The sequence below is a fragment of the Urocampus carinirostris genome, chromosome 5 (genome assembly GCF_059441175.1).
Source record: "Urocampus carinirostris isolate Australia breed hairy pipefish chromosome 5, RoL_Ucar_1.0, whole genome shotgun sequence".
Taxonomy (NCBI): domain Eukaryota; kingdom Metazoa; phylum Chordata; class Actinopteri; order Syngnathiformes; family Syngnathidae; genus Urocampus; species Urocampus carinirostris.
The window spans coordinates 35,716,815-35,776,900 of NC_142353.1; the positions used below are offsets into that span (position 1 = coordinate 35,716,815).

A 60,086-nucleotide genomic window follows, 5' to 3' on the forward strand; every position below is an offset into this window, starting at 1 on the left:
GTGTGTGGACTTTGAACGTCCACCACAACAACGCTGATGACGTTTTTTCTTTGATTACAAATACATTCAGGAAGTCTGACTTTTGTTTTTAGAGATAACGTTATCATATTGGTGGACGTTGTAAACATTCATGATGGGAATTCCGGATTTTTCTTTCGGGAACCGGCTTTTCCAGCTCAGCTCATTCAGATGAGCCGCCCTTTTCGGTTCCTAAACGGCTCTTCGGATTTTTGTCGCTGTTGCTTTAGGTTAATCGATATATTACTCATAGTAAAGGAAAACTATGCACAAAACTTATGAATAAATAATCAAAAAACTGTATTATGCTATCACATTTTAATAGCCTTTATTTTTTCAAAATTCAACATTTTTTAAACATGCAGCTTTTTTTATTCAAATAACTTTAAAGCAACAGAGATTCTCTAAAAACATGACACAAAATATGGAAATTAATAATAAAATAAATAAAATGAATAAAAAGTGCTTAGAATGGAGCTGTTACCTGATTGTCGTGGAGCCGGATTATGTCGTTATCTTCAAAGAGTCGGCTCTTACAGCCGATACGTTCGCTAACGACATATCACTAGTCAACATAGGGATTTTTATTTTCTCAAGATGAGAGAAAAAAAATCCCTATTTTTATTTTTAATGTGATCATCGCAATAGTTTTGCTCATGCTTATACTTAAAATCTCTTTTGTACAGAAAATCACCAATTGTTGCCATTTCCAGTGTATTTTTTTTTCATTTATTTTTCATTAGCATATTTAGATTAGCATAGCATAATTTAATTGCATGACGTGATTGTATCCAGCAATGGTGGTCTTCAACGAACAAAGATGATAAATTATTTGAAAGCTAAAACATGTATTTAAATACAACGATATTAACATGTGCTAAATATTAGAACACGACCTCATGATATTATGATAGAGCCCATCCCAACCATCTCCGGGCAGTGGGCAGGGGACACCCTGAACTGGTTGCCAGCCAATCGCAGGGCACACAGGGACAGACAACTCATTCACTCATTCACACCTAGGGACAATTTGGACCGGCCAATTCACCTGAAATGCATGTTTTTGGAACGTGGGAGGAAACCGGAGTGCAAGCACGGGGAGAACATACAAACTCTGAACAGGAAGTCTGAAGCTGGATTTGAACCCACAACAGGTTCCCATGACATGAACTGCGCCGCCGTGCTGCCCGATCATTGATGTATTTTTGATAATTATAGAAATCAATATTTTTTTAAATTAATGGCATTTCTACCACTACAAGGCACTGAATAACACACACTGTAGCTTTAAGTGAAGCCCACGTAAATAATGGATTAGCTGATGACTTATAATTTTCATGTTAATTCTTGATATTTTTTTATTTTTAGATATTGTATTGTGTTGGGAAAAACAATAGTTGAGAACTGCTGAAGGTTTTTATCTAAATGTTTGTGTGGAAACCTTGATATGGCACAACCCTCAGTAAAATGTGTTTGAGACCCCTGCTATAGGGCTAAACAGTCCTACATAAAATTCAACTGAAAAAGTAAATTAACCACAGGGAGTACTAGAACTAACACAAATACATGCCTTTTTATCAGATGGACTTCTTACAATACTTCTTTAAAAAGTGGAGAGGTGTTGTGAAAGGATAGTGCAATAGTGGGATGTTTGGACTCTATACCACATTGTTAAAATGTAAGCACCTTTTTTGTTGGACTCTAAGCAACAACAGTACTTGAGCTTTGTTTCCTCTATTTTTCAAGGTCACATTGATCATTTTAAGTCAAGTCAAGTCAAATTTATTTATATAGCCCTTAATCACAAAAATGTCTCAAAGGACTGCACAGGATTACAATGACGCAATTAGCTGATCTTGAACCAACATGCGGGCAAGGAACAACTCAAAACCTCAGCGTGAGGAAAAAGAGAAACCTTGAGATGGGACCTCACAAGTGGTATCCCCCTTCCAGGATGACCAGGGTGAATTATATTTAGCATTACAGTACACAAACATAGTAAACACTAGGTAACATGTTGAAAATTTGTCCGGAAAGTGCATGACAGGAGCAACGCCCCCAGCCTGTAAACCAGTCCAGAAAGTCTATGACGGCCACGACACAGTTTCCCATCTCTGCCAGCTGGTCCATGCGGGCGTTCACATGCTTCAGGTCAAACGCTTCAATCTTAAACTACATTTAGTGATTTTATTTATCCACCAGGGCAGCACGGCGGCGCAGTGGTTAGCGAGTGTGCGGCACAGTTCTGAGGTCATGGGTTCAAATCCAGCTACCGGACTTCCTGTGCGGACTGTGCGGAGTTTGTATGTTCTCCCTGGCTTGCGTGGGTTTCGTCCGGGCACTCCAGTTTCCTCCCAGGTTAATTGGCCGGTCCAAATTGTCCCTAGGTTTGAATGAGCGAGTGAATTATCTGTCTCTGTGTGTGATTGGCTGGCAACCAGTTCAGGGTGTCCCCTGCCCACTGCCCGAAGATAGCTGGGTGGGCTCCAGCAACCTAGCGACCCTACTGAGGATAAGCGGTGCAGATAATGAATCCATCCATTATCTGCACCGTTCCAGCTATCTCCCAGCAGTGGGCAGGGGACACCCTGAACTGGTTGCCAGACAGACAACTCACTCGCTCATTCTCACATAGGGACAATTAACCTGACAATTTTGGAATGTGGGAGGAAATCGGAGTGCCCGGAGGAAACCCACGCAAGCACGGGGAGAACATACAAACTCCATACGGAGAGGCTGCGGTAGCTGTACTTGAACCCTGAACCTCCGCACTGTGGGGTTTATTTTGGACCAATCCAAAAGTAATCCAAAGTTTTCAAGTTACTTTACTGCAATATTATGGTATCACGTTACTGATTATAGTTTTCAATAGGTAATAAGTAACTGTATTGGAGTACATTTACAAGCAAAACTCCCAAACCCTGATCGTATCGATCATACATATCGCGTTTTTTAAAATGAAGAATAATGTAGCAATGCTTGCGTCACTAGCTTCAGTTTGCAGAAGTCAGCGTCTCAAATCATTTGATGATAGCACGCCATCGTGATCGTGTGATGACTGACTCAGCAGGGTTTTTTAGACAGGCACAAGTCCAAACGGCACCATTGTGTGAAGAAACCCTCTAACAGGAAAGAAAGGTTTTTTTTCCCCCTTGAAATTATGCTGAGTGGTTATTTGTGGCTTTTGTTGTTTTAGTAGGCTGCATTCCTCACGTGCATCAGCTGATCAAGGTATCAGGTTAAAGGTTAGAAGAGCACGTCTACGCACATGTGGCACTCAGACAAACAACGACAATCAAAGGGATCAATAATGAGTCAAAACAGTCATCCTTTCTTAAGTCAGGGGTCTCAAACACTCGAACGAGGGCCAATTGAGGACAGCGGATATTGTTCAAGGCTCTCGCCTTAACAGGAAAGTATTTAAGGAGTGTGTATTATTATCAGTGTTGTCCACCTAACTTGAAAAAGTAATTAGTTAAAGTTATTCCCTACTTCTAGCTAAATGTAATTGAGTTAGTAACTGAATCGCTCTAGTCTAGGCCTTCCAGAATCTACATTTGAACCAGTTAGAAATGTGATTGGTGGACCCTACAGGGATATCACAGCGATGTTGTGCTGGGGGGACGCCTTCCCGAAAAAATATTGCAGGCCTTTGGGCAGATTCCTGAGCCTAGCAACAAGTAATCCGGAAATGTGATTGGTTAAATGCTTGGTTATGAAAGTCAGAAAGCAGCGCAAGCAGGGGAGAAGCAATAAACGGAGCTAACATACAATTTGGAATGACTGTTTTCTATGTTTATTGTCTTCGGTGGCTTTATTTAGGCAAAGCAAAAAAACAGCACCAGTCATTAATTAAAAACTATTGATGGAAAAATGTACACAGGATTCAGATATTTTTTAGGCCAGAAGAGAAGGCCTTGCAGGTCCTTACGGCCCACCACGGCTATTATTTGTTTCTGACTAAATTTCTAACTTTTCTTTTTAAATTAAGTATGGTACCCAGGTACCGTACCAAGGCATTTCTTTCATTATTATGTACTATATGTTTTTTTTTAATACCTCAGGGTGTTTATTTGCAACAAAGCTCAGGTAGGAGCAATAAAATGTAATGAATTACTGATGAAATATGGTGGCACACACGTACACAGCGGCTCTTAGCTCCCCCATTCAGGGCTTTTTTGTGGCCTTTTTTTTTGTTTTTGTTGTCAGGTCAGGTCAGGTGAGGTAAGGCACTTCACCACGCTCACCCTAGCCCTCCACTCCGCCTGCCTTCTCCGGGTCATTGCCCAGGCAGACGCCTGGGCCATGCCCCAGCCCTCCATGTATTCTCCCAGGTTCAGGAGCCATGATACACGCAGACGACCCACTCGGCAGGTCCAGCCTCTCGGATCCCTAACAGAAAGGATTCGATGAGCTGGGTCCTCCGGCGGGAACTGCGCCACATGTCCGAATCTGACATGTCACACGTCCCATCTGCATAGTCATTCCATCGGTACCCGTACATTTGCCGAAGGTACCTTGTCACAAAGGAGTCCAGTCTACGCCTCAGGCCCTCGGTGAGCGACCAGGCTTCTCAAGAGTAAAGCAAGGTCGATAACATCAAGGACCTGAACACGCGGACCTTCGTCCCAGTGCTCAGATGACGGGAGCGCCACACGGTCTTGTTCAGCGAGTTCATCGCTCCGTGTGCGATGTCAAGTCGATGGGCCACTTCTAAACTATGCTGCCTAGGTTAGTGAATTTTTCCACGAACTCCACGCTCTCACCCGCCACAGACAAAGAATCGACAGCAGCATCCAACAAGTCGAAGAAGACCTGGACTTTAGTCTTCATCCAGGAGACACGCAATCCCAGCGGTTCCGCCTCCTCACTCAGCATCAGGAATGTCCCGACCAAGGCCATCTGGGTTTCCACGAAGATCACTGCATCATCAGCCAAGTCCAGATCTCATAATTCGGTCCGTGCAAGCGCTGAAGAGGGACGGGGCTAGCACCCATCCCTGTCCCACCCTGTAGTCCACCGGGAAGTAACAGGAAAGCATACTCCCAACCCTCACAGCACTCTCTGTACCCGAATACAGGGCGGAGATGAGTCGGGGAGCTGCATTGGGATCCCGCGGTTGCTGTAAGACCCTCCATAGAGCGTCCCTACTAACCGAGTCGAACGCCTTCTTGAAGTCGATGTACGCTGCTAAAAGACCCAAATCGAATTCAGGGATACGCTCGGTGAGGACGCAAAGCGCCAGGATTCGGTCCACCGTTGACCGTTTCGGAGTCTTGTACTTGCACTAAAAGGAGAAGCCCTCCAATTGTGTTATACTATTGAGGCGGCAGTAGCTCAGAAGGTAGATCAAGAGATCGCAGTTCGAATCCTGGTTCCTCCGTGTTACATGTCGAAGTGTCCTGAACCCCTAAAGCCCCCAATATGCAGGTCTGCGCCCTGCATGGCCACTATTGGTGTGTGAGTGTGTGTGTGAATGGGTAAATGTGAAGCACATTGAAAAGTGCTATATAAATACAGATCATTTCATTTTAAGACAATAAAGGCCGTTCAATCATTCATTTACTCCAGTCTCCAGGTGGTTAAAAAAACATTGATTTAAAAAACACACATGAACTATTATGTCTTAAAATACTCCTTGGCAGAGAAATGTTTATTTATTTTACATAACATTAGCCTCCCCAAAAGGGAGCTGACATAACTGTTCACCGTGTGAATGCTACAGGTACCCAGTATAACCAAAAACCTTGCAAAAAAATGAAACAGAAAATAAGAAGAAAACGGTGTAGTTAGGTCACTTTGACTCTGTAGTTTGTATTCACGCTTGTTCTTTTGAGCACTCGTTTTTGGTGGTACCATGCACTACTGCGACATCTAATGGTCAAAAATTACACTCTGTCCCTCTAATGTAAGTAAAACCCAAGCAAATTATGGATTCATTTAATAATGATTGATTTACTTTACTATTAATTCTTGATGATTTTGGGTAGCATTTGTTCGATCATTAAAATAGGTCACCAAGTATGTTGTCACCGTAACATGAATTTTCCAGCTATATTATGATTTAATAATCACAGTATTACTTCAATTATAACATGACTCATTTAGTTGTTCTAAATGGACTTATGTTCATCCACATATTTGAATCAAGTATTTACTTGCTGTATCCTTTCTTATCAGTACTTTCCGATCAGTCGGCCCTTATCTTATCAAGCAACCTTCAAAATCCAGCTGTGTGGAGTTTTAACAAAAGTCTCTTATTCATTGAGATTCTTTCTTTTATCTTATACTCAGTGACCTTTTTAAATAATCCTAAAATTTTTTTTTTAAATATTTGAGAATAGTATTGTTTTTATCTGAGGTTTTTCTTGTGGAAAACCCGGTTCAACCCAACCTCATCCGGACCCTAGGTAAATATAGTTTGAGACCCATGGCTTCATTCCCTTTGTGGGATTGTTGTATTAATACAGTATAACTAGTATAAACATGTACAAAACAAATATATGGTTTTTTTTCCATAGTAATGTTTTAATCGTGTTTCTCTTTAAAATAATATTTACTTGGATTGTAAATAAAGCTTATTTCACATTAAATCATTTGAGTTTTTAAGATTTTACTTGAAAAATGGAACTTGCAATTGTTACTAAATTGGTTTAACGCGATACTAGTATAATAGCTTATTATTAAATTTAAGCATTTTTAAAAAAAAATGTAGTAATTATTAAGTAATACACGGATAATATACAGGACAAATCAATCACTCGTCCAATATATCATAAAAATATTTGTAAATGAGGCAAAATTGAAATAATTCTTATGCTCCAAAAAATTGTGACATTTTAATGTTTTATGGTTAGTTAATTCGAACCTAATAAATTGTTTTTCAGTAAAATAAATGTAATCAGTATTGCAAAAAATACACAAAAACATACAGAAAAAAAGACGATCACCCGTTCCTTCCCCCCAAATTCCGATTATTCGAGATGGTGCATCTCCTCCCTCGTCGTTCTGCAGAGTACCACTTGTTATTTTCTGACCTTTTTGTTAAAGAACAGCGCCACCTTGCAGGTGATCGGATGTCACTACCAAATGTAACAAAATATGAAAGTGAGGACCAAAAAATTAAATACAGATCTTTATTATTTTAGAAAAATTGTACACTATAAAGTAATGTGAACATGCCGAGAGAACAGAACATAAATAGAGCAGATGTAGAAAAAAAAATACAAATATTAAAAAATCAAAAGTTTAAAATCATTTTCTGTTTTGGTCAAAGAAAAGCTCCATACTTAGAAAAATAAAAGTTAAACCGTTCCCTTTCGACTCATGTTGTGTGATATTGAACAAGGCCATGGTACATTTAAAGCCACAGAAGATTAGCAACACATAAACTAAAAAGAAAAACCTCATTGTGTGCGCGTGTTCGTGTTACATTCAATAAATGACACAAAAGGAAGACGAATATAACAGAACAGGACAAAATATGGACAGACGGGAAGTCGATTTTTTAAAAACATGGTCAACGTAGAACAATTAGCAGCTTTTGACCCTTTCAAATGGCCCAATGAGGAGACAACATAGAGAACATGTTAATAGCAAAGTAGAGGGCACCAAGATAACTAATTGGCATCGGTTCTGAAACAGTTTTCCAGGGGGCAATCCAGCTAACCGGCAAACAGCTAAATATCAGCTTACAGATGCCGTTTCCCTGAGAGGAGAAGTGACGAATCTATAGTTTTTGTTTATTTCTTGCGTTGAGGAATTTATGCAAGAATAAAATCGGGATTAAGTATTCAAACCACAGATTGTGTTTTCCTTCGTAATGACGCACAGTTGTCATTTTTAGTGAAACTATTTAACATATTCAAGTACACAGCGGCGTGTTTTGTTCTTCGGAACATCATTAAACATATATTTTTTTCAATTAGAAGCGCTACACAATGAAACTGAGAAACTCAAAACGTTTTTTATGGTATTTTTGAAATAAAATCGATTATTAATGGGGTAGTCTGAAAGTTGAAAACGTTTTAAAATGATTTTGAAAAACCCAGCTCATCCACATAAAAATTCTCTCTGAGCAAACCCTGGCGACCCAACAATCAACTTTGTACTTTCGAGACTCTTTTTTGTTTTAGTAATTGTAGCATTTTGTGCGGACAAGGAACACTTCTTTGTGCTTGGGGGAGGTAGTCGGCCGCAAAGGCACTGGGGATGAAATGCTGTGACGGGACTGAAGAAAAGGTCGAGACGAACGTGCGGTGATCACCGGCTTCGCTTTGGCTGAGGGGGACAAAACGTGCGCTAAACTCAAAATAAACACTGAACACAAATAATTGTGTTGTTTGGTTCACTCGAAACTGTCTCTGCCTTTCACACAGAACCTAAGAAGGTGCCCAGCTTTACACGAAACTGGCCTCACAAAATCCAACGATTACGCGACAGAGACTAGATGTAACAACGGATCCAGCATTTTCCAGTCTATGCCTTACACAGGAAGCGGCGAAAGTATGATATTCGCGGCACCCGTGCACGCTTTCACGCAGTCAAATTTTGTGACCAGCAGTTTTAAAAGTAGCACAAAGATCGGAACTTAAACAGAGTGTCGAAGTTCCCATCACATTGTCCGAGTCTTTATTGGTTTTCTTCCTTAAACATACGGTCAAGGCGACTTGATGTCGTCGGAATGGGCAAGGTGTGTTTGTTTTGGTCTCAGTAGGATCTTGGTTCAATTCACGGCCAGCGTGGAAGTGGTCTGTGCTGACGCAGATTTTCCAAACTGTAGTCACCCTCACATGTTTTTGTCAGTAGGTGCAATGGAGTCATGACAGTAACAGTAATATTTTTTTTATGTGCCTTCCACAAAGTGCTAGCCCAGGTGGGACGGTGCTATTTCTGCCTGCCCGTCTGTTTCGGTTTCACACAACCAGAAAATTACCAGAACAGTGTTGCAACTCCAGCTTTTGGAAATATCACAATTGCTTTTAACGGAGAGGGGGCGGATGTAAAACCTCACATCAGAGTCCTTACATGTCAGGATTCCTTTCCACAAAGGAGTCGCCCCCGCACTCTTGGGAGTTTCGATTCACCTGGCCAACTTCCGCGGCAGTGTTGATTACTTTCCACTGCCATGCCTTTAATACCAAGGCGGGAATTAATTCACTGGATAGTATGTCGGTGCTTATACCTTACACGTAGATTAATTCCTAGGGCAGTGACAATTGCTCTGGAAAGAAATCAGCCATATTGTAAATGGCCCTGCTTTTCAATTTCATATTGGTACCTTGCAAGCAAACCCAGCAAAAAATATATGAAAGGGGTTTCATCCATGACAACAAATCGTGTATTTTTAACGAGAAATGACAGAGCTAATGGAGTTGTAGGACGTGCCCCCGTTGCAGGTGGCGGCATAACCGTCGGCGTAACCGTTAGCGCTGGCCCCGCCCAGATCTCTGGTGTTGACTCTGAAGACGGGTGAAGCCTTGAGTAAGAAGTCAGCGGCGTCCCTGCGGCCAAGTTCGCGTAGTTTGAGCATGAAGACGCCCACCGTGCTACCGGGACGCCCGCTCCACTCGTGCAGCAGGGCGGCCGTCGGGCTCGGCGGGACGTCGGCCGGCGCCCCCCCTGGCGGCGTCCCGTTGCCGCTGTGCTTTGCCACAAGCTCGCTAAGGCCGAGGTTCATTGCCAAAAGGCACCAGTCTTTCCCCAAGGCGTCGGGTGGATCCAGCATGCGACACAACTTGCGCCGGGCCAGCGGCGGTACGTCACCAATGTGCATGTCGGGGCCAAGGGTCCCGCGCTGGTACACCTAAGTTCATACATACAATGCGTTTAACATCATGCATGCTTTGACAATTGCAGCTCTGATTCAGGAACATTTAGCGAAAATGCTATCATTTAACTCCCAACTCCAAGAAGTGTACTGTATTTTCTGCACTATAAGGCTCATCCCCCCCAGAAAAGGCTTTTGTGAGATTTTCTCTTATGAACGGCGAACCAGACTATGCAGCGCGTATTTGTGCAATGATTGATAAGTCGGAATATATCACTGATCACAAATGCATACCCAGTTGCATAGCATTGGATAAAACAGGAATCAAACCGTTGGGATGCGCGTCGGATCATATCCACTAGACAACTAGGGATACAGACGGCACATGAAAAGACTTTAGGTCTGATTTTATCATTAGACTTTTTTAGCCACGGTAACAAATTGTGGACGTTATTATGTGGCCCGGTCGTGAGAATATCGTCAAACATTAATGTAAAGGTTGGGGGACCACTGAAATACAGAATCTTATTGCCGGCTCGCAAAGTCTTGATCAAGCGCACAAGAATCTTAGCTGAATGATGAGAAAGGCATTATGGGAAGTAATTTGGTCGTTCTGTACGGAATGAAGAGAAAGGCATTGAGGAAAGCAATTCGGTCATCCTGGTAAATATCGATGAATGCATGGTTAGACGTGTTCGAACCGTTTATTACTTACAACGCTTAGTTCAGCCAGAGAAAAAGTGAAACAACATTTTATCCTGATTTCTAATCACTTTATTTTCTCATTTCTTTAACCTATCTGGTACTGTGACTAAAAATAGTGTGAGAATGAGATAAGACCAAATGCCTTTCAAAGTGTATAGGGTACGGGATCCAGCGCTCTCCCCGCCGTGACCTGGCTTCGACTCCAGTTTCAAATGTTATGCAATTTTGAACAGCCATGTTCCTAGTGGCCTTAAATTAGGACCTGATGCTCTTACCATTGCTATCCAATTTCAATCCCCCCCAAAAATTTAATGACTGATCAATACTTTCACAAAACTGTTAGATTATTAAAATGTGTCATGGAATATGTAATCATAATTGTTTGAGTATTCCATTTATATTAGTTTTAACAGGGCACCAGTATGATGCGGCAGGGGTAAACCAATGAAAGCTGTTGGGCCCTGCTGTTGAACAAAAGAGTGTGTTGTGTCACCCTGACCAGAGTGACATGGCCGCTTTCTTGTGTCCCGTTTCATCTGGAGGGACGAAAGCATGACCAACTTGGGTGCCGAGGTGCTTAACTTGTTTGGGTGTTTGGGCATTTGGGTTGGCCATGGTCCAAAAATATTTGTGTGTGTTTTTTGCCATCTTTTCCCTTTTATTTTCTTTGTTATTGTATGTGTTTGTCTTGCTGTCGGTCACCCCTCTTGAGGGATATGAGCTAGGTAGGTAGATAGATAGATTTAATCATCACATCCAAGCAAAGCCACAAGAGAGCAGTGTTGGTGTCATTTTTAGGAGACGTTTTGAGAGACATGTAAATACATTTTACAAGCATTTACAAGTACTGCACCCAAAATTCAAGAACTTTACAATCCTTAAAAATACAACATTAAAATTCAAGCATTTTCAAGGTTTTCAAGCACCCGTACGAGCCCTGGGTAAAACCACGTGCGCCCAAACTTTGACATCTTTTTTGGTTAAAAATAAAAAAGCACGTTATACACGAATAACTACTGTAATACCAAACATATTCTGTACCTCAGCACAGCCAAAGGCAAGGATGGCACTGAAGCTCTCCCTGTATCCTCCCATAGTATTAGTAAGCGAGGTTTCCCTTTGCATCTGTGCCCTCAGGAAGTCCTTAGGCTGGTAGACCATGACGGGAGCATGGCGTTCGCGGAGCTGCTGGGGGCTCAGGTAGTATTTGGCGGTCAGTAGACCCGGGAGCGTGGACGCCAACAGGTTCTCGGCGATTCCGCACACTGCGTCCAGCAGATCGTAACATTTGGCCCTCTGAGACTCGTGTCCTCGCACTTGGATCTCCAGACCTTGGCCGTGGTTGACCAGCAGCACCATGGCCTCTGTGCCTGACCGGCTCACCTTGAGGTAAAGGATATTTCAAGCTGTCATATTGACGCACCATAAAATCTGCACTATAGAGCGCACCCGATTAAAAGCCGCATGCGCAGATTTAAGGAAGAAACCCAACTTTTTTGTACACAGGCATCGGTTGTTAAAAATGTGAGAAGGGTGTGGAAGAAATATATTCTGGTACACTGTACAACACAACCGAATATTGATAATATATTTCCTCGCTTGAATTAAAATAGGTTAAATTTTGCTCAACTCTGTCAGTTGTCAATAATGGCCACATGAAAGGGCTAAGTATGTCAAGTCAAGTGGATCAAGTCCTTAATTCATTAAGTTGTGCAATAAAACAGCAGAATTATTTTTAAAATCATAATTAGAAAGTACAGAAGTTATAACAAGTTATACAAATATTTATTAAGTACAGTACTTCTATGTGTTGAACAAATAATTTAGCCTGTAAATTGGGTTTGTTCTTGAGTAATAAATAATCCAAAAAAAACCCGAAGGGGATGGCACTGGTTAGCACATCAGCCCCACGGCGCAGAGGTCCAGGGGTCAATCCCAGCTACTGGCCTCCCCGTGCGGAGTTTGTATTTTCTCCCTGTGCCTACGTGGATCTCCTTTCCACTTTTCTCCCACATTCCAAAAACATGTATGGCCAGTTTATTGGTGCATCCAAATTTGTCCCTGTGTCTCAGTGATGCCTGCTGGCAACCAGTTCAGGGTGTCCTTTGCCCACTGCTCTAAGATGGCTGGGGGCTTCAGCACACCCGCAACCCTGGCGAGGATAAGCGGTGCAGTGGATAGACAGATAAATAAAGGTTTCTACTACCCCCATAACCAATAGATTACGGTTTAAACAATGCTTAGAATCTTTCTAAAAAGGGGTGCCGGCTGGTCCAAATATGACAACACAGTTTTTGGCCCGAGGGGGAAAAAACATACCTGATAAATAGTCAGTTCGTGCCACACTGAAATATTCAATCAGCCGACACTACTAGTTAGAAATATTCCAAGCATTTATGCATGATGATTTTTGTTTGCACTGAAGTATATGTTAACGCCAATTTAATAAACATTGGCAGCTGCATTAGTTGATTGAGTCTGACAATTGGCTAGAGTTCGCAAAGGAGTGCCTTAATCGCGGCACCGTGTGTTACTTTTCCTCAACATTTCCCTGCAGATTCTGCCAAGACCGCAAGCTTCATACTTCATAAGGACACTTTGAATCTCGTTGATCCATTCGTGCTAATTACGTGGCATTTGTCTACCGAAAGGAGTCATAGTTACACGCCTTTTTTACTTGCGCTTCATTGAATCTCTTCACTTTGACATTCAGAGCACTTGTCAGAAATAGGGTTGTTTTGTTTAGATTAAAAGTCTGATTCCCTGGTCTGCACCAGATCTAAGCCAGCTGCTTGATACCAGCCGAAGCAAACCGCCGGGAGATCCGCGGGAAGAGCCTGTCACGCACCAAAGACGCCACCGACACATTAGCGACCATCGACGTCATGAAATACACCCCCCCCCCCAAAAAAACAAAAAAAAAAACAAAAAAACAATCCGCACCGTATTTAAAGCCACTGTGTTTAAAATGTAGAATAAAAGTAGTGGCTTGTAGTTCAGGAATGATGGTATTTGAGGAGCAGGACTAGCACCGCTTCACTCACCTTCACTCCATCAGTCCACAGGTGAATGTCGGCATCCCTTTCTTCCTCGTCGTCCTCTTCCTCGTCTGGTTTTTGCTGCCGACTCCATCGGCACAGGTTGACCTGCAGCTTGGTGAACAAACCGCAGGGAAAGGCAGCCAAGTGTTCAGCGGGCACTAGCCGGACGCCCCCGTAGATAGCAGAGGCGTCCCCCTCGGCTTCATCTTCGGTCCACGAGCGCCGCAGCCCCCCAGCCTTGATGAGGGCAGGCACATCCACCATGGCCGGGTCAGCGGCGTCCCGGGCGCAAACGTCCATGGCATCTAAGATCTGCAGCAGCTCTTCTACGTCACTCTCTGGCGCCAGGGCCTGGATCTCCTCCAGCCTGTAGCGCCCCCTGTAGTGATGGATGGCCTTGGGTGTTTCCACTGACAGCAGACGGCCCAAGACACCGCTGCACAGCCAGCGCGGCTCCAGCAGGACTACGTCCTGCACGGTCTCGCTCTGCATGATGTTGATCTGTATAATTACGGGGATACAACACATCAGGGTTCATACACCTTTTATGTGCCCACATTCAAGCACTTTTTAAGGACTTTCAAATCCAATTTAAATTTTTTTCCAATACCATTGAAATAATAAATCTGGTGCGAATCATGCATTTTTCAGAGCCACAAATATATCTGTGATTTACATATGCATCTTGAATATTGCTTGTGCATTTATTAAAACATTTAATTTATAGAATGAGTAAATTCCAAATATATGTGGATCTGGAAAACACGTGTATAAATATTTTTGACACTAATCTCCAGCCAAATAGATGTCTCCCCATCACGGTAATATGTAGCGTACATTTTCAGTTGCAGTAACATGGTAATAATTAAATATTTTCAAGCACATCACTAAAAATTTAAGCACTTTACAAACCTTCAAAACACATAATTAAAATGTAAACATTTTCAAGGATTTCAAGCACCTGTACGAACCCTGAAGCATCTACTTAACCATAGACCACATGTGATGTGTTTTTGTCTTACCATTGAACTGCAAGATGCATGTTTGAGGGAGTTGAAGTAAATTGATGTGCATTTTTTTAATGGAGCTGCACAGAACTTGGAAATCTGTTAACCGTGCCTGCTACCTCTGCGTCGTGTCATCATTGCAGCTTCTGTCAACCTCTTTTTCATTGCACTATTATAACAGGGTTCCTACAACTTAAGGCAAGTTTAATTTAAGACTTTTAAAGGCTTTTTTCATAACTGTTGAATTTAAATTAAAGACCAAGTCAACAAAGAACCCCGCAATTTAAACAAAATAAAAAAACAAATATAACGTGCCTTGAACACATTACCTGGCACAGCTTTTAATCATGAGGAAAAATGTTCATTGGAGAGCCACTTCTCGTTAAATTGACACTTTACTATAAAGAAAAGTAAAATTCTCTATCCAAAGTTGCCATGTGTATTGTGGGTAAACCTAAGACATGTGTATGCTCTGAAAGACCCGACTGAAATCACATCACCATTTTGCCACAGAAGTAAAACGCTGAATTGTTAAAAAAAGACAATTGATAAATGTTACTTAATGTTTTTGGTTCCAAAAAAATGAAAATCCCATTTATGTGATTATATTTTTAAGACTCTGATAAATTGGTTTAACACATTCCAATACCAATTGTAGCCTCATTTTTAGAATAATGACTTCAATTACGTTTACGATTTTTAAAGGATCCACGGGAACCCTGTATAACTTAGGGCAGTCCCTAAGCACTACGTTGTAAACATTTTTTGCATATTTATCCTGACATGTTTTCTCTTTTTTTCTCTTTAAAGTCATGTGCTGGAGGTGCTATGTCTAATCATGTTTCTAACAATGTTTCACAACGTTAATATCAATGACAATAAAGACAATTTAATTCATATTAGGCCAATGACGCGGCACACTGACCTCCCCCATGCTGTGCAGCTGCATCGCCAGAGCTCGGAGGTGCTGTTGACTGACCAGCGGGTTGATGTTCTCCTGGACGTCGCTGACAAACTGCTGCCACGACATTAGTTGGTTGGGCCCGCTCAGCTTACGCCAGGCGGGCAGCACTGCCAGCAAACGCTCAGATAGAAGCGTCATAGGGCCGCATCTCTGCGCAAACCAGTGATAAATGTGATTTACTCCTACCTCTGTACAGACACCCATAAAAATGACATGTGCTTATGAAATAAGTCTTAAAGCCTCTCCACATACATGAGGGGAATAAGAAAAATAATATTGTAATTGGGAAATGTATTGATATTAAGGGGCTAATATTTGAGATTTCAATTCCATCAACAGACGCTCCCCTACTTAGGACCATTCGAGTTAAGTAAAACGGTAATACGAACATCTTTTTCGGGATGTCGAAAAATCTCCTGACATAACTGTAAGTTAGATCTTGTAGTGTGTGCAACTTTTTCCGAGTACAGGACATTACTGCAGTGCTTCTTTCCGCTGTGTGGTGCTTTGAGAGGTCACCCAGCATCCACTCCGAAGAAGAAATCCGGCTTCGAATTCCTAGTTCATGTGTAAATATACAGTACAGTGCTACGTGTACTGAATCTTTGACATTTCTATTGTTCAATATCTCGTGCATCCATTCAATATGGTTGGTGTAAAGTGTAAAGAAGAGGCGAGCCTAACTTTTGAAATGAAAGTGGAATAAGAAAGGTTGATGTGGTTGAGAAAACAGTCGGAACGCTTTTTTTCGGCCGCATTTTACCGCGGAGGACCTCTTGAAGCGCATCTTCCAAATGTAAGTTAAACTCAACTTTATTTATCTTTATAGAGCATATTATTTCATGAAACGTTTATTCTTTTAGTACAAAACAATACAGGTTACTTATACAAGCCTTAAATATAGTTATATAAACCTTAAACAAACAAAATATATCAATAAAGCAACGTAGGAAAAAAATTCTCGTTCGTAAGTGTGGCAGGAGTGTCTGTAAAATTGTTTTGAGAACATTGCTAATGATGTATTGCTTTTTCACAATGTCGTGTGGACTGTTTGCGTCTACAAGAGATATGTTTCAGAAAAGTACACTTGAGAAAAACTAGCCTTTTGAAATATGTATCAAATCATGCTCACACTAAATAGGTTCGATTAAATGGTTCCAACCAAATTATTAAGAGACTATTAATTATATTGATACTATTTTTATTATTACACTGGTATTTGGTATGAATGTGGTATAAAACAGTGGTCAGCAACCTTTTCTGTACTACAGATCAGTTTGATATCTGACCATACACTCGCGGCCCAGGCCTGCATTATCAATAATAATGATCATAAAAACAATAATAATAAAAGTCATTATTACACCTATTTCAATTTAACTGTGTAATGTCTATACCACTAGGATTGTGACCAAAAAAGGAAAATGCATTAGATTTTATCTCATCATCACACCATTTTTACTCATGGTACCACAATGTACAACGTTGTTTTGGCTGAACTCTTACCCATAATGCTCCATTACAACGTTGTACAATGTGGTACCGTGAGTAAAAACGGTGTGATGATGACATCAAATCGAACGCTTTTTCCTATAACGGCCACCATCTTAGTAATCAAGTAGTTAGGATTCACTGCTCCTACCACCGCATTCTGCATCTAAATCCCCTTACAGTCTTATGGTACACATTACACTGAATTTTACTGTACGGTATAACACGCACCCAAGATACAATGTGACTATATACAAATAATTACGGTAAAATTAAAAATAAGGCATTTTTTCTGTGCGGCCCAGTACTGGTCCAAGGCCCACCACTGACAGAAGACACTTATTGAAGTTACAGTTTCCGATCTTTACATCAGTGAAATGTATAATACCCCGCAGGAACAGAATGGAATAATATTTGCTGGTGCAATGCCCACCCACGAAGAATAAATACTACTTATTAAGAGACGCCGAATAACGACGTTTAGTGTTTGTGCGAGTGGACTTACAGAAATGATTTGCGAGCGTAGTTCCTGCAGGTGGTTCTTCAGCAGCTTCATGTCTTTGGAGTTGGAAGCACCAGCATCCAACACAAACAACTTGTCGCTAATCTCCAGGTCGTTTCCAAACCTTAAAAGCAACGCAGACATTGAAATTAATGAAAATAATCCCTCGCTGTACTACGATTTACTTCTCGCGGTTTCACTAATTTGCGGATATTCATTGTGCATTGGTTTCTGCATTCTGATTGGCCAAACAGTCGCCCCATCCCTTTTCTGCCAGTGTCTACCTGTGCGCTTGAACCTTCAGGTGAATTAGTACACATATGTCAAACAGCTTGACGAACTTACATTACGTACGCATAACTGTTTTTCAATTTTGAGTTTCTCTAAATGCCATGTCAGCATAACACTCCATACCAAAAAACGCACATGTGGCCAGGCCCAAAAGGCAGAGGGAGACGCTTTCTATTCCCAACAAAAACGGACTTCTCTACATGCTAAAAGGCATTTTTACAGCACATTTTTTATTAAAAATAATGTCCAGATGATGGCAATAAAATATAATCTGAAATTAAGTGTATAGTTTTGAAACGTTCAGAAATAATATTTTATTAACTGCCCCAAAAATAGGCAAAAATCTTATGATGATATATTGTCACCTGATAAAAATGAGAGCATAACTATTTTTTTGGGCCAAATCGAGATGTTTGCCTAAATTACTTCTCATAATAAGTGCCCAAGTCGGTCAACCAATCATATTTCAGATCACCAATCAACAACGCAATAGCGGTGAAATTATTTTTAGATTCATAACTTTAACAGTACAGAAGTTATTTGTATTAAAAAAAATCGTTTATAAAGTACAGTTCTTTTATTTGTTGTTTATCATGGCACCTTTTTGTTTTCCAATATCATCCACATGATGGCGACAAATTATCACATGAAGTGAGGGGGATCGTGCCGAGGATTAGTACTGAGAGCAATACAGCAGCAGGATTATTTTCTAAAATTATACTTTGATGGTGCAGTTCTTTGTAAAAACAAACAAAAAACGTTTACAAAGTATAATACGTTTATCTATTGAAGAATTGCTTGAGCTTGTAAATTGGGTTTGTTCTTAGATTTCAATGCATAATGGAATATTTTAAAAACAACAACAACACATCTTTCTACTTTGCAGGTTTTTAATTTCGCAGGACCTTTTTGGAACGCTAGCCCGCAAAAAAACGAGGGATCATTGTACCAGTAAAAGTAAAACTAATAACTTCCTGACCTGCTCCTGACTTCCTTGAGGAGCGACCTTTCTTTGTTGTAACTGAACTCTCCAGAGAAACACCTGGGAACATCTGCCAGGTCGGCATGTGTACCCACCAAGACCACTAAGAGGGGTTGCTGGACTTTGCCGCCAAACACTAGGAGCACAACAGTATCACTACAATGATCAATGCTCAACAGCAGCGCCGCTAAAGAAACTCACGGATATGCGGGTGCGGCGGTGTGAGGGACTTTAGCATGTTGAGCCAGTAGGTGATGTGGTTCAGCTGGCTCTCGTACGGCTCCTCAACGCTAAACGCCACCACGTGGATTGCCGTGATGTCATTGGCCGCAAAGTAATCGTAGGCACAGTAGTAGACGGGGTTACCAGAAAACTCCCACACGCTGAAATCTCCCACGCCTACAAAAATGTAAAGTAATTCAATTATCCATTCAAATAATTTTAAATATTTTTAGACTAGTGGTTCTCAAGTGGTCTAACTTCAGGAACCACCATCCCACCCTAATTACAAGCCCCAAATCAAGTAAATATTTCCCCTTTTAAATGTATCGAACAAAAGGATTGTGCAGTTTAACTGAGATAGAAGAATTGATCAATTTTATTTCAAAAACAAAATGCTTAGCAAACCAAAACACCTTCAAGTATATACTCGCATATAAGCCTACATCGCATATAAGTAACCCCAAAAACTGCTTTAAAGTAGCAAAATACTAAAAGAAATTCGTACCCAAATTATCAATAAAACGTTTACCTCAACATTGATAATTACTTACTATGTAGGAAATAAAGATGAATATACTAATAAAAAACTCAAATATAATGTTTTTAAACCATTTACTGTACCTTCAATCAGCATTTAAGTAGTACACACTTGTACACCATATTCATATTCGCAATCATTTCCTTCTTCGAATCAATCGTTGATGTCCCCGTTTTCCACTTTTCCTTCCCTTTTATCATGAACTTTTCTGTGACTAATTTTCATGGCCAGAAAAAGGAAATAAAACAATAAAATAAAACCAACACATTTCAATAAAAGGAGATGTGGTCCCTTTTCAAACACATTTAGCACAACGCCGAATAACGGAACAAAAAGAACAGATCAAGCAGGACATTGTCGCCATCTACTGTAAAGGAGTGTAATTGACTTTGTTTTTTTCTTCTCAGCATTATTTTGCTAAGGCAAAGGCCCGCGACCCACTGAAAACAAATTCGCGACAGTCTTTTAGATCCCGACGCACCAGTTGAGAAACACTGATTTAGACTCATCACAGTATGCTTTTCCCTAACCACACACAGGTACAGAAAATAATCCAAAAATAGAATGGAAAGAAATCGTTACAATAATGGGACAGAAATAGAAAATAAATCAAGGAGTTTATTTACTTTTTGAATCAGGCGATTCATTAAGAGCAACTATGAAAAATATGAGATCACTTTTGATTAAATCCTTTAATTCCTAGATATTAACATTTTTCTGTAAAAGGGATCAACTCGCTTAAAACATCTAAATCTAATCTAAATATACCCAAATCTAACCTCTAAGCCATCTAATCTAGTCCATCTAAATGTAAATTAATCTTATCTAAACTCTTAACGTATTATTATCAAATTCAAACTACTTTATAAATCTTGGTTTTTGCGTGTGTTTGAATGTGATTTCTATGCTCCAAAATGGCTGAACCGAATTTCGTGAAAATTTAGACAGTTGTACTTTAGGCCTCTGTGAGTGTCTTTAGCTAGGTTTCATGTCAATACCAATAAAATCGTTAAAACATCTGCTTTTGTGTCCAATCGACTCGAGCGCTGCATGCGGCTCTTTGGTGATTCCTAGTGGCTACCTGACGCTTTTTTAACAAACCAAGGCCCCAACAACCTTTCCTAAGAAGCATCCCCAGCAACACCGTGTCATGATGCCTGTATATAAAAATTATTACACAGAGTGCAGCCTACCATGAATGTTAGCGTGCTGGATGTCGACAGCCCTTGTGGCCTGCTCGTCGGCAGTTGCAGTGGACAAACTGCTGTGCGCGGGCGAGAAGACTTCCAGGACACCTTTAGTCAGGCTGGGCTCGAACATCATGCTGCGACTGCGCACACTTACGTTCTCGCAACCCGGGTATAAATTGGAGATGCTCACTGACACTGTAAAAACAAATTTGGTAGACACATCTATTTTGGTGGGTATGTGGCATAGTGTGAAGATAGCAAACTTTGCCTCGCCTTTATTAGCTAGTGCCGTTAAATTGGCCTCTGATTGGTCGGGGCCGTTAAAACCTAAACTGGGACCATTCTGGTTGGCCAAACTCTCCATCACTCAAATTACAATGGGAAAGAAAACACAAGCATGGAAGTATAAATCCCTAAAAAACGCAGTGTCTTGCGATTACACAACCACACTATGTCACATTGCAATATCAATTGGATTTTTGTCAGAACCAGAACAGGAGGAGGACCCAGATGCGTAACGTTTCTCGCACAGGGTATATTTTACGGGAATGGGGCAGTCATGCATGCTAACACAAATGCTAGTGATTCGGCGATCGCTGGGCGGAAAAAGTAAGGCAGAAGTCCGGCGTGGACCAACAGGAAGCCAGAGGCCGACGAGATCGATACTAGATACACGAGCAGATACAGGACAGACGGGGTCGATACCGGACAGGACAGAACGGGACAGACAAGATCGATACCAGATACACGAGCAGATACCGGACCGACGGGGTCGATACCGGACAGGACAGACAGGATTGATACCAGATACCGGACAGACGGTATCGATACCAGACAGGACGGGACAGACAGGATTGATATCAGATACAGAAGATTGGAGACAGATATCAGACAGGATGAGACAGGCGGGATCGATACCGGATACCAGAGATTGTTGCAAGGTATCAGACAGGACAAGACAGATGGTATAGATACAGACACTGGAGACTGGAGTCCGATATCAAACAGGACGCGACAGGCAGGATCGATAACGGACAGGATACAAAAGCAGGATACCGGTCAAAACACACATCTTGCGGGTGCAGAGGTTTGTTGACAGACTGACAAAGGGTGAGTGAGAGCACTGAGCTTAAATAGGAGGGAAGCATATCAGTGAATGAGCCACAGCTGGCGCCAAACAGGCGGGGCCAATTGGGGGCAATGAGCAACCGTGAAAGATTTTGGTTAATCATGCAGCCCTAGTTGGTACGGCTCTAGAATCACCAATGTGACTTTAACCTACCGGCAGGTTTGGAGTTTACAGGAGAATTAGGGTGTCGGGTGGCGTTGGTCATCCGGGTGGTTCGACGGCGCCGGAAGAAACTGCGTAGGATGCCACACTTGAGCGACTCCAGCAGTGTGCTCTTACCCGCCCCCTGGTGACCGAAGAGCTTGATTTTGATGCGCGGCTGCACTGTCTGTGTGGGCCGCAGCTGCTGAATGAAGGCCAGTTTGTGGTTGTCCTAAGGGAAAAAAACAAAACTAGAAGCAAAAGCCTTTCTCATGATTGGTCGGCAACTATGAAGGTTTAAGAAAATGTAGTTAGGCGACCTTTGCATAACACATATGAAGTCTGGGGTGTAAAATTTGATGAATTTGTCCTGTAAATAATCAATTCAAGCACTGACATGTTTTCCTTGTGAGTACAGTTGGTGAGTCATGTTACAAAAGGTGGTCTAAACACAAGCTCTGCTGTAGGCGGAGAGAGTATTGTCCTCCCACCCAAGGACTCCCACTACTGAAACGCCCTTCAACAAAACGATAAATATCAACCCAATCAAACCATTTTTTTCTTTACCTTTTTAAGCTTCCCTAACAAGGCCACTATAATGTCATGTTGTTGAGCCGAAGCCAAGTCCTCAGCACTTTTTCCATCCTGAAAATCCAAACAAACAGCAAGCGTAAACATAAAGGACAGGACAACTCAAGATTGCCGAAAGTCAATGTGCTACTGCATTTTAAATCAATAAAATGAATGAATAAACTTACATTGGTGACAGCATCCGTGTTGGCTCCAGACAGGCAGAGGTGGCGCACTACTTCGAGACCACCGTTACTGGCTGCCAAGTGGAGGGGAGTTCTGCCATACTACTCAATCAAAATGGAAAATTAATTAGTTCAAGAAAATCAATGTCTATGAGTCCTCTATCAAATAATTATCTTGCATGGGATAAATTCAAGAAAAATATGTCCTTTGTTACAACACATAATTTCGGTCGTTTCTCAATTACTTTAATGGTAAATTTGATCGTCAATGTAACTGTAACCATAGCAATGACAGTTTAAATTAGCATATAATGCATTTTAACACAGAAAAAGCATTACAATCAATAAAAAGAAAACTTGGGCCAGTTATTTCCATTTGCTGGACGTTAAGACGAGAAAATGAATAATGCAGCTAAGCAGGCTTCATTAAAAAGAAAAATGCATCAACATGAATAAATAAAAACACTGATGGTCTCTGTGAAGGATTACTGGAAAACTCTGATTAGACTCCTTTCAAGTGTTTGTTTATCTCAGTCAGTTAAGCGATTCAAATTGAAACATGAAATTCAAAATGTCATTTAAAAATGACCCAAAATAAATTCAAGATAATAGCTGTACAATTATAAATGGTTGGGATTGTGGGTAAACAAGGAAATATTCAGGTGTAAGTTCAGTCTCGCTTGGAAAGCTACTAGTGAAATGGTATTTGACAAGAGAAAAATGGACATCCACAACAACAAATGGAAGTATAACAAATCAATATTATGGGTATTAGTGTTGGAGAAAGCCAGTAGGGATTTAGACATAAATCCATTGAACAAAGTATTTATGCTGGATAATCTCGTATAAAATCCGAACAAGTGTTAGGTAGATTTTTGATATCCATACTATAATCTTCATGATTGACGTTTTACTGAAAATAGCATTATTGAATGCACATTTTTCCTTTCAAACGTTTATTTTATTTAAAACATGCATTGTTTAAAGTTTCTTTAAAAAGATAAAAGATACATATTTTCTTTATGCCCAATGCATTTTCCACTGCACATATCTGCTTTTATCTTACTTTGAGCAAAGCTGTTCGGGGCAGGACACGTTGGGTAGTAGGAATGGGTTGTGGATAAGTTCTGGACACCAACGTCATGCTCATCTCTGTTTTTTTTTTCAGTTTATTTTGTCAGTGTAGCATGAAAATGGCTTTAAGTAGCCAATCCAAACCCCCCAAAAAGGGGAAAAAAGAAGAGTTTATTTGAGCATGAATGAGCTGGCTGAAGCTACATTGATAATAAAAGCCAAGAGAAGGCGGCAGCGAGTAAAAAAAGTTCCAAATTCCGTACAGCTTCTTTAAGAAATTGCAAAATTCAAGATCCACAACTCCCCTATTCACCATTGGGGACAGATGATTACCTTGTTGGGGATGTCGAGGACAGCTCGGGCGCTGCAGAGTGCCAATACGACGGGCAGGTTTCCGTCCTTGCAGGCAATGTGCAGCGGTGTGTTGCCATGGCGATCCTGGCGGTCCAGCTGACAGCCATGTGCCAGGAGGCAGTGGACCACTTCCAGTTGGCAGCGGCGCACAGCCAGGTGGAGGGCAGTGTGGCCGTCCTGGATGTGGACGATGAAGGTTTTGCATCAGGCAATCAAAAAAAAGAGGGCTAAATAAAGTAAACATTATCAAAGAAGTTCATATATTTAAAGGAAAACATTAGGATGATCTATTAATTATTTTTTTGTTACCCCTTTCTGACAAAAATGTTGACATTTAGGAACACTTCACTGCTTTACGACAGTGGTCATTAACCTTTTCTGTACCCCGGACGGGTGTAATGTCTGACAATATCCTAGCAGCCACGCCCAATAACAACATTAGGAATGATAACAATAACAATTATAATAATAAGACAAATTCCACTGTGCACTAGGGATCTGGATGACATAGGAAAAATGCATTAGATTTGATCTTATCAACACACAATTTTTATACATGGTACCATGTTGTACAATGTTGTTTTGGCTAAACTCTTTCCCTTAATGCTCCATTACAACGTTGTACAATGTGGCACCGTGAGTAAAAATAGTGTAATAATGATATAAGCTCTAATTGTTGACATCATGCAAAAATGGCACACATAAATATTCAAGCATTTTCAAAACTTTCAAGTAACCTTTGAACCCTGCTTACAGTTCAGAGGTCCCAGGTTCAATTCCAGCTAAATGTGATAATTATTGTTATTTTTATTTAAGAAAAAATTTAAACATGTTTAATACGGCTCTTGTGCTGGGCCGTGAACATATTGTCAGACAACGAACCGGTCTGTGGTACAGAAAAGATTGTAGACTGCTTTACAATACCTTGTTCTTATGTGTTTGAATATATTTGCATAAAAATAACATTTAGAATAATAGACAATAAATGCAGAATTCCATTGCTCAACTGTTTTACACTAAAATTGAGATTTTCAGGATTTCTTCAGCAATACTTTAGCTCAGGGGTGGGCAACTTTTTGGAGTCAGGGGCCGGATTGGGTTCAAAAATTTGGCCAAGGGGCTGATCCTGGAAACCCACCCTTTTATTTTTTTATTTATCAATAAATATACATGCAGAAGTTATTTAATTTTTAAAAAGATGGGTTACATACGATATGTTCTACCAAACAATATATTAGGTCTCGTTTAGACCACTAAATTTGAGATTTTGTTTTGTCGTATTACTGTATTTGTATTATTTTTTTAGTATTTTTGTAGTATTTCTGCAGTCAGACTTTCGTAGTATTTCCTTTGTAGTATTTTTGGGTATCCTTGTGGTATTCCTATGGTAGTTTTGTAGTATTTTCATAAAATCATTTTTGAAGTATTTCTGTAGTATTTTTGCAGTAATATTTGTGTAGTATTCCATATTTTTCGTCGTAGTACTGTTGTACATTTGTAGTGTTTTTGTCATAATCTTTTAGTACTATTTGTGTATTACAGTACAACTGCAGTGGAATTTTTAAATTAGTAGTAGTGTTTCTTAAGTGTTTATGTAATATCACTGTAGTCGATTTTGCATGTATTACTTATATAAGTGTTGTAGTAGTATTTTAGTATTATTGTATTAGTTTACTAGTATTTTAGTATTTTTCTGTGGTACTTAATCTCTTTTCAGAATGAAAGTAAAAATCTAGATTAGGTCCGTGTTTTAAGCACAGTTGATATTTAGTTTTGTAGTAATCTTGTAGTATTTCTATAGTACTATTTTTATAGTAGACACACTAAAGGACAATAGGGACAAAAGTGGCACCCTAAAAAAACATTATTCGGCAGTACGGATTAAAATGCTGTAAGTGATCATTACTGTAAAATACAGTTCAATCTAGGTCAAAAATTAAGTGCTTTAAATAAAGAAGAAACAAATTAAACAAAATCTTCCACCTTATCGGCAGTCTCCAAGTCAGCTTTGTGTTCTGCTAGGCACTCAACAATGTCCACGAAACCCCGGGCGGCCGCAGTGAGCAGTGCACTTTCTCCCTCACGGTTCTTGGTGTCTACACGACAGCCAGCCCGACATAGCACCCGCGCCACGGCTGAGTAACCGTGCCAGGCGGCGCAGTGCAAGGCCGTCTCTTGCTCCTAATTGTGAGAGACAGAAACCCACAATGGCTTTTTTTTGTTTTTTAACATTGAATTTCAGCAGGGGTATGCTTACCCTGTCACTGAGGTCCGGGTTGGCCTGAATGCTGCACAGGTAGCTGATCACGTCTACGTTGCCATAGCGGGCTGCCACATGGAGAGCTGTTTCTCCAGACTACAACACAACAATGAACGGGCATTTCATGTCATAGACATACATGGAAGTTACAATAATAACATTTGCCTGAGTGAAATTGTTTTTAGGAGAACGATGTCAAATTGGGAAGAATTTAATTATTTTCAGTGACCTTATCTTGTACATCCAGAGGACATTTGTTAGCATGGAGGAATTTCAGCGTGTCAACGTGGCCGTGTCTCGCCGCGTAGTAGATGGCGTTGGCACCACTCTAGAGAAACATGCAGAAAAATGAATTCATTTAAAATCATAAATACAATATAATTGAAGAAAAAAAGTTGAGTGACATTTATATCAAGTACACATACACTATTTTGTATGTGTATGTGTGTTTATTAATTATATAAATGTATCTGTTAAATATAATACCATAGATTCCGGACTAAAAGCCACTACTCATTGCAACATTTTAAACACAGCAGCTTTAAATGTGGTGCTGCAGCTTCTTCTATTTTTATGGCGGCACTAAGGAAAACGGCGAGCTATACTTTTCCGCAAGACATGCGTTCTAAATACAAAACGCTGCTGTGACCTCTGGAAACATTTATTACGCTCTTAATATCGATGTCAATATTTTTTTCATAGTTATTCATATAATGCAGTTCAGGAGTAAAATGGGAGGTTTGACAGTGTTTTATTCAATATTTACAATGTACTCATAATATTTTTACTTCTTTCATCTACAAATCAAGTTCTCAATTCACATGTCCAAATTGACCAGCATTGAAAGTTGTTTTTAAAAACTTTACACTTGCTTTTGCGTATCATCAGCGTTGTAGGGAACTGGCCTGCTACCAAGGCATTTCCCCTAAGTTTTTCCAACCACCTACTACCATCACAACGAAAGACCCAAAATGTCTTTTTACAGGAAGTGACCATGCGCTCTAGCTGTATAATAAAAATTTGAAACCTCAAAGTGTTTATTTGGAATCAAAAGATTAATGATTTGCATTCGTGTCATGTTTCATGCCAGAGGATTTATTTCATTGGGTGTCTGAATAAAACTTTGCCTATTATCACTTAATCCACCAATTGGTGAACTTTTTTTAAAACCGGGTTTATTGATCAGTACAATTGACCTGCAACAGAATTTCTTTCCCCTCACCCTAGCTAACACTGCGAGTTATTGTGTCAACAATGTTCTTATTCTTTCTTTTGATTCAATTTCTTTGCCACGTAAAAAAATAGTAGTTTGTTAGAATCCTACCACGGCCATTATATATTTGTGTGTCTATAAATTTTTCTTTTGGACTGATCAATCTTTATCAACATCAATGAACGAAAGGATCGATCATTTAAAGCTAAAAATACAAAATGTTTAGAGTATTGCTTTCTTCATGATAACAATAATCTATTTTTGGAAACCATGAGGAGCACCTGGTGGCCGAATCAGTACCCATAGAATTAAATTCTGAACTAAATGAATATAATTTAAAGCAATTTTCTCTATAGCGTCAACATCAGGCTGCTGAAGTTTCCTTTAATACTCAAAGACCAATAACAAGGGAATGCAATTTGATCCATTACTGCGGCAACCATCAATGACAAAAAATGCAGAAAGATGAGATCTTATTTAAATCTGGAACCATTTTCCAAAGTATAATTGCTGAAAATTTAGGGTTCACAATTTATGCCACGCCCTCATTCTCAGCGTAATAGTAAATATGTGCTCGTTTTTGTACCTGCTCAGTAGACTCTATCTTGAATGATCATATGGTCTGAAAGCACATGACATAAACAACTTGCAGTAGAGCTAAAAAAAAAACTGCTTCAGGTGTGGCGCAGCACGGCGCCGTTAGCGTTCTGCAGCTGAATGTGTCGACGCACAACTCCTCACAGGTTGGCGAAAGGCAATAAATCTAACTAATCTATGTAAATTAGTTCATTTTGATGGCTGTTTAAACCCTCGGCTTAAAATCCGGGGCGGCTTGTACAGAGACAAAATTGAGCTTCGTTCAATCTTAAATTTGAGCTTGCGGCTTTTAATCAGATGCGCTTTGTAGTCCGGAATTTACGATTTACGTTGGAATTTAGGAGTAAGTAACAATAATTAAAAATATTGAATTATGTAACAGATACTATAAGAAATAAGATGCATCATCAGAAAAGTATTTTTTTTCCCCTTGGCGTGAACATACAACCTTGTCAAGGGTTTGAATGTGAGCTCCTTTCCTGACAAGGAGTTGGATGATGTCAACGTTGCCGCAGCCGGCAGCGATGAGCAGTGGTGGCGTGCCGTGCTTGTTGGCCTGATTTACATCGTAGCTGTTCAACGACCCAAGGAGGTGGCACAGGCCCGGAACATTGTCGTCATTGATGGCGTGGATGATGGCCTTCATCACAAATGAGTCTTCCTCATCCTGCACAAATGCGGCGAGAAAAACACATTGTGACATGTCTACGAAAAAAACCTACTTTAAGTGTTCAAAAGCAACAAAAAGTGTCAATTTGTTAGAAAATTATGCAAGAAATTAGGTAACAGTACAACCAAACCAAATTTATAAAACTTGATTGTATAGAGCAGTTGTGATACACTCCTTCTGATAAATCAATACACAAATGAAGTATTTTTTTGTACAACCCTGCCCTTGCTGTAGTTTTTATTCCATGCTCATTATAATCCGGTGCACCTTATAAATGAAAAAAGTATCACTATTTTTTCGGGATGTTCCTTATAATCCAGTGCACCGTATAGTACGGGAAATACTGTTATTAAATAACACAGATAATCAAGCAAGCAGTCATCCTGGAAGGAGGATTACCTCATGTGCGGTCGTTTCTCAAGGCTTCTTCATTTTCCTCATGTTGAGGTTTTCGAGTTTTTCCCTTGCCCTAACGTAGGTTTTAGATCAGTGGATAGTGTAATAATAATCAGTAGTTTGCAATAGTCTGTGTTCTGTGCAGCCCCTTTGAGACTCCGTGAGATTAAGGGCTATACAAATAAACATAACTTGACTTAAATTAATGAGGGGGGAAAAATGGAACACTTTTGAGCACACATTTTACATGACTAAAAGTAGCCCTTTGACATATCACACAAAAAAAAACCCGTGCTGTGAATTAATAGGAGCTGTTGATGAATCCCTACATTGGCGCACAGTTCAGGGTGTAAAGCTAATAATACTCCAGCTGTAATTAAGGTAAACGTTGATTAAGAAATGTGCGTGTTACCAGTGTGTCTTCACTGCGTGCAACGCTCATGTTGCTTCTGGATAGGAAGGAGCGTGACAGACGGTTGCACAAGGAGATGAGTCGCACAGATTGCTGTGGGGGAGAAACCAAACACAAAACAGAGTCAAGTCTTTACTGGATTCTGATAGTTGATGTTTTCAGAATGCTCATTCTAACAGAAAACTTTGAAGATGATCCGTGCTGTATAAGCTGGGTAAAAAAAAAATTAGCTGATGAAGAAAATTGCAAACTTACTTTCCATTTTTTTCTAGCAGCAAACTTTTTAAACTTTTCCATGTTGACGGCGGACTCTTTTCTACTCAGTGCTTGTTGTGTGTCTTTGGGCTGGCGAAAAGAAAATCAATTGAAAAACTATTGATGTTTGGATGCGTGTGTTGTTGAGCTGGTGTACGAAAGGGTTACCTTGATCCAGGGGTGCTGAAGGCTGTCCTGAATGGTCATCCTCTTCCTGGGAACAAAACACACCCACTTTTTTAATTGTGAGATTTAATTTCTCATATTCTTTTGCTATTATTATTTAGACTACTGCTCGCAAAATGAAATCTGGAATTATTTTAGCCCATATTACAGTTGTCCATGAATTATGTGTATAACGCGGGAAACTTGTATGCAACAGTATTTGAACCCGGGTCACAGCGAAGAGAGAGCTGAATCTGAACCACTGGATCGCCAGTGATATAGATGACATACATGGAGCCATTAGATTCTAACTAATCATCACACAATTTCTATTCATGGGAACAGAGAGGAATTTTAATTTAGTTGTGCATTTCAGGTGTAACAACAAATATAAAATCTATTCTATTCTAAGCATTGTAAGTGACAGACGTTCTTAAATATTCGCGGCCATGATTACAATAATTTAAAAACACATAAACTATGAACACAATAACAACTTAAAATTTACAATGTATTTATTTCATATCCTTGATTCATCATCAGATACACATAAGAGTTGTTTCCCAAGGGGTGTTTTTTCGCATTTATTTATATCTTTCAGGACAACTTACCGTTTTCCTCCATTGTCTAATATTTGTCTCTGGTACTCTGACTAAAATAGTGGGATAAAACCTAATGCCTTTTCATATGTCATCCAGTTGTTAAGATTTGGTGCTGTATTTGCTGTAACTCTGGTTCCATTCCCACTGCATTCAATGTTATTTTAAAAATGGATTGATTGGATAATTTTTATGATAAGCGACAAGCATAATATAAAATATATACAGAGTAATATATTTTTTGTTTGACAACGTTTCATTAATTGGGGTTTCATACATCGATTCATGGCACTTTTTAAGGTTTTCTAAAGCCAAATTTTCAATATCTGTCAGTACCATTAAAAGAATGAATCTGGTACAAATCAGGTATTTTGAAAATCCACTAATAAATCTTATTAATCTTGCGTGTGCATTCATCAAGACATATGAGTTTTAGATTTTGATGAATCGTGGAAATATTTCTGGTTCTGAACAATATGTGTGTGACAATTTTTCAGACAAATCTTTCCTCATATAGGTGTTGGGTAAAAATTATGGTAATATGTAGCTTACATTTTAAGTTGCGGGAAGTTCTTCCCATTACAATTTCCCATTGGGAAACACTACCTTTATTTGTTGCATGGCCCCTAAAAATTGTCCATAATTGATATCCATTCCTTACACTAATACACATTTTAAAGTGGCCAGTTTAGGTGTAACATGAACTCGTGCCGTAGGGGATGATGACGCTTCATAGAGCAATGCCATACAAACTTAATCACGAGGTAAGAATAAATGCAATGTCAAGATGAAGCCATCTCAAAGCATTGTCTGCATCATTTTTAAGATTTACAAGCACTTCACCCACAATTCAAGCACTTTTCAATCCTTAAAAACACATTAAAATTCAAGCATTTTCAAGGATTTCAAGAAACCGTACAAATCCTGAGTAATGGTAAAGAAAAACAAAAACAAAAGAAACGCCAACAGAATAGAGTGCTTAACTTTGAATGAAAGTATATTTACTTGGGGTCTTTGACAAGGAGTCTGGCGATGAAATCTTTGGCCAGGACGCTGGTGCCGCTGAAGAAATCTTCGTCAAATGTGTAATTCACCGCTGACACGTTGGCTAGCGTTTCCTGCTTGTTGTCGCCCAGGAAAGGCGAAGCGCCGCTCAGCCTAAACAAGCGAATGGATCATGGATCATGTGAAGCACATTGTAAAGCGCTTCGGGAAGTCTTTATTGACTTGAAAAGCGCTACATAAATGCAGATCATTTTATTTCATCATTGACTACTTAAATTCACTTTTGCATGCGCGAAGGCAATCTGTTAACAAACTGCAAACATAGAATAAGTTGCAAGACTGTATTGACCTAGGGTTAGGAGATAGGGGATCGGGGTGAAGGGGGAGGGATCACAAAGCCGCCTTGTTTTTTCATTATTGGGAATGTAGTTCCTAAAAGTAAGGCCTTAATTCGTTAAAGGCAGACAACTCTGAAAAGTGTTTTTAAAGTAATGTTTTTGACATCGCACTGCGTAATTTCAAGCACAGATTATCAGCTAAGGGGCTCCCGTAGCCATATTAAAAGGATCTCGTCCATCTTGTCAAACTACTCTACTAAAAAGATTAAAGTCATGAGAAAGAGCGGACGAGGTTTTGAGTTTAATACGGTATATGAAAAGAAAAACGCACATGTGAAACCAGACAATGCAAAATATGACATTTAAAAGACAATGCTTGAGTAGTACAAGAAATAAGAGACACTAAATGAGACCAAAAAAAATGACAAAAAAAATTCTGGTAATTCTTGTGTTCAAAAAATACTCTGCATGGTAGGTGGAGTTAAGGAATATGTATGCGTGTTAGGGTGGTCCTTAATGGGGGTCGAAATTTTTTTTTTTGAAATATTGGGCTCTGACCCCCCGCATATGTTCTTATATCGATAAAAACACACTGTGTGCAATTTTGAACAATTTGGATAATATTTAGAGGTAGCTCAACGACTTTGAAATTTCCCAAAATGGTAAAATTTTGGCAATTTTCGAGAAAAAACGGAAATCTTAACCCTATGTGTACGGCGTTTTAGAACATCCAATTTCAGTCCATTGCTTATAATTGTAACACAAGAAAAGTTACAAGTAACTTTGTACACTAGGTCTGATATAATGTGCGAAAAATCCTTATTTTTCATACCAAAATTTCAGAGGCCTTGAGCGACCTCTAAATATCCTTTGATTTTGATGAAACTTTGCCTAATTACGTTTTGTATATATTGGAACATATTCAAGGGGTCAGAGCATGAAATTTTAAAAGTCGAAAAAAAAGGACCACCCTAATGCGTGTGTATTTTATCAAGGGATGTACCGTCACTTTTGTTTATGAACTTTTTAAAGTATAGTAGTTTATTTTAACACGAAATGCAAAACAACAGGCAATTGTAAACTCCTGCATTTCCCCTTTGAGCAAAAATAATATAGCAACACATGTAGATAATCAAACAAATACAAAGGCATTAAGTACTTAGTCCCTGCAAAATCTACCTTAAAATTAATGCAATATAGTAATCCCTCGCTATTTTGTGCTTTGGTTATCCCTGGTTCACTGCTTTGCAGATTTTGAATTATATTGACTGTCATTGATATCAACTTGACAGCACGGCGGAGCAGTGGTTAGCGTGTGTGCAGCACAGTTCTGAGGTCATGAGATCGAACCTTCCTGTGTGGAGTTAACATGTTCTCCCCGTGCTTGCATGGGTTTCCCCCGAGCACTCGGGTTTCCTCCCACATTCCCAAAAAACATGCCTGTCAGGTTAATTGGCCGGTGCAAATTGTCCCTAGGTGTGAATGAGCGAGTGAGTTATCTGTCTCTGTGTGCCCTGCGACTGGCTGGCAACCAGTTCAGGATGTTCCCTGCATCCCCCGGGACCCTACTGAGGACAAGCGGTGAATATACTGGATGGATGGATGATATCAACTTGTCATGCATTGTGTTCTAAACAGACAGGTTGTATATGTGTGTGTTGGGTTTGCAGGGAGGTTTCTGGTCCCCATTAATCACAAAAACACTGATTATTGTACACTTCCTCGTGAACATTGTTTTGAGTGTGTATTTACTATGCATGTATTATACCGCACCCTGGCCCTATAAGTTTCAGCACAATGTACATCTTGCCCAAAACTTTTTTTTTTCCTTCTTTGAAAATGTAAAAACACTGAAAGTGATGAAGTTATCACTTTGGCATGCATGAAAGCACTCCAGCTCGTCAGTAACAGACGCAGCCTGCTAGCAAGACAGCTGCAGCAGACATGGAGGCACTCATTCGCTTGAAGTCAAGCCAACCTCAAAATGGACAATTCAACTGAAACATTGCTCAAACATAAACAATGTACTACTTGAACGAGAAGAGACAAAATCTACACATACAATGTATATATTTTTTGCTGCTATACTGTATTGAATACCTGTGCTTTAAACTAGTTTTTTTAGGTTTTTATCACATCAATAATACAATGCTCTTGTAATTTTATTGATCATTTGGGAAAAATGCTTGCGATATTGTGGACATTTTTGCAAAATTCATTCAATGCCAGACGCTTCAAATGGGAAGAAGCGGCGCCAGCCAATTTTTGCCATTTTGACTTATCTTTGAAAGCCCAAAGAAAATTTTGGTCCAACTATATAGACTTAGGGCAAATGAAAAGAAAGCTATAACCTTCATATTTAAATAAAAAACAAGTATGTTACCATTGTTTAGTAAACAACAGCTTAACATCGCTAAGTTTCTAGAAAATACTAACTTCCCAAAAAGTTTTTGGTGAGGAAATGCTTCACTTCAGTTTTTTTGTATTTGTGATACCTCCAATATTTAAACAATACTTTCTATTAACCAAATGGCACTTAGCTTGCAAAATAACATTTTATTGCAAGAACACTGAATTGATTAATGAACTTAGCAAGAACTTTTCAGTCCCGGATAATTCCGGTGACATGGGCAACACAATTTTGGTCACCTTGGCGATTGCGTTCCTGCAGAAGTGCACGAAACGTTATCCCTCCCTGTCCGGACGATGACTAAAGGACCAAGTCTTCTTTTTTAGAGGGAAAACAAGTTCTGTTAAAGCGTTATCTGTACTTATCCATATCTTTGGTACTCTGACCACACTGCTTCACAGCACCTATACTCGTCATATAACCCCGCATACAATGTTACACACTTTAATCACTGGATATAGGAAGAAACACTAGAAAGTGGGGGCTCCTGGATGTGTTGCACCAAACCCCTTATAATATTTAAAGATAACAAAGCAGAACAACGCATTTTTACGTTGGGGCACTCGGGGACAATGCTTCTGAAAACATATTTATATGTGAAATTAGTCAAAAGTTGTGTCCACATGTGAGCACTACTTACAGAATGTAGGTTATCACACCAACACTCCTGCGGAGAGACGAAGCAAAAACTTACTTAGGATTTCATAAATGTTGAATTAGGTGCAGTTATTGAATGTTTGTGAGTTTTTGTTTGCTAAACGTACCACATGTCTGCCTCCAGGCCCAAAGGTTCATAGTTTACCACCTCAGGAGCTGCAAATATAAAATGCGTTCATTTTTGCATCTATCTAAAGGTCACAGCTCTGTCATTTCAATGACAGTTCAGTCAGAAATGCGTTGCAATTACAACAAAAAATGTCAGTATTAGTTCATTATTATTGCTATCTATCATTGATTCATGTGGTGGCAGGTAGTTACTAGCAACTGTACTGACCAACAAATTCCGGAGTTCCAAAAATGTTTTTAAAATCGTTGCCAAAATCGATCTTGTGCGCCAGACCAAAGTCTATGAGCTTGATGCGCGGGTGAGGCACGGAGCGGTTCAGCAGCATGATGTTCTCTGGCTGTAAATACAGCAGACACAACACAATAAGCTCAGCTCCAGTCACCACACACAAAACAAAAAGCACAGATTAAACAAAAATTTGAAAAAATCTGGAGAATAAAACTCAAGTTATGTAAGGTCAAAATAAATAAATTCTAGTGTTAAAACACTTCTAATTGATATACATATGCGATTTTTACAATTATCTTGTGTGTGAATTTATCAAGACATGATTTTTAGATCCTGGTAGATCGCAAATATAATCGCTTTTCGGCCAAATCCCTCCCCATATAGGTGTTGGGTAGAAACAAAGTAATATGTAACCTACATTTTTAGTTTTGACAAGTTCTTCCCATTTAAATTTACCACTGGAAAACTCTACCCCTAAATTTTTGCATGGTCCATAGTATGTCGATAACTGATATGTAATCTTTGCACTAATACACATTTCATAGCGCCCTGTTAGGAGAAGCATGCACCTGTCTTCCTGAGCGCGACCTATATGGGGCGCTGACGCTTTATAGGACAATGACATACAAACTAATGCCGGCGGTAGTTAATGCCGAGGGATGAAGAAATGCAATAGTGAAGCGAAGCCACCAGGGAGTACGGTCTGCGTCATTTTTAAGCAGACTTGTTGATAAACATGGAAACAATTTAAACCGTTTACAAGCAATTCACTCAAAATATAAGCACGTTGCAGTCTTTGAACGCACAAAATTAAAATACAAGCATTTCCAAGGATTACAAGCACTCGTACCTAACCTGTAAGCTGTTTGCTTTTTAAAAGAATTGTTAAAATAAGTAGTAAATCGTGTCGTGATTTTTTAATTGATAGATAGCTGTTCGATCTTTATTAATAAGTAAACAAAACCAGGGGGTAAAAAAACTCAAAACAATATAGTATTGTTATAAGAGAATAAAGTATCACATTTTATACCATGTAATGAATAAGAGGGAATGACCGTTATAAAAATGACAAAAAAAATTGAAATTATTCCTACAATGTCTATTTTCCCGAGATTTCATTTCTGTTACTTTAAAATTGTATTGTATTGAAAAAAAGGTTATTGAAAGATGTTTATTTAGATAACCGAAATTTAAAATATAACAGAAAAATAAAAAATGTCATAGGAAAATAAGTGGCAACTTAAAATATTTAAAAATAATTTGTAGAATTATAATTCATAAAGAAAATAAGTTAACATGCATAAAATAAAATAAAAGTCTGAAAAAATAAAATGAAATACAACAAAAAGTAGTTTAATAAGAGTGTAATAATAATGGTATCTTAAATATATTTGGACGAATGTGGTTGTGAAAATGTTTTCCCTAAAAGAGTGTCATTTAAACTGAAAGGTGATCTGAGTACTGTTCTGTTACCTTGAGGTCAAAGTGAGCGATATGTTTGGAGTGCAGGTAGAAAACTCCATCTAAAATCTGCTTGAGGAACTGCGTGGCCTCCTCCTCGCTTAACGATTCTTTCTCCGCCAGGAAGTCAAAAAGCTCCCCTCCGGCCACACTAGAAAGGATAATGACAAATCTATAAATCTGTTTTTAATGGAGCCAAGAGCCACTAATCTGATCACGCAGGTGCATTAGAGTGCAGTCAAAGTTGGTTATAGGGAGCCCCTCCCATCAAACACATTAATAGAGTACCAGTAAATATAACATCAACAGTTTAATTGTTGCATTTTGGATTGTTTGTTTTTTGGTTTGTTTTAATTTCACAAATGATCGTTTGTCCACAAGACCACTGACAAAGCAAAAGGAGAGAAACTGAAAGTGTTAAAAATGTATAGATTTTCCTGAGTGGTGTAACTGAGCCAGAGTTATTGTTGTGGAATGTAGCCTAGCCGGTGCAGCTGGAAGATGCAGGCCTAAAGTTACTTTGTCATTATATGGTTTATGTTTTGTGTTGGATTTGGTTTTGTTATGGGGATAATATTTCATGTAAAGACAAATTAGCTTGTTTAAGTTTGCTCCTGTTAAACAGACTAACCACAATTGCTGTAAACAAATGCCAGTAGAGAAAAAGGAAACAAGGCAAAAAAAAAGAAGGAATTACCAATTGAATAACAATGTATTCACAGTACTATACAGCAGCAAAATGAATGAATATTTTTTCATAAGTTGTTGTATTTCAGAGAGGTGACAACTAATCGATTATCACATAAAAATTTCAGAAAAATGAATATATTTATAATGAATTGAAATAATACAATGAACACATTACATTGGTATTAAAACAAAAATGGAAAAAATGTAGTTGTATTTTATTCATACAGACTATTAAATCACATTTAATATCTTTTTTTTCCTTTTACTTTGGTAAATAACTATAAAATAAGTCTCTTTTCTCACGTTATCGAACGAAACATTCAGGTGGGGTACGTTGTTTGAGTTGTCCTTAAAAAAGTTAAATGTAAATAAAGTATTTTATTTATCAAGTACATATGTGTTTGTAATGCCCAACTGAGTTCAAAGAGCCCTTATGCTTGATTTTCGAATGTGCTCATCTTCTTTTATCACACTTTTAACAAAGCTTTTCAGGGCGGAACACATGAGGTGGGAAAAATTGGAGGTGGGGGACAGCGCTGGAGAGTGACCCAGCGGGGGTTTTTTTTTGTTTCAATTTGTTATTGTAGCATGAAAATGGTGAAAGTAAGAACAGGCCTGCTTCAAACACTAACCCAAACACCAAGACAGATAAAAGAAAGAAGAGTTAATAAAAGTGTGTCGACGAAATGCAGATACAATCAACATGAATGAGCTGATTGAGGCTGCATTGATGACACTAGCCACACATGGTGGCAGTGAGTAAAAAAAAAAGTAAGAAATTCCATACGGCTCCTCAAACTAAACAAGGAATAGATGTCTCATTTCATCTCATTAGCTGCACCGCTTATTCTCAGTAGGGTCGCGGGGAGGAATAGATGTTTTTTGTGTTAATTATGAATCACGTTCAGGAATTTACTTTATCTGGTCAATCGATTAAAATATTTGATAGTCAAATATTTTAATATTGTTTATTGAATACCTAGTCAATTTTAAGTTTCTCGGAAATGTTTTCTATAGTTACTTAATGTTTAGTTAAAAACAGTTTTTTCCTTTACGGTTTAATTTATTTTATTTTTGGTCAAATGACAAAATGCCAAACTCACAGCTCCAGGATGAGGATGACGTCAGCCTTGTTCTCAAAGACCTCGTGTAACGTGATGATGTTGGTGTGCTGGATCCCCTTAAGGATGTCCACCTCGCGTTCGATGTCCTCCCGCGTGACGCCATGCCGGCTGGACTTGCTGCGCCGCTTTTTGATAAACTTGGCGGCATACTCGGCGCCCGTGCTCCGGTGACGACATCTCCTTACCACCGCAAACTGACCGCTGACAGGACGGAACGGAGGAGAATTGAGATCTATAATGCTGAAATACAGTTGTCCTGTTTCCAATATATGCTGCAGCATAAATAAAAATGGTATTGCTTCAATAAAACAACAATCCTAGCAAATATGGATAACATTATAAGGCAGTGGCCGACAACTTTTTTTGTACCACGGACCGGTTTAATGTCCGACTATTTTCTCACAGCCTGGGATAATGATAACATTATAATGACAACAAGCCCAGATCCACTGTGCAATCAATAGTCCACGAGGTATCTAGATTCGGTAAAGGCATTAGATTTTATCTAATCATCACAGTAATTTTACTCACGATACCACGTTGTATTATGCTGCTTTGGCTAACCTCTTTCCCATAACGCTCTATTACAATGTTGTACAATGTGGCACCATGAGTAAAAATAGTGTGATTTTGAGATGCAATCAACTGCCCTTTCCTGTGTCATCTGCAATCCTAGTAGCACAGTGGTTAGAATTTGGCGCTCTCGTTGCTGCTATCTGGGTTTGATTTCTATAGCGTCCAATGCTGAATGATATTTGTCAACCAATTAATCATTGCTCAATTACGGTGTTATGCTACAGTAAAACCTTGTGAAAAAAAAGGGCAATTATTGCGCGCACCCAAATTTTACATTTTTTCAGAGGGGGTGGAAAAAAAAGCATGGCTTCCAAATAAACACGGTATAAGAAAAACTAAAGGCGACATTTTCTCTGCGTGTCCTAGTACCAAACAAGCCAAGGCCCGGTACCAGTCTGTGGCTCGGTGGTTGCCGACTACTGTTATAAAGTACGCAAAACAGAGCAAACACTGTTGTAGCTTTTTCTTTCATATCACAGATGGATGTTGTAAGATAAATGGGCCGCTGGACTGTAATGTTAAATTATCCAAGGCAGATGATTCAACACTTTAACCATTTGTGAGGCATGCCCCATTTTCATTCCTACATTGGCACACCACCTGTCCACTGAGTCCGGTGAGGCACAGGATGCAAAAACGCATAAAAGCCCAAATAGATGTTCGTCATAGCCGAAAAAAGAAAGTAAAATGAATCATGTGCCAGCAAAGCAAACGAGAAGTTAGCGGCTGAATAAAGTGTTCTGTTGGCTTGAAATCTGATTTTTAATTAAATAGAACATGATGTACTGGTCCTGAGAGTTTAAAAATAACTATCCATCCATCATCTACAACGCTTATACTCAGTAGGGTCGCGGGGGTCCCCTGAACTGGTTGCGGGCACACAGAAATACACAACCACTCGCTCATTCACACATAGGGACAATTTGAACTCGTCAATTAACCTGACACGCATGCTTTTTGGAATGTGGAGGAAACCGGAGTGCCTGCAGGAAACCCAGGCAAGCACAGGGAGAACATGCAAACTCCGCACAGGAAGGCAGGTAGGTAGATTTGATCCCATGACATCAGAACTGTGCTGCAGACTCGCTAACCACTCATCTGCAGTGCCGCCTTAAAAATAACTAATGTATAATAAAACAGAAAAATGCACACAGATGACAACAAACATTGTGATCAACCCATGCAAGTCATTATGCCAGTCACCAGCAACGTTTTCCCATTTGTGTACGGGCATGATTAATTTCCACAGTAGAGGCGTCTTCGGCAATTACTATGTGTGTCTCCACTCGGGGAGATACAGTACATATTTGATAGACAAACTCTGTCGGGTAAAATAAATACAGTATGTATCACATCAGTCATGTTTTCTGTGGTCACGACTCACCACACAAATGTAAAATTTGACAATGGGCTACAGTTATGTAATAAGTAAGATTATTTTATGTTGGACCAAAAAGGTGTATCAAGGTATATATTTGATAAGAGATCATCATTAGGTTACACCAATGTACGGTTACTTGATAGTAGAGCCTCTATGTTTGTCCGTGGTCATGACACAAATTTGATATTTGAGAATGGGCTTCAGGTTCATAATACTCATGTATAATACGGCTTTTTGAAACAGTAGCATTGACACTGGTGTATTTCTATTTAATACCGTGTTATGTAATAAGTTGAAGTAAAAAATTAATGTTGGAGCATAAAAAGTGTATCAAAGACTCTACTAGAGCACTCATAGGTTACACTAATCTATCCTTACTTGACCATAGGGCTTCTATATTTGATTTGAAAACACAATTAACATTTAATAACAAACATGTAGTTAGATACCAGTGATTTGATATTTGATAGAAAATTGGTATTTAACACACTCATTCTTCTTTTTTTTTTATATCACAAACCGTGAAAAGTGCCGCAGAAGGCATCAATAGTTGATAGTGGAGTATGGATACTTGATGGGATTTTACTGCTACTTCCTTCTGCTCAATTAATGTTTAATACTGGTGTTTCGATATTTAATCCTGGTGCATTGACGATGGAGATAAGGGAAAGCTCATAAGGTCGGGCTTTTGGGTTATTCGTTACATTACCTATAATGTTTAGCTAAATAAGGTTAAGATGAGGGATAAAGATTACTGAAAAAAATACGTTGATGGCAGTTCATTGTCGAGGATGTGGATGTGGAGCCCCTGGAGGATTATATTTGTTGATGGAGCCCATTAAGACTAAGTACAGATAATATGGTAGGGCTGAAAATTTTGCCTATGGTGCTACTGTTTTGGTTAAACAAAGTTATTCACCCCCACTTTGGCAATGAATTCGTGATCTTTGATTTTATGTACCACAACTGAGATTTCAGCGACAGACACAAAAGACCACAGGTATAAACATGTAATAGAAATACATAGCAAATCATCCTATTCCTTCATAATAATTTGTGAAAATTCAATTTGGGACTGGTCATCCCAAGAATAGATTGAAACAACCCTAGTTTATATGATTGAATGTTAATTATTAAAAATAAGTAGCGGGAGGACAGGAAAGTTAAAGGTAAGATTTTAAGCCCAAGCCAGACCAAAGTTTCGGCCTATGTCGGGCTTAACAGTCAATCATTACATTCGGGTTGGGTCAAGATTCTCTCTTGCGGACTTTTAAAAAAACACATACACACATATGTATATGTCAAAGATTATACTGGCAGCACCATCAGAAGTCCCTGGCTCAAATCCAGCTACCTGCCTTCCTGTGTGGGGTTTGCATGTTTTCCCTGTGCCTGCATGGGTCTCCTCCAGGCAATTCGTTTCAAATCATCCCTACAAATGAATGAGCATGTGAATGTTTGTACGTCTCCGTGTACCCTGTGACTGGCTGACACTAAGTTCACGTTGTCCCCTGCCCACTCCCCGAAGAGGGCTGTGATGGGCTTCAGCACCCCTCGACCTTACTGAGGATAAGCGGTCCAGAAAATGGATGGATGGATGGATGAAAAAGTATACCAAATGTATAATAAAACAAAAGACTTGGCCACAAAAGACCATCGTCTGCCTCATCACAACACATACTGGACTAAACTCCACCTGTCTCTGTCTATTATCCACCAGTCATTGTTCTTTTTTTTCTCTCTTAAAGTGTTGCGCTAGATTCTAAAGGACGCACTACTCCTGTAGTTTATGACTCAATTTCTTTAACCCGCTAACATGACGGACTGCCTTAAAATTTTTCCTTTCAACTCTTCAAAAAATCTGTCAATGATGAAAAATTGTCAGTAATGTAACCTCAGCAGACACAGATATAAAAAATATGTAAATGTTTATACATTCTTGGTTAACTTTGATTTAAAAAAAATTAAAAACAGGCTTTAATTTGTTATCAAAAATCACCTCTCCTCCAGAGTCCTCACAAATGGAATATGAAGTTTGCTCCTGCAAGTCAAGTTAATTGGTCGGGCTTGGGGTTTTAGTACCCAGGACCTGGGTGGGTCGTGATTGATTTTTTAGGCCCTAACTTACCTCTATTGCAAGGGTAAAGCTTAACTGAGCTAATGAGAAAAAAAGTTAATTCTGTTCTGCAATGTTAAGTCATGCTACACACCCAACTAGAGTCAGCTAGCACCGTGGTCTTTTCCCAGCACACCCCTTTCTCTCACATCTCGTTTGGTTTCGTCTCTGCTCTCTTCTGTCGAGGAGGCTAAAAAAGCGTGAAGGCCTGTCGGCACTTGAAGTCACAACAAAGGCAGTGAGGACATTTGATCTAGCTTTCTGCTATCAGGCCTCTTGAAAAACAGCCTCCCCGCCTGTGTTTGTTCTCAGTCTGCATGGAAAGACTCACCCCTCGTTATTTCTACACCAACTGTCCCACCCAGTCTATTGCAAGAGTTGTGCAAGAGTGTAGGGATTCCCCTTGAAAATAAACAGTGTGGATGAAGCCTTGAACAAAATACTGAAACACGCGCACAAATTATTACAGTGCAGTGACACCACATTTCCAAAATTCCAAGACAACGGGACCTTGACTTACGACTATTTGTCAATTGGCTAATAGATTATTTTTCAAATTACATTCGAGAGCTACAATGTCGAATAATACTTTACAGGAAGCAGCAGCGAGGCAATTATTGCTCAACCCTAGTTTGTGGCAAAAGAGGAGAAATTGCTGAAATGCTCAAAAAGGGTTAAGTAAGATATTGAGGAAGGTTGGCAGAGATGATGCATGAGACGCTGATGCACTGCAGACGAACTCAGAATGATGTAAATGATTTTGACGTTCAAAATACTGTGCCCAAAGACTAGCACTGTCATCTTCTACAACTAAAGTAAGCAGTCTTTCTCAATAATTTATCCACATCGTTTCATAAGACGTAAAAAAAACCTTCTGCTGGTTTTTTTTTTTATCTATTTGTTTTCGTACTTATAGACACTAAATAATGCAGTGACTGAACAATGCTTTCAGGCTAACAAAAAACGTTTTTATTTGGAGATGCAATAAATGCAGAAAATCACTGCAGTGTTTTTTACTATAAGTTTACATTAATATTTCATAACGATAAGGACTGCCAGATTGCTCATCATTACACAACTCAAAAGTTATAGTCTGCTAAGGCCGGACATAAAGTATCTGCTTCTTTTCTTCAGTGGTCCAAACATTTGATCCCAACTCTTCTGGGTTTTTGTTAATTGCTGCTGGTAAATGTTATTGCACCACTGTTACAATGCACCATTCTTTTTATTGCATCATTATCATTATTATAACATCTGCCAGTTTTTGAAGCACTACGTTGTAATTAGTGTTTTTGCATATTCATCCAAATAGTCTTCAATTGTTTTCTCGTCAAAATCTTTACTCTGGAGTGCTGCTATGTTTAATCTTGTTGCATACAATGTTTCACAACGTTAATATTAGTGACAATAATGACAACTCAATTCTATTCTATTCTTCTCCTTTCTCAACGTTTTCACAAGCGCCAGCAACAGGAAAAACGACAACATTCCGTTGCCCAGCCACGTGAGATGATTATTTGTTTGAACATTAACTTTTCCTACTGTTTTTTTGCACTGAACTTCCTTATCGGGTCACGGGATAAAAGCCAATACCACAGCTGTGTCAATATAAGATAAAAAGTATGTTGTGCACAATGGCCATTTTGAATATTTAATTAGAAACAGTAGATTTAAACTTTTCTCTGTCTCAGTATAACAAAATACACAACAAATAAAGTGAAGAGCAATGAAAAATCTTCTGAGTGGATGCATCATAATTTAGGTCATTGTAAATTGCAAAGGTTGAACAGACATAATTATACTGACAAATTTCCTGATTTATAGGATTTCTTGTGTTTTCTGAAAACTTTATTAAAATGTTGTAGGCAATCATGCTACTGGGGTAACTATTTTTATCTTAATGACTTATAAACCTTTTTTATTTTGTCCTTTCAGAACTAAAAACACTTCCTTACATTGCAAAATAAAATTTACTCTGTGAATTTTGAACAAATGATAAACCAATTTGTTCACAGACTCTGTGTTTACCAATTATGAATTTTCTTCTTCGGTATAGGTCAGGGGTGTCACACTCATTTTAACTCTGGGGCCACACCATAGAACAAACATTCTCTCGGGGGCCAGACTAGTAGATTAGAGAAAGAAAAAAAGAGATAACGAAATAAGAAAAGGGAAAAGTAGAGAGGGTGGGACAAAGAAAGAGAGAAATGGAGAAAGGGAGAAAGAGAGAGAGAGAGAAAGAGACAAAAGAGAAAAAAAAGAGGGAGAGCATGAGAAACAAAAGATAAAAAGTGGAAATAGTGAGAGAGGGGGAAAGAGTGAAATCCAAATAGAAGGGGAGAAAGAGAGAAGGGGAGAAAGAAATAAGGGAAGAAAGAGAGAAGGAGAAGGGGAAAGCAAGAAAGAGAGAAAAATAGAGAAAAGAGAACAAAAAGAGAGAGCAGAAGAAGGTAAAAAGACACAGAGACAAAAAGGAACAAAGAAAGAGAAAAAGAGAGACAGAGAAAGAGAAATAGAGAGAGATAAAGAGTGAGGGGAAAAAGGGAGGAAGAGAGGGAGAGTAAGACAGAGAGTAAGTGAGAGAGAGGGAGAGAAATAGAGCGTTAGAGAAAAAGGGAGGAAGAGAGAGCTAGCGAGAGAAATAAATAAAAGTACGGCATTTGTGAGAGGCACCTGGCTTTGGCAACATCAAGTGGACATATTTCAACCTGCAGCTTGTTTTTCTCCTGCGCTTCTCTGAGCATTGTCTCGCGAGCTGGATTTAATCCCTTAGCGGGCCTGATCAGGCCCGCAGGCCACCTGTTTGACACCCCTGGTTTTTGCCATCTTTATATAAGTTTTTGTCCGATTGTCTTGGTGTTAGACAGTATTTTTCTGTCCTGTGCCCTTTTAATTACCAGAATGCAAGGTGAAGCTTCTGTATTTTCCTCACTATAAGGTACACCGCCGTTAAAATAGTCTTTAGCATATGCAAGTCACAACAGACTCTAAAGCACATGGAATTAAAATTATTAAATTAAATGTTTGTTTTTTGCTATATTTTTCCCCTTTTTATTTTCTTTGTTATTGTATGTGTTTGTCTTGCTGTCGATCACCCCTCTTGAGGGATATGACCAAGGTAGATAGATAGATAGACTATTGTTATCCAGTTCGAACCCCTTGTCATGCATTTGTGGTGAGCGATTAAATGTATCAACTGATCAATATTTGTATAGATATGGAAACTCTAACTTTCTCTAACTTTATCCACATATATGGCGCACCAAATTATAAAGCTCAAATTCCCATTTCTGGCCAATAATCTGGGTTTTTAGGTGCGCCTTATAGTCCAGAAAATACGATAATTTACCATGTGGCGTAGACTGACGTTAAGGTTGTGGCCGCCACGTGCAATTATCATTTAGTAAACGGCGTGGGAGGCCGAATCCCAATGTTCCCGACCCACTCGGTGGCGGCGTGTGCGTTCCCGTACGCGAATGCGCGAGGGCCACAAAACAGTTACGCAACCGCCGTGCCATTGTGTACCGGCGGAAAGGGTAACCGTGGTAACGGGATCGAGAAGTGAGAAGAGGAACCGCCGGCTGCTCGTAGGAAGGAAGAGACAGATAGATTAGCAACACCGTGTAAACAAAAGACATACATCTGTCCGGATATCGAGAGGATTTTCTCATAAGCTCAGTGTTGGCACGCTGACAGCAACAGGTTGTTAAGAGTGTTTGGTTTTACGTCCAGTCGCTATGCTCTAGTATAATGATAACAAAAATGGAAATCCCACATAATTTATACTTGTCTTTTACACGACTTTGAAGGGTCTTTGGAAATGCGCACAATTAATTGGCAGCTTCAAATCCAAACGGCAGACTTGTGATTGGATAAGCATGCTTGGGTTCACTTAAGTATACTTCAATGTTTAAAAGTGCGGTCGAGGCGAATTGCTAATAATGCGTCCTTCAACTCCAGAGCTTCTTGTTTTTTTTTTTAAAGGCTTCGCTAACAAGGCTGTCTTTGTGCTTGGATCGGCTTGCATTACCATCCTCAGTGTTGTGATACGCTGCCATCATTCAGCATGGATAGATATTCAACAGATTCCTGGTAGCAGTGTGAGTCACCTTCGAGTATCATTGAGTTATGAGCTGGATGGCGCTTTATTTTTATGACCTTTCAGCTATCTGTGCTACTTCGGGCTGAGTATGTCACAGAATAATTGGCATCTTCAAGGATAGACCGGAATGCTTTTAGACACATCTGGGACACATAACACCAGCAAACGTCACGGCGAGGTCACAGACTAAACTCCAACTGTCACAAATAGTTACATCTCCACCACCGACATCAATTTGGTTCTTGCTTTTTCTCTCCATAATAAATAATGCCAAAATATTTTCAAAAGGTAAGAAGTGAAAATTTGTTAGAAATCTCAAATGGATGGATTGATGATAACAATGCAAGTTGCCATGTTAAATGGGTAAAACCTCAATTCACTATTAAATTGCACCTCAAAGATATATATATATGATTATTATTACCGTATTTCCGCACTATAAGGCACACCAGGTTATAGGGCGTACCCCGAAAGAATAGTTTTTGGTCCTATATTTGACATACATAAGACGCACCGGATTATAAGGCGCTACAATGGGAACGTCGACAAAACAGTCAGATAGTTCAGTCAAACTTATTACCCCCTTAACATTCCGTAAGCTTGCAAAGAAGAAAATACGTGTCGTAGACACGTGCAGATGCGGTGTCCGTACGATGTCACTCAAATGCATCGTTCCAAATATCATTTGGAAGGTTAAAGTCTTGGGATTCAAGAAATGCCAACCATTCCTTAGTTTCTATTTTCTTTTTCGCTCGCAACTTTACTGTGCATATGACAATAAACACTTGGAATTGAGTTTAATTTAAAAATAGACACTCCATTCCATCTATTATCTACACCGCTTATCACAGAAACATCGAGTTCAGTCTGAAACAAGATACTGGGAAAATATATAGCCAGAGTAGCTCACCGAAGTCGTTGTGTTCAATAATATTGTGCAACCATGGTCCTCTTATTTCCGTGAGTGTCCAGGAGAGTAAAATATTTACAAATACAGAATGGTAAAACATGTTTCCTCTATGCCGTAGACAACCACATTTGCTATTCACATTCATCTTTTTCGGCCTATTGCAGGCTTTGTTTTGCCCCTTTAGCCTATACAAGCCTGTATATGATAAGAAGGATCCGCCCTTTTTACCTCCGAATAACTTTAGCCAATAGTGATCGATTCAACTGATGATTGACACATCTTTTTCGGCCAATTGCAGGCTTTGTTTTGCCCCTTAGCCTATACAAGCCTGTAAATGATAAAAAGGATCCGCCCCCTTTACCTCCGAATAACTTTAGCCAATAGTGATCGATTCAAATGATGATTGACACATTGGTTAGCCAATGAAACGCCGGTATATAAATCCCAGCATACACCACGGACTACTCGCGTTTGGGGGAAAATCTAGTCGGCGGCTGCTTGGATTAGTTGCAAGACTTTGCGACTTAATATTGATCCATAAATAAGGCGCACTGTATTATAAGGCGCATGGTCATCTTTTGAAAAAAATAAAGGCTTTTAGGAGCGCCTTATAGTGCAGAAAATACGGTATATATCTAAATTTGACGTTTATCATATCTGATGCTCGCTTTTCCATTATCTAGTGCGATTTTACAAATCCCTACAAAACAAAAAAGGGTCTAATCTGGATTGGAAAATGTACAGGTGCAAATTTATGTTTAATATACTCTTGAAATTAAATTACCTCAGAATTGCTATGACGACCTGATTATTCCGCCACAATCTCCACAAAGCGCAAGATTGACTTGTGAAGAGGAGGAGGAGGGGGAGGTGATAGTGGTAATGGTGGAATGTGAGGAAGGCAGCAGGATAGATGGAGAATTTTGGGTGGAGGGGAGTGTGGGGACAGCAGCTGCTTCATTTATCCATCTATCATCTCCAGTCTTATAAAATTGACATTTGGCTGTTTTTTTAGGCGGATTCTTGATCTCATGACAAGGTTATCCGACACAGATGACATGTCACACGCTTATTGAGCCACATTGTGTTCTGGTAAAAAATTAAATACACAGAGCAAGTATATCTTCCCCAAGTCAGCACGACGCTAGGTTAATCTGTCACAAATTGGGGCCAAATTTGACTGACTTGGAATTGGTAAATTTGCTCAAACGGGCTTTAAATTGAAAAAGAAACCTGCCGCAGACAACAGAATGAGAAACTTTTACACCTACATTATATATTGTCATAATTTGGAGGAAATGCAGCGGGAAAAGTAATAAATCATTTTTGTTCGATGCGGATAAATATGGCGTAATATTTTGTCTTTTTTTTTGTATTTTCCTTACAAAGCTTGTCATAGTAGGTAATTAGGCTGTCAAAATTCTATCCGGAAGCGTGTTCATGGAAAAAAAGCTCTTTCTGAAGGTTCTGAACTGGTGTGAATGTAGTTTCTTACATTTCACTTTTAAAAAGCCAATAAATTTAAGAGTGAGCTCCTGCTGCTTCCAGACACAATCGATCGAAAATCCATACTGACAACCACTAATGCAAAACTGTGTTACAACTACAAGGTCATACAAGGTGAAGGACCTCAGACACCACCTTTGCACACTGTTCTAATCGACAACAAAGGGATGTATACAGTACACACAGATACACTAATTGTGTGTTTTACCCACTAACACAGTTGGAACATATCCAGTCACACTCTAGAAACAGGCAAATTCAGGATTTTGTATTATTATTCCAAATGATTGCTTGCTAAAATTTAAAGAATCAACATAACGCCATAGACATAAAGCTTGATGCTGTCTTTTTAAAATGTGTTCGTGTGAGAATGTACTAGAGCACAATGACTTTTTGTTGATGTTTTTGAGTTTTTCCTTGCCTTCATGCAGGTTTTAGATCAGGGGGATGGTGTAATAATAGTCTGTGGTCTGTGCAGCCCTTTGAGACTCTTTGTGATTAAGGGCTATACAAATAAACATGACTTGACTTGACTAGTTAGAGTATAAAATGACAGCCAGGTATGATCCTTGGTATGTCTTGAAGTGAAACAATATAAAAATGGGCTACTTCATAAAGCTGGACAATACCTGGTATACCCGTATATAGGTGGATATGTCAAATGCTGACATTGAGTTTCTTGTAAACAAAGCAACATCAGCAGCTCGAGCACAATTATGATGCGCATGACATTTTTAACAGATGAATTGTTAACATTTGGTTCAGTGACATAACAGGTTTGATCTTCAAGACATGCAGGAGAGTAAAATAATCTACTTTAAAACACTTCATGACGCTGAATACCCTGCTCCTATTTAAGTGGTTTAAAAATATTCCTTACACTGAATCATGAACATGTTTCATCAAAACAAAATACTATAGGTCCCTTCGGCCTCAAGCATGCATGCTAAAAAACCTAGCATTTGCATTAAAGCACTTTACAATACTTGATTCTAATGTAGTCCTGCAAAGTTTTTAACAGTAGTCAGCTTTGCATACGGATGATATTCTCCTCACCACAGTACTCACGTTTAGTCTGCTAAATGATCACATATACAACTTAGAAATGGGTAAGTAGTGCGTGATAGTGGGGGAGGATGAGTGGCAGGTTTGCCACGCACACTTGGCCCCACAACCCAGTCATGCCAGCCGGGTGGAAGGGGGTTGAATGTAGGTCAGTGGGTGCATGTGAACATTGGTTATCCACCACCTTTGACTCAAACACGCCATTTATGATATCCTTTACAGGCAGATTAAGGTTTATGTACTAGTAACATCTTAATCCTCACCAGAAAAGCAATTTTACAAACAGTGAGGTTTTAAAAGTATTTTAGATAACTGACAAATGGTTGATTTAGCTAAGTGTGTCTCTTTTACACTTACAGCCCAATATTTTTAATTATGAAACTAAATTATGCAAATGTTTGTTGATATTTTACAGAAAAAAACTCTTCTCGCTGTGTTTTTTATCCAACAGATTTTAGCATGTAGCCATCTTAATATTTTAAGATTTTTAAGATTTTTACATGAAAATTTCCTGAAATAATGCAGTGTCTGAAACTCATGACAAAAAGTTACCGGACACCGGTAAAGTTGCATGCCCCATTTTTCAGAACTTGAAAAACAATAAGACGACTAATCGCAAAAAAACCCATTGTTGCAAAGTATTAAGGATGGATAATCAGAATATATAACAGGACAAGACTTTAAATGCAAATGTAAATGTAAATGCATTTATATAGCGCTTTTCAAGTCACTGAAGACCTCCCAAAGCGCTTCACTATGTGCTTCACACTTACGTTTATTATAAATCTACTTATAATATTCATTGCATGTATATGACATCGCTGTTTTTCATCTGTCATCTGTATGTACCTGTATTTACTCATCTTCATTCATGCAATGTTTGCGTTGCGTCGTCTGCTACAAGCCACGTGAACTCCTCTTTCCACGATGCTTTTAATGTATGTTTACGTTTTGTAGCGTCATAAATTTTGTTCGCTTCTTTTGAATCTTTCTTCTGGGGCTGAGGTTTTGGCTTGATTCCTAACCCCTTATCCATTTTCTTGTGTTCTGTGTGCGTCTACTTTGGAAAAACGATATGCAAATGCACGACATTATAACGCTCAGGAAAGTCCGGAAGCACGAAGTTATTCGATGCAGTTTTGTGATTGTCTGCTGAGTATGCAAATTGCCAAATAAACCGAAATTCCTAAATTTCCAAACCGAAAGAAGATTTGGAAATTGGAATAAAGCAAACGTTTGATTTGAAGAGAAAAAACTTTTTTTTTCCCTTGGGAAATTTGTCGGCCACCCGGGCGGAGTCGTTTTGAAAAGTTGTACGTCCGACGTAAAAGATGAACGCCCTGGGCGTCCGGGCAGACGTTTTTTCAGACACTGAATTTAATAATGGCTTTCAAAAGATTTTTTGTTATGAATGTCCCTTTTAATTTTAGGTTAAACCGGACAGAATGAGCACATGCTGGTCAACCAATAAGAATAATATCCATTTTAAACAGATTTCCAGAAATGTATACATTTTTTTGCCTACCGTAAGTGGACATTTTTTTGTTCAACAAAAAATTTCATCAATCACGCAAGATTTTGCATGCACTTTGCTTCGTTTCCGTGATTCTGATATTGAATTTGGAAATCGCGGGATAAAGTTGCAGGTAGTAGTGAAACGAGTACATTTAGATTTGCAAAACATCTTGAAAAATGGAGCAAGAAGTACAAAGGTGTAATCAAGTCCCCGGAATGCCTTGGAGTACTTGTAAGTATATTTGAAATAAAAAGTGTAACCATAACAAAGATGTCCTCTATGGGACAATGAAAGGAGTTTTCAACACCATCAGTGCTGTTATACAAAAAAGTATTTTTACACTTATCTAATAATGTTCCTTTGCTCGTCTTTGGCAAAATTGTTTTTATTGATTAGTTCTGCGGATTATTGCATACATTGCCAAAAGTCGGTTTCACTTAAAGTCAACTCGAACCAACTGCCCCCTGTTTCCTTGGAGCTGATTGGAGCCATCAGAATGACTCGCTTACATGACTAGGGCCAAACAAATAATTCCATACCTACGCAAGCAATCTGATCAGGGGGACAAGCATGAGAAACATGACCAAAAAAAGGATGGTGTTTCCGCATTTAACTTTTCTACTTTGATTAAAGGACTATTTTTTTCACATTACTCTCAATAATCAACTAAGTACCATGACAGCTTACTGTTGCTCAAAACTGTGCTTCATTGCTGCATTCAGTCTTTTATATAAGGTTTGCTTTCCAGAAGCGTAGACTTACACTACATGTGGACAGCTGTAGACTGTAACATTTTTTGCGAGAAAATAAAAAATACAAATAAAACAGAAATATCCCGGATAAATCAACCAATGCACATGAGGCTTTCTTAGCAGTAAGCTGTAGTTGGCGTGCATTATTCGTCTTTGCACTACAAGTCCTAGAGTGCGCTCCGGCTTGAAAATATCCCAGATGACAGGAAATGCGCGTGCTAAGTAATGCATACATGTAAACAGATCGCTTGTGTTATGCCAGGGGTGGGTAAGCTGTAGCCAGTCAAGATTTTACATCTAGCCCACCAAATCCATATGTAAAAATTATAATGACATAACCAGCTCAGTAGCCTAGATGGTAAGGCGCCCGCTTTGAGACTGGGAGGTCGGTGGTTCGCGCCCCGGCCGAGTCATTCCTAAGACTTAAAAAGTGGTCGGCGGCGCCCTCTGTTGGCTGCGGCTGCATCGGCTCGCTACAACGGGTCAGGTGCAATCGACATTTCGTTCTGTGTACATTGTTACACAGAATGACAATACAAGGAAATTATTATTATTATTATATTATTTAAAATTGTGAAAAAAAGACTACAATAAATAAAAATGTGTAAATTTGGTTCCATTCTCATTTTTAGTGTCCCCAACATTCAAATAGCGAGCTACATTTTTCTTTACTTACCATTTTACTGTGTATTTATTTTAATTGTCAAGGTATTTATCAAATCTAATGAGAAAAAAACTTCTGAGCTTGCTTATGGCATTTTAGTGCTTTAAAACGGACATAAATAATGACTTTGATTCAATTCTGAGATGTTCATATCGATCTACCCTGGTCATATCCCTCGAGAGGGGTGACCGACAGCAAGACAAACGCATACACAAAAACAAAGAAAATAAAAAAGGGAAAAAGTAGCAAAAAACACACACAAAAATCTTTGGGGACCATGGCCAACCTAAATGCCCAAATACCCAAACAAGTTAAGCACCTCGGCACCCGAGTTGGTTTATTTATAATTAAATGGTTTATTTATATAAAAAAAGTATGTAACATGTAAATTCCCGTATGTTTGTTTATTCATAAATTCATATTGTGGCTACCATTCTAAAAAGACTCGTCTCTATTTCTTGTTATTTTGGCCTAAATGAAATGTGAAAAAATTGTGAAAACTCGTCTTTTTGAAATAGAAAAATTGGATGGGCCTACATGATCTTTTTTTCCTCATGTATTTCCGTGGTATCGGATTCAAGACTGAACCTGTTGATACAAAAAATAAAAATAAATATTTTTGTTTTTCTCCTATGCGACCCCTTTAAGGTTTTTTGGTTTGAACAGTTTCATTGACACTAAGGTATCTTCATTTTCAGGTATCTTGTTTCAGACTGATTGTGATGTTTCTTTGATGAGCATATCTTGAATCAAAATGTTAAGCTTTCCAATGATGTGTGGCATGAGGTATTTCTGTACCTGGTGACATCGTACGACAGGTTTGTTTATTGACGATTCAACGGCCTGTGGTTAAGGGCTACGAAACATGACATGACCCATGGGCAAAATACTTTAACCCAAAAAAATAACCCACCCCCGAAAACAACACATACATCTTTTGAAAAAGAAAAATTGGTTAGGCCTACATTCTCATTTTCCCTCATGCATTGCCAGAGTATCGGATTTAAGACTGTATTGATAGATACAAAACAAAAACAAAAAACAATATTGTTTTTCCTCCTGGCCCTTTGGCCAAATTTACCCACTCCTGTGTTACACTATAGTACATCTTATATCCAGAGATGGGTAGTAATGGAGTACATTGACTCAGTTATATTTACTTTAGTAAGTTTTGAACTTATTTTTAAATCCCTGGCTTTGATGCTAGGTCCTTAGCTTGGCCTTGAGCTTGCTCTGTCCACTCCACGCATCGGCCCGGTATTGCAGTACCTCCGGGAACGGTGCATTCGCAATGATCGCAGCAAGGCTTTAGGGCTAGGACCTTAGCTTGGCCTTTTGGCTGAGAGTAAGTGTCCCGGCTCCTAGGCTTTGTAGCGTATTATGAACTGACCGATAACGGATAATGGATAATGAATAACGAAGATAGATCAATAACCCTTAAAAACCCCAAAACCCCTATTCTATTACTTTTACTTGAGTAACTTTGTGAAGAAAAAACTGTACTTTTACTTTGCTACATTAGGAAACATTGAAGTCGTTATTTCGTTACTTAATAAATCCCCTCCATGTAAGTACGCGTCTCTTTGTCTCCGCTACGGCGAATTTACTTTGACGCAGAACTCCGCCAGGCTCTACCATGTTTAACCAATCAAATGTAGCAGCCTCGTCACGTGACCATATTCAACTTCAGCAGAGGAAATTTTGTTTATGGATGAAACAGATCAAAAATGTCGCTTAGTAATACCGACTATGAAAACATAGAAGAGGAGGAGCACCCCTGGCCTCACATCAAAAGCAAGTTCCCCTTAAACAGGGTGCTAATCACCACCTACAATATGCAATGTCTCCTTTGTTCAAATTCATGGGCTAGTTTGTTGTTCTGCTTGCAGAGCCTGTAAAGATAAATTGGGGCTTTAAATGTGCTGCATGTGCTAAATGTATTTATTTGATTTATTCCATTTTTGTTGTAATGTTTACTAAAGCACTTGAAAGTACGTCGATTAAGTTAATCTACTTTTAAATTAAATGTATTTTTCTGTTTATTGGATGGACTTTGGTAATTTGATGATCCGATTGGTTGTTTTAAAAAATAAATAATAAGTATGACGTTGCTACAGTTACTCAGTACTTGAGTCAAGTACTTTTTTATTTTTACTGAACTGAACTGAGGTTTTTGTAGGACTACTTTTACTTCTACTTCAGTAATATTATTCTGAAGAAACAATTATTTTATTCAAGTTAAATTTCTGGCTACTCTACCCAACTCTGCTTATATCTGAGGGGCGGGGTGGTTTTACACCAACAAATGACGGCAACCAGATGATAAAAGGTGCTGTATCTGATCAGAAGGTTTTTTCCTAAAACTGGTAACCGTGGAAACCAGTATTAACCATTTAATGTGAGGGAACAAATAAACAACAAAAAAAACTGCCCTGGAAAGGGCTGGGCATTGCCAGGCTTTACTTGCCCAAGACACCACTGTAAAGTGGTGCCCAGTGGCTGTTAAGGGATCCGAGAACGGTGAACCCATTTTTTAAGACACTTGTATCTCATCAGGGCAGCACGGCGGCGCAGTGGTTAGCGCATGTGCGGCACAGTTCTATAGTCATGAGATGGAACCTCCTGTGTGGAGTTTGCATGTTCTCCCCGTGCCTGCGTGGGTTTCCTCCGGGCACTCCAGGTTCCACCCACATTCAAAAAACATGCATGTCAGGTTTATTGGCCGGTTCAAATTGTCCCTAGGTGTGAATGGGCGAGTAAGTTGTCTGTCTCTGCGTGCCCAGCGACTGGCTGGCAACCAGTTCAGGGAGTTCCCTGCCTACTGCCCAAGGATGGCTGGGATAGGCTCCAGCACCCCCGCGACCCTACTGAGGATAAGCGGTGCAGATGATGGATGGATGGATTTTATCATTCCTTTTGCATGACCGTTGCAAAGTTATTTTTTTCCTGACCTTGGAATAAAAGTGCAACTCACCTGCCCAGTTCAGCTCCAATCTCATAAAACTCCTCGACGTTCTCTTGCTTGAAAACAGTCATGTTGTGTTTGCACTTGGAGGAGTGCTGAGTGAGGCGATGGAAAAGGGGGGAGGCTCCTCACAGCGGCATGCCGCTCAAGGCACGCTCGTCCCGGCTACCTTCGTCTCCATGTCCCCGGGCCTGTCATGGAGAAATAGGTAAAATTTCAAATAAATCCAAGAGAACATTTGAAGAGTTTCACCACTCGTAGGTCACCCTCTTTCGTTGTGTTTGTTTGCAAGAGAGGTTTCGATGATTACTGACAAAAATGTGCCCTAAAAAAGGCGACACATGAGCGGCCACGTCTGGCTCACACCCCGTTCGGCTTGCGGTAGCCATGGGAGACCAAAGCCGGGGTGTGTTACCTTTTCAGAAATTCTCTCTTTTTCTACCTCGCGTTTCAGTTGTCATTAAGGGGAACTAACCCACCAAAACACAAATATATCCTCCATTTTCCTTTTAAATTTAACTCCAAAATGGACGAGCGTCGCTTACGTCTGGCCGAAGTCGAGTCCGTCTGTAAGGTGCATTTCGATAAAGAAGAGAGGAGTGGTGGGAAAAGAATGGAGGGGAGGAAGGGAATGTCTTACCCGGTAGCCGAGTCCGTGAGACGGTTTGTGGGGCTTTCACCTGGAGCGTGTGCGGCTCCTCGTCTCGGTTGTCGGCTCACGTAAGTGGAGGAAGACAAAACGTCGCTGTGGGAGGAAATCCACGTTCACAATGCAAAAGGCAGTCGGCGACTGGTGATGCGTTCAAGTACCGATGGGGAAATTGACTACCCCGTGAAAGAGAATAGTCTCTAAACATGCACTATGTTTACATTCTGCCACTAAAAACGAAATAATACGTCTTTTTTTAACCAAAACTCTTATGTGCACATACATAACACGGGAATTTCTAACACCAAATAATTATCTCGATACTTGATGGCGTATCAACGACTTTGTGTGTGACACAAAGGCAACGCCGGTCAGTTCCCAAACACTTCATAACAGAATGGACATTTTCAGGCATCAAAACTGCACTTTTTAAAATATATCGAGAAACGCTCCTAAGGTTTTATATTTTGACTAAAAATTGACTTGGGATCATTTTTCCTACAGGGTGTGATGCTTTAATGATTTAAGAAGTGTGGGCAAACTAAGGCCCACGGGCCACCTGCTGCCTGGCAGGGTTTTTAATCCGGACCTCCAAACAAAAATTGTAAAAATATTATGTCAACATATATAATACAAAATACAATTATACCAATCAAAAAACGTTTTTTTTTTCATGCCATATTCGTCCCCATTGTCCATTTGTGCTTTAACTACAAAAATAAGTCTACGGAAATACTACAAAAATACAACAAAAACTACTACAAAACCAGATACAGTACCATTCAAAGAAATAATAACAAAAAAACAGGATTCTTCTATATGGTTGCACCTTAATCCTGGAAAAAAAATACTACACACATTCTGTGGCCTGTGAAGACTCCTTGTGATTAAGGGCTATACAAATAAACAGGACTTGACTTGACAACAGAAACACTACAAAAGTACTACGACAGTAACACTACAATGCAAAAATAGTACTACAGAAATACAACAAATCCTACTACTGTAACACTACGAAAACACCACTACAGAAAGAATACAGAAATGCTACAGAATACAACTACATAAATACAAGTATAGTAATACTAAGAAAATTAGACTACAGCAACACTAGAAACTACAGAATGCCACTACAATATACAACAAAAATATTACCACGGTGATATCACAAAAAACACGACAGAAATAATACACAATACAACTACAGTAATACTAAAGAAATACAATGAAAATACTACTACAAAAATGCTACAGAAATACAACACAAATACTACAACATAAATATTACAAAACTACAGTAAATATCAAATTGAGTGCTTAAAACAGGAACCTAATATCTTATTTTTTTCTTCAATTTTGAGCGTTTCGAAGCTAATTGGATGACATTAATTTATTTTAAAATAAATTTATTTTTTATTTCATGTGCATGTCGCCGTCAGACGTCTTAATATAAATGTGTATATGCAAATGAATACAATAGGATAGGTTTGACTTAAATGGTCATTAACCGTTGTTTGAAAGTGTTACAGCACCACCTGCTTTCCACAAAGTCTCATTTTACTTTTTGAAGATGTAATTCAATACGCCACCTCTTTATTGAATTATTGTAATTATATTGCAAATCCAGGTATGAAAATCCGTACAAAACATCTTTTTTTTTAAATCAATGGTGTCCACAGTATACAACGTATCAAACAATAATGACATTAAAAGGCACATTGTGAATTATAAAAAAAGTGGTATAAAATGAGTACTCATGACTGTCACATAGTTCTTATCGTTTATAAGGAAAATTGAATAACTTGTGAATACACGTTTGAAATATATCCATTTTCAGCAAAAGGAGATGATGTGCCAATGATTTTTATGAGCAAAGAAGCAAAAATGGTGATCACATGATGAGAATGTCTTCCATTTGGTATTATTGTGTCACCTTTTTACATGTAAAATACCATTAAATATGAAAAGAAATTAAGAGAAGTAGAAACTGCATTTAGGAACAAATGGCTTTGCTATTTTCCTCCTCGATAAGCAAGGCTGGGGACCATTGAGTTTCTGTTTAGTGACATAACAATTTTGTAGGCATTTTGTGTAAGCTCCCCAGCCTGCCATTACAAATTTGCACTAACGTCAGGTTAGTCAAACATACGGCCCGTGGGCCGGATCCAGGATTTGATCTAAATGTGATGCACGTGTAAAGGCAGAACGATGCCAAGTATCAGTAGCCAGCACTATCAAGTTGCTTGAAGGAATGCGATGAGCGAGAGAGGGGAAACGGCACATTTGTTTACACAGCTCTTTAAGAATAAGATTGATTTGGTTTCATGTATAGGTGGGGTGCGGGATTTGAAGACTTAAGACTGCAATCCTCACTTAAGCCAGAAGATGGCAGACAGCAGCGTGCAAGTAATTCAATTTCTTTAGACGCGCTCGAATAAACTCTTCTTTTTTTTCTCTTTTTTGGGGTTTGAGCTGGCGTTTGGAGTCTACTAGAAGTTCTTTTCTTACTTTCAAAATGTTTTTGTTTCGCTGAACCTGCAGGCATGAGGATGACGTCTCTCACCAACACCTCCAGTCCCCTTTCCTCAAACCTAATGTGTTCCTCCCTGAACTGGCCTGATAAAAGTATTATTAAAGCAGATAGGCACAATGGAAAATAGTGCATAAGGGCTCTTGAACTCAGTGGGAAATTGTTAACACATAATTAACAGAGAAAATATTGATTTAAGGACACCTCAAACGACGCGCCCCTCCTTTGAAGACAATTTTCTGCCGATTTTTCTCAGCTTCAGTAGGCCCAGACTCGTAGTTGTAGCTGATGGGATTGCCTGTCACTGCTAAAACTCTAGTCTAGGACTTTTTTTTCTATTTCAAAGCAGTATGACGATTTAGGCGAGCATATTTTTACTCAAAGCTCCCACTCGAGTTTGTTTAGTGTGGTAAGTTGATCCAGATGTAAAGCAGCTGTCACGGTTGCCATGGCGCCCAATTGGCGCCGCCCGTGTGGCGCCAGCTGGGGCTCGTTGACAGATTGGTTTTCCTTCTATTTTAAGCTCAGTGCTCTCAATCTTCCATTGTCAGTCTGTCAACAAACCTCTGCT

General features: G+C 39.2%; 1 protein-coding gene across 1 annotated transcript; it reads right to left on the reverse strand.

Moving 5' to 3' along the window:
* Nucleotides 1–7,140: 7,140 nt before the first annotated feature.
* On the reverse strand, nt 7,141–57,137 carry dapk1 (death-associated protein kinase 1). The gene is made up of 27 exons (XM_088336596.1): nt 56,977–57,137; nt 56,346–56,527; nt 38,763–38,984; nt 36,982–37,120; nt 35,488–35,617; nt 35,258–35,306; nt 35,134–35,160; nt 31,746–31,898; nt 30,145–30,190; nt 29,977–30,066; nt 29,722–29,814; nt 28,692–28,910; nt 26,663–26,761; nt 26,431–26,529; nt 26,157–26,354; nt 24,153–24,350; nt 22,749–22,847; nt 22,558–22,635; nt 22,003–22,222; nt 20,724–20,915; nt 18,972–19,169; nt 18,768–18,906; nt 17,501–17,621; nt 15,466–15,654; nt 13,537–14,034; nt 11,534–11,875; nt 7,141–9,823 (listed from the first exon to the last, which is right to left on the reverse strand). The coding sequence occupies exons 2-27, from the start codon at nt 56,405–56,407 to the stop codon at nt 9,365–9,367; spliced, it is 4,359 nt and encodes a 1,452-aa protein (XP_088192722.1). The 5' UTR covers nt 56,408–56,527; nt 56,977–57,137; the 3' UTR covers nt 7,141–9,364.
* Nucleotides 57,138–60,086: the final 2,949 nt, after the last annotated feature.

Excerpts from the sequence above, each read along its gene's own strand:
- dapk1 (XM_088336596.1), bottom strand. The coding sequence starts at position 56,407 with ATGACTGTTTTCAAGCAAGAGAACGTCGAGGAGTTTTATGAGATTGGA. Across the intron at positions 37,121-38,762 it reads GTCATCCTCATCCTGGAGCT|TGTGGCCGGAGGGGAGCTTT; the intron begins GTGAGTTTGGCA and ends TATCCTTTCTAG. Across the intron at positions 29,815-29,976 it reads CTGCTAGAAAAAAATGGAAA|CAATCTGTGCGACTCATCTC; the intron begins GTAAGTTTGCAA and ends TCTCCCCCACAG.